General features: G+C 38.6%; 1 protein-coding gene across 2 annotated transcripts; it reads right to left on the bottom strand.

The window, feature by feature from the left end:
* Window positions 1-1,266: 1,266 nt before the first annotated feature.
* ESRP2 (epithelial splicing regulatory protein 2) lies at window positions 1,267-49,554 on the bottom strand. Of its 2 annotated transcripts, XM_061344068.1 has the most exons (17): window positions 49,272-49,552; window positions 48,892-49,044; window positions 47,848-47,976; window positions 25,792-25,905; window positions 23,789-23,903; window positions 22,939-23,037; window positions 22,749-22,803; window positions 21,840-21,950; window positions 20,836-20,968; window positions 20,596-20,638; window positions 19,785-20,086; window positions 17,819-18,040; window positions 16,415-16,613; window positions 14,980-15,172; window positions 13,819-13,996; window positions 4,844-4,955; window positions 1,267-1,988 (listed from the first exon to the last, which is right to left on the bottom strand). In XM_061344068.1, exons 2-16 carry the CDS (start codon window positions 49,024-49,026, stop codon window positions 4,866-4,868), a joined length of 2,118 nt encoding a protein of 705 aa, XP_061200052.1. In that variant the 5' UTR covers window positions 49,027-49,044; window positions 49,272-49,552; the 3' UTR covers window positions 1,267-1,988; window positions 4,844-4,865. The 2 variants fall into 2 exon arrangements, with proteins under 2 accessions (XP_061200052.1, XP_061200053.1); XM_061344069.1 differs by lacking the exon at window positions 4,844-4,955 and having other exon boundaries at window positions 49,272-49,554.
* Between the last annotated feature and the right edge of the window lie 2,397 nt (window positions 49,555-51,951).

Raw genomic sequence — 51,951 nt, 5'->3', positions numbered from 1 at the left:
GCGTAAGGACCTTTTCTTTAACAACAGCAACAGTCAAATCACAGCTCTTTCCCAAACTCCACTTCTTCTTTCATGAAACAATTTCCGTAACTGGTTTCTACCATCTCATGCTAAACAGGGATTAAAACTGCAGTTGATTCCAGCCAGCCAGCCCTCTTTCTTACTGGACAGCTAGATACAAAGTGCACATGGTGGAGTGGGTTACTCATTACAGATCGTGTTAGCATGGGACTGCACTTAAAAACTAATCTGGGACCACTGCGTGCATAAAGGTGTTCAAAGAGCATGGGGAATCCGTACATGTGAACATGGCTGGTGTGTTACTGGAGGTGCTCCATTCCAGCCCTAGCTCAGCTCACCCAACTTGCCAAGGAAGGAGCAGAGCATGTATAAACAATGCAAGAGCTGTAAAAAACACTAGGTGCTTTTAGTAGTTCAATTGTTACATCACATTGCCTAAAAAGTGTTCCACTACAAGAGAAATATGTATCATACCTTTTCTGGCTTACCAGCATGTGTAAAAAAAAAATCATAACCCACTCTCATAACGTACATATGATTACCTCAATCTAGGAGAAAAATTAGTAAAAGGTTATTTATCAGACAATGATGCTCCATTAAAATATATTAAAACAAAGCATAAGCCAATATACATCATAATAATCTTTTATTTGTTGTAATAATAAGAAGCATACATCATTCCATTAAGTGCAACTCAAATTGTACACTAACAGAAAGATCAATTCAGACATCCATGAACATGTCACAACAGGTTTCATTACATTTTGCTTTGCTGGTATTGCACTTGGAATGGTTTTGAAATAAGGCACAGTAAAACCAAAGTCATTTAGTGCTTCTACAGCAGATGTCTTTTTTCAAACACATGCTACATGACAAAAAAGTACTTCTATCTAATGTACGTACACACACAGAGAGAAAGAAGGAAGCATGCACTACAGGATTTAGATTTCAACATAACTTGTTATTTCATAATATACAAAGTAGGTAAAGATGTAAACAAATTGCATGCACATAAACTACAGCAAAATATTTAATACAGTATCTGAAAGCTATTATGCTTAAATAAAAAATATAACTTATTAGTACTCAGATTTATGTGCCATTTTCATCCTGTAGACATAAAAATTCTGGGGTGGGGAAGGGATTTATGGGTGAGCAGGAAGGACTTTCCTGATTTTAGTGGGTTTGTTTTTTTTGATTAACACATTGGCAGCAGGACCTTGGCAAGACAAATATGGCTTTCACAAAGCAATATCTAATTGAAACATAAGAAAGCACAATTGCATATGGGGTCCAGCATCCTGGTATTTTCCAGTCAAGAACAAATCAGTATGATCTAAGCTTCGAACTGGGAAAGCTATGCACTCCAAAAGAACTTTCTAGAGACATTTAAATTCTACAAAAGCCAGATACTTTGTCAAGTGTAAGCTCAAAAAACTACACGCAGAAGAATCTGAATGACTCAAGCTTCGCTTTCCACTTCAAATGCTACTGAACAGGTTTCTCTCACAGCTGCAGTAGCTGAAGTGCTGTCAGATTGTCTTCAGAATTAACTAGATGCCAAGAATGGGTTTGCGTATTTTCACACAAGCACATAAGAGATTAAGTAAACTAACTGCATGATTTTTTGTTTCACTTTATCTTTGGCACAGGATAAACCATTTTTCAAATTAAACACAGGACATGTCCCACTCTATTATGCTGAAAAGGCACATTTGGTGTTGCCTGGTTGGCTAGGGAAAACTTATTTTGCAAAAGGCACAGTGTTTAGTGTGACATTCTTTCTATATCCCCAAAAAAGTGTTTAATTAGACCAGAAACAGTTCTACATAGTGGCTTCCCAGAAGCTGTCCTTTTTTCTCAGCCACTGCATTCATAGCTAGATCCAGGCTTGGAAAACTCACGACAGCCTCTCCACTGGGCTGGCCACTGAAGTCGTGAAGCATGAGGATGGAATCTGGGTGGAGCTGCAGTGGTACAAGAAGACAAAAGAATATAACTATTAAGACCAGAGACCACACCTGGAAATGCAGTTGTTAATGCTGTGCATCTGGTTCACTCCACTGCTGTGTCTATTGCATAAAAAAAGATTGGATGTGAGAATGGGAAGAAGGGATGAAAGAATTCTACTTTCAGTTTGGCAAACAGGAGCAGCTCTTACTCTGCTTCTGTGCTGAGCACAGTGTTGTAGGCTTAATTCCATGCAAAGATTTTGCTAGAAAAGTAATTCAGATTAATGGTTGATAAGAAAATAAGGACTTCATGTTAATAAAGAGTAAATGGAGCAAGAAAGTCCAGGCATTCAATGAAAAATTCTTGTACTATGCAGTTACTGGCCAAGTGACAAAAGCATGTGAATACTCACACACAAAGTTTAAAAAAAAAAAAAAAAAAAAAAGATAGAGCTGTACAAGACCTCTGTGTTAGAAGGATGAAGTGAACTTAACACAGGTATAGAGTACAAGAGATCGTTCCGCAAAACAAAGTAAAATTTGGTTCAGTCCAACTGAATTAAAGAGGTCTTTGCTGTAATTTTAACAAAGCTAAGAAAAAAGCAGGATAGCAAATGAGATTATTTAGTATTTGGAGTTGATTTACTTTAAAGTGCATTTGCCCTCATGAATTCTTAAAAATACAGTTCCAAAATGTTGGGTTTAAAGATGACATCCGTCTACCCTATGGCACCAGCATAGGCAGCTATTTCTTATAACACGCTGGAAGTCCTTCCAAGTTAAGTTTGGAAACACTATTTGTTGGATAGAAATGGATCTCTGAAGTTTCAAAACCAAAGGCTGAAGCATCGGAAGCTCAGAATACAAGGTTGGTTTGCTGGAGAAATCAGCACCAAACAAAACACATACTGAAAAACCAAACAGCTTTATGTGTAATAGCCCAAACCAAGTTGAGTTCATGTGACATATGTCTTCATGAGTTTATAAAAGGTTAAAAAATTTAAGGGTTAAACTTTTTATAGAATATGTGCATGCCAGGTATACTGCAAAGAAATGTCAGACTTCTTAGTTATTTCCCATAGCACTTTCTGAGCAGCTTTACATTCAAAGATAAGAAAATAAAGCAAGTAACGCTACCCAAACACTTGTTAGGCATTAGAAGTATTCTTAAGATATAAGCAACAGTACACTTTAGAAACTAAAAGCAGGTACAAGACAGTTAGTACAGATTTACTTTAATTTCTTCTCACAGAACCAAAGTTAATTAGGAAATAGCATGCAGAAAGAAATTCAGATATAAAACACACCATGCCTGAAGCCTAGTTCAGGTTTGGAAATAATCTTGGTCTATTTCAGAATAACACTGTGCTCAGTAAGAAAGTTGCACACAGTTTGGGTTGAGCCACAAATCCAAGATAAAACATGGTCTGCTTTCAACCAGCTCTTTGCTGTTAATCCATATTGAGTCATTTACCATCAGTCCTGGACATAAGTTAAATATTGCAGTTTAGAGTTGGCTGAAAACAAACATGGAGCACATTTAAACCTGTAGGCACAGAGGAGAGCTTTAAAAAGTAGTTCAAATAGCAGCACTGATGTAATACCAATATCAGGATTTGGAAATTCACATCATAAGAGTTCCATAGAAAGTTAATAGAGAAGCCTACATGTTCTGCAAGCAGCATACTTAAAGTAAAATAAAGCCCTGTTTGATACTACTGAGGACTGCTTAGAATTCAGGATGAGCTACTCCATGAACTGTTTTCTAGTCAAAGACTGATTTCATCTCATGCAGTGTACAACCTGCTATGCTGCTGATTTATTTTCCAGTTACTTTGAGTAAAACAAGAGAGCCAAACAGATTGCCCAAGGTGACATAAACATACAAAATCTCAGGGTGATAATGGGTGTTCTGTATGCCACCAGATTATGCAGTCGCAGTATCTTCTCCCTAACTGATCCAATAGTATCATGAGAGAGCAACTCATTTGAAAACAACAGAAGTGATGGTGAGTATATGAAGATTACTCTATCAAGGCCCAGTATCTAATTGCCATTTTTTGTACTGAAAGTTTTGAGGGTTTTTTTGTTGTTATTTTGTTTTGTTGTTGGGTTTTTTTGGTGTTGGGGGGGGGAGTTTGGCTTTGGATCTTTTTTTTTTTAAGGAAAAAAAATACAGTAACTGGTCAGTAGCATTTTGAGTAGAATACAATAGTACTGGCACATCACAAACTCCAAATTCTCTTTTGAGAATTTTCATGTTAAAATATTTTTTAAAATTATGTGTTAGTACCAAAAATGCAGGGAAATTTACCATTAGCAAATTTAGTCAATTGCATTAGAAAGCCACTATACCAAAGAAGCTTCTCCCCCCAAAAAAGAATGTAACAGTTTACATTGTATCAGAGAGACCAAGAAACAGATGGCTATATGACACAGGAAAGAAAGTCAGAGGTCTGAGGGCTTTTTACACTCACACTTGTGTGTGCTTTGTAGCCATATCCAGAAAAAAAAAATAAAAAGAAAAAAGAAAGGTAATCATCTGCTATGCTAAAAATAAAATACTGCACTGAAAGCTTCACATACAAATCAAGGACTAATAAACCCTTCCAGAAATTTAAACACATCATCTACGCAGAGCCAGGCAATCACACGACCTCCACCACTACTATCTCATCACCTACAGATCACAGTTGGCCTATTTCCTTAGGTTAGTTGACTTTCTGACAAGGCAAAGGTAGAAAGATTAAAGCAAAAATGCCAATGCAAGCTAGGAAGGGGAATAAGCCATAAACAAGAACTTTACCACTAAGCCCTTCTTTCCCTTCCCATTCAACACCGAAGAAGCAGCTTCTGCCAGATGATCTTACCTTCTTCGGAAGTTACGAAGAGTTACAAACAGACCCACTCTTTTGGTGCTTGTAACACACTCCTTGCTTGATCACTCAGCTGAATAAGGCCATTGTAGTCATCAGGTGCATACTACAGTACAAATGTGACATATGATTATCAGCAAGAGAAGGAATAGTTCTGGTACAGCAAGACACACATGATCATTTGCAACCATAATTAAACACATCATCTATAACAACTGGCAGGAGACAGTGAATTTGACAGATATTTTTATATGCAAGATAGAAAAAACCCTCTGGTTTATGCAAGATAACAAACTTCTGGAACTACTGATTGTAGAAACAGATTTAAAGTAAACTCATACGGGGAATATTCTAAACTGTTCCTTATCAAGGAAGGAAAATAGCTCAGACCACAAAGTGCTCCTTTTTTCCCTTCAACTTTATGAGACAGAAGCATCAGTACCAAAACTCTTAAGTTTGCATAACCATGCTTCCAGTAACAAGTTTCACTGGGACAGATGAGCACCTTCCAGCGTGGGAACTGAAGTGGGGTATTATGGATCTCATTCAGATCTTTCATGCAGTCATGGAAATAAATTGCAGCTTTCCTAGTGTAGAGTGATAAACACTCTAGCTGCGTGTAATACTTACATTATGTAGACTACACCTGCATACTTAAAGAAAATCCCAGCATGAATACACTTTAAGATAAAATAGCATTTATACTAATATAGGAAAAACTATACAGTGCGGCTGCACTGTGATAGATTTGTAGCAGAATATTAAGATATAGTGACTGCAAAGTACAGTCACACCAGTAAATTAAAAACAAAGCAAAAATGTGGATCAGATCTAGGAAATATTTGAGATCCTAAATCTGAGCAGTTATATATACTGCAGGGCCTGGTACAAATATAAAATCTATTGCCAGAAAAATAGATCTTGGGGAACATGAAACATTGTTTTGCATCTATCTTGTAATCTTCCCAAATTACATGTCCTGGAAAGGGACTGAGCATTCTTGCACATGGTGCAATGACTACTGGAGTGGCTCCTGTAATTCAGAAGACAAATACAAGTTACAGGGTATCATTTCAGTAGCAAAAAGTTTCCTGTCTCTCCCATACTAGCGTTTTAGAGGACTGAAAAATGCACACAATGTAGACATACCATGCTGTCTTTCTTTTCTATTTCTGTAATACAGAGTCTCCTGCCAGTTTAGGGAGAAAAAGATATTACATTCTGGCATACAAAACACATTGTATCCCTCCAAAGTGAAGTTGAAAAGAAAAAATACCAACCATCACAGCATATACCTTCCACAGAGACAATAACCAAGAGCCCAGAGAGCATAAAAGAAAAGAACCTCCCAGAATTTTACTACTGAATTCTAGCCACCTTCACATCTAGACCCATGCCATTAAGTAAAAGACAAATACAAGAAGTACCTTCTAGATAGTCTTTGCCAGGGCAACCAGACCGTGCAAATATTAGATTTATCAGTTCCCAGACCTGCCCTTGAAACAAGTCTACAAAATGTAAGTTTACTCTTTGGAAGGAATGTCTCAAGATAGTACATACTTTAGATTATCAGTAGATGTATAATAGGCAAAGATCTACAGTTTCTTGTGGGGGACAGTATTTAAAAGGTTGTGCTTGAAATGCACAAACAACGTAGGAAGGAAGGAAGAAAAAAAAAAAATCAAAATACCCAGCAACAGAAGCAACTCCTAATCACAAGAAAGGTAAAAGACTCCAGTTAAATAAAATAGAAATTGTGGAAGAGTAAGTTATTTAAACATACAGATTTTGAAAAGTAGTACTGCAAACCAAGCTTGAAAATAAAGGGGCGGAATTCTTATTCCCTGTGTATGAAATGGAAACTACCCTAACTTGCCTGAGGAAGTATGTAATCATGAACACTTTTGATTCTGTCTGCATGTCAGAAACCAATGAGAACAAAGCAAAACATTCAACTGTGCAGGACAAAGCGTGCAGCCAAGAGTAAACCTATAAGTTCATTGTTCAAAATAGAAAAGTTCACTAAGCCAGAATCTTGTAGTTTGTTTCCCATCCAAATAGGACAATACTGATGTAATATAAAACTCCACATTGTATATTCAAATACCTACACTTGTCACACAAATAGCTTGTAAAATGTTACCAAATACTGCAACACTCCCCCTTAAATTTAAAGTGTAATAAGATTAAAGCAGACCTCAATGTTAGTGTATCCACTACCCTCTTCTTATCCTGCTATCCTCTCATTCCCCCCTTCCTTTCTTCTCTGAACAGAAACACAGCCTCTTTTCTCAGAGCTGCTGCGTTCTTCCCTCCTCCCTGTGAGCTCACAGCTCCTGGGGGGAGTTGGACTTCCATTCCAACCTAGAAGTGTCTATTATTCTTTCTCACCCAAGGGTTTCCTCTTACTCTCGGTATGTCAATAGTAGCATTAAAATATAGTAGTCTAGATGATAAAAAGGATGAACCTATTTCTTAGAATGACTGAAGAAGAATGCAGAAATAAATTCAGACAATAAAGCAATTTCTTTTAACTTTGAGTAGCCATCAAGTAGTCTTGCTTAGTCTAGTAAGGAAAATGACACAAAATACCATACAAATTGAGAGTTCCACCAGAAAAGTCAGATGCAGAGTGAAGGTTATTAAGATACAATTCTCACCATACGCTCTGATTCTCAGCATATGCTATAACAGCTTCTTCTAGTGATCAGCGATGGGAAGTAGGACCCAAGAAAGCTGGACGCTAGGTATGGGATAGGCTTGGCATTTAGAATCATAATTAGAAGATAGAAGCAAAACAGAACCTTTGCAAATGGTTACTAAGTAAAAGTCTGGGGTCAGTTATTAGCTCTACAGCAGACTGAAAGATGACAAGAAGAATATGCATATATATATACACACACACACACACATATATATATATATGGGGGAAAAAAAACCCCACAGCTGAATGGAACAGAGATTCCAACAAATAGTGAAGAATGGCACTTTATGTTCCCTTCATTCTTTTTTGGTTATCTCCCTGTGACAATGGGAAATTTCACAGCTGAAGACAAAAACAAAATATTGTTTCCCAAAGGACATGTTTGCTCTTTACAGAATCAGCACTTTACCTTACAAGCATAAGGTAAATACCTCTCTAGATATTAACATTTGAAATGGAAGAGATATTTTAACTCATGTATATTAAATTATGTTGTAATATAGTCTATAATATTCAATAGCATATGATAATAAGTGACAGTAAGGGACAGATATATGATGAACAACACTAGCCCCCCAAAGGAGATGAACATTTATGACTGTAGTACAGTAACATCTCCTAGGTAGACCACCTGCTATGCTTACTACAGTGCAAAACCATAGTTTTGTATTAAAAAAAAAAAAAAAAACAAACCACAAAACACACACACACAAAAAACCGAAACAAAACAAAACAAAAGGAATCAGAGACAGACTGCTTAAAAACAAAAACAACAAACAAACAAAAACAAAAAAAAAATTATACTGCACTTTCCTTATAACTATTGTTTTCTTCTTTGTCCATGTTATTTCTTTCAGTACTACCTGCTATGTTGAAAGGAATGCGGGACTGTGTTTGCCCTTCACAGACTGTACGCAGATTTAAACAGGACACCAAACAGAAGGACACTGATTTCCATTTCATTTCTGTATCTCCTAGAGTAAGCATTCAAGGATCAGTCTAAAAAGGCATATGCAAAGCAACTTAGGGCAAATAAAAAAAAAATCCATTGCTAAAACCAAAATTAAAATAAGAAAGTATATTTAGATGTGACACAAATGGGGGGGAGGGGGGGGAAGAGGGAAAGAGGAAGAGAATGAAAGCTAAAAAGAAAAAAAAAATTTATATCCCCCTCAGAAGGGAAAACATCACAGGCAAAATGGCATTTTCAGGATTGCAGTTGCAATTCTAATCTGAACTACCAATAAAGTCTATTCTCAATAAAAGAAATCCATCTCTCAGACTTTGGAAAAAAGTTTAGATACTGTAAGCCTGGAACACAGAATCTGATCTAATGACCAGGTAATTAACCTTTGGCACAAGAGTGAGGAGACACACCCTAGCATGGCTTTGCCATTATCACTTGTACCCCAAGTGTGCCAATACAAGCACTGGCCACCACCTGAATGCTCTGTGGAACAGACAGTGAAATATGTAATACCTGTTCCCAAAAGTACAGCGTGAGGATGGTGCCACTTAGTCTCTTCAAGTGTGGAAGTCAACAGAAGAAACAGTAACCACTAATTTACTACACTCAGTTCCACAGATGCTTTCCCCACACAAATAACATTCCCAGGTGGGAGATAAATTTAGAAATAAAGCAAATAAAATAGACACTCTATTACAAGTGCATGGCAAGAGCATATAATAATATCTATATTGCCAGATAACTTCAAATACCTATGAGTGGGCATTCATCCTCTACCACATTCTCTTTCTCTTGCTTAGTCAGAAGGTGCTATGCCTGGAGCTGGCACACAGACATGGGGTATCCCTTTCAGACTATGAAGGGTCAGATTTCAAAAGAAACCCATAGGAAACAGAATACTTCTTTGTTCGAGCATGCAATTTGGAAAAAAAAAAAAAAAGAAAACAAAACAACAAAAACAAAACCCCCTAATCCCTAAAATGCAAGTAACAATGAAGCCTGCTGTCCTGATACAAGAGAAATGTTGCTAATGCCTTTGGAATTAAGCCATCCATCCACTGCCCTTCACTTCCTCATTACTGTTACAAGCACAAGCCAACGTCTTCCCCATCAACGATAAGCCTTGAATTCTGGGTCTCTGAAGACTTGGAGGATTAATATATTGCAAAAGCTCTTTTTAGCTGCAGATAAAAAGCACCTAAGCCCAGTACAGGTTTAAGGAACAGTATTTATTTTAAACCTCACTTACAAAAAAACCCCACATGTACACAAAGAAGTCCCTTCATTTCCACCCTAGACTTTTGCAGCACATTCAGGAGGCTTTAAGTAATGCTCAGATGATGAGCATGGCCCCTAAATCTTAGTCTTCTCCTAGTTTATTTTTTTACTAGTTGAAGCACTACCATAATTACACACAACTTACCTAAATAGGAAGTCTGCTTTCTAAGAACTAACCCACACAGATTTTTTTAGGCAGACATGAGTTCACTTTACATGCCAACCTCCAAAAAAGTAGCCTACTATTACTAAATACATGCTGAATGCTAGCTAAAATGGCAGTTGTGAATCAGCTTTTGGTCAGGTAAGACCATGGCCACAGTTAAATTGCACCTACTTGTACATAAACCTACCAGTTGCCAGAATACCAACTCTGCCAGTGCTGGCAATAAACCTGCATTCTCATAATCAGTAAAAAAAAAAAAAAAAAAAAAAAAAACTAAAATCAGCTCATTCTTTGGAGACAAGAAGTATTTCTCATTGATTCATCTAAAGATTGAAAAGTAAAATCCATGGAGGATTTAACTAGTCAATAAAGAAGATTACTTTCTAGCAAAGCATTTCATTTGTACAAACAACTACATGTAAATTCATCACTCAGCTACACCTGGTCCTTATTTAATTTCTCTCATTGTTTCTACATCTGTAGAGTGATGGCTTCAAGTAACAGAGTAGTGTGTTGCATGTAATTACTATTTTTGCACCAATTCTTCCTCAAACTTTTCCCCATAGGATCTGAAATATTATTTTTCTTAATTCTAGAAGCATATCTTCACAATCCGTTTTTTTTTAATTGTAATGGAAGTTTCCTGTAAACATCCATAAATCTCTTACTTTAACATAATGCCCATAATGCTGAGTCACTTGTACTCAAGACCTGTCAGAGCAATGACTATCATCCCACTGTGCTATCCAAACTGTACAATTGGGTTTCTTGTTGTGGTGGTTTTGGTTGGTTTGGGGTTTGTTGTTAAATATCTTTTATCTATGTATCTAGTATAAGATTGGAGTCAAATCAATAGCCCTGTTGCATTACAGTACAACTAAAAAGCAGGTTAACGTGAATTACTAACTGAATCAGTGTACTAATATTAGGTCTTTTGAAGATTACAGTACAATACTACACAGGAAGATGATGGGGAAAAATAACATCTCCAAGATTTACTATTAAAATTCCTCACAGGTTTTTCAAGATTGTTTAATGCAAGATACATTAAACACATGCAAGCTGGAAGGAATTCTCAACAATAAAAATAAGAAAGCAGAGCTACAAGAAGGAATCAAACTGCTGAACCACTAAACAAGGTTTGATACAAGTATATGAAAATTAAAATGTTGATCTACAGATTTTTACATTATTTATAAGAAGCATGTACTGATGTTGAGACCAGCTTTTTGAAGCCCATGATAAGCAAAGTCTATCTCTTAAGAGGCAGGTCTGGTATGAAAGATGCTTTCACTTTAAGTAGCAACATGTGCATACATGCAATATACAAAGCCCATCAAGACTGAAGGAAGAAAACAGAAGAGAATAAAGCAAGAACTGAAACTTAAAACCTGTTCCTTTCAGACAAGGACACAGAAAGACAAAAATCACACCCTTTGATCTCAGCATCTCTGATCTGGTTCCCAGAATACCAACAACTGAAGCCCACTGAATACCAGCATCAATTAGTTATACAGAGATTAAAACCATGCCCAAACCACTGATGATTACTAGGGGCTCACTTTATAAAGGAGCAGGAGCATCATGCAATAAACCCTTGGCAACAGCAGAAAATGAAAAAAATAATGTGATAAGAGAGGAAGGGGGAAGAAAAAATAATAATAATAAAAAAATCAGTTATTGCTCCAGAGCCATAATATTGCCCCAGTATAGCAAGTCACCACCTCTTTCTCCCCTAAAGGAATGAGCAAGTATAAAACTAGTATTACCACATGCGGGATTCCAAGAACAATGCAAAATAATTCCTTGGCTCCTTTCTAAGATACTGAACCCGATCTCATTTGGACAACATCTTCTAAAGAAATCAAAGAGGTGACCAATGTAATAACAGTAAATGAGGATGAAAAAAGGTTGCAGCAGAAGTATATAGTTTCCACCTTGTAGCAAAATTTCTATTCATTTGAAACACTGAATGGTGCAATAAAAACACTGTGAACTGCTCTCCAAAAGCAGAAACAAGGAAAAGGGGAAAACTCAACACCAGACTCAAAGTCCACATTCACCAAACTGAAGATCTAGTAGAAGACAGAGCTACTAGACATTGTCACTGACCTGTTCCACGCAAGGACAGGTTCAGGTCACATTTTTCAATGGTGCACTTACAGTTCTGGCTGAATTTCAATTCAGAAAATAGGCTTCTCCACTTTAGGTTTTAATACAACCACCATTCATCCACCAAAATGCCCAGTAAGTTAAAACAAAACAAAATCAAAAGTAAAATATCAGTGGCTAAGCAACAGATGAATGATTACTACTGTTTATCTGGAAACAATGAAAGCCACACATAATTGGTTTGAACTCTGGAAGTATCTGTTGAGGAAAAAGCTCTGTAATACAACATTTTGTTTCTTTTTAATTACTATCAAAATTCAACACACTTTTCATAAGCTGACTTTCAATTTTTCCACTGAAAAACCAAGTATATGAAACTGTATTCAAACACAAATGTACCATTTGAAAAGAAGCCACAACAGGTAGAGCACTGCATCTTCCAAAACTCAAGCATGCATGTCTAAGCATCAGTTCTCAGTCTACCTTCATTTACATAGACATCTGGCTCTACTAATTAAAGCCCATTGTTCACTAAGAATCCTAAAGATAAGACATATCATGCCTGAATGTTTCACATTAACTCCTGCTATGCATTAAAAAGAACTCATCTGCATCTTATGCTTTAGCAATACCACTGTTACACAACTTACAGAATTCTGAAGGACAAACATGCAAAAATTGTCTTTTTTTTCCACACCTATCACTTGAATGGGTCATTTGAAACCCACCAAAAGGATGTTATGTCAGGGCTTTGGCAGTAGTAGCAACAGAGTATTTCTGCTATTTGTGCAACTGCTTTTATGCACAGAAATTAAATACTCACCAGAATATAACCGTATTAAATTATCTTCCCTTTCAGCAAACATGTGATGACAAAACAAAGGTATAGGTACAATATCCTCCAAGAAAAAAAAAAGGCAGAAGACATGGAAGGACCCATTCCATGAATTTAAATAAGTGCTGCTGAAAAAAAACATTTGTACATGCTGCTTTGCTTTCTTGCCTTATATTTTTTTCCTTCCTTTTTCCCCCCCCCCCTTTTTTTTTTGGGGGGGGGGGGTTTGTTTTGTTTTAAATATTCCTCAAGTTTCTGTATGTTTGCTCACTGGCAGAGCACTGAATCAGCAAATTGGGACTGAAGTCACCTACAGCACACATAATATTTGTTACCAGTAGAAAATGGTTCATGAATACAGTTTTCCTTTAGGTTACAATGTAATGCAGTCTTAATGGAAAATGTTCCTGGCTGTAACCTAAACAATTAGTCCTTGAAAGAGTGTCTGACAGAGTGTCTGTCCCTCTCCTTTTGCAAGCAAGTTACTACATATATGCCACAGGCTTTTGTACTAAAACTTTGCCCCCAGCACGCTTTAACACCCAAGTCTTGAAGGTCAAACACTGTCCCTGCATAGGGCTTTCACCAAAAAAGGGCCAGAACTGAAAGCTCTTAGCAACCCCCACTTTTCCTCTGGCAGCCCCACTCACCCTGGGGCTTTGTGCCTTCTGCCTCCCTAAGCTCAAGCCCTAACCCTTAGACACCAAACTACTGCTGTCAAATTAGTATATGATCATTACATAAGAAATAAGGCAAATTGTGTAGACTTTGGTCTGCCATTTAAATACACAACATTAAATACACTTGTTCAGTTGTTTCCAACAACACCCACTTGCTCAGTTTGATCCCGACTGATCATTACTCAGGGGTCCAAATACAATACCAAGGAGAGGGGCTGCATACTCACCTGGTACCCCTGGAAGAAACTGATTATCTCCTTTATTCCTGTATTATATGGCAAGCCCTGCATACGGACTAATGCTCCAGGCTGGGGCAGAATCGGAGTGTGGGTGGCAGTGGCAGCAGCAGCTACAGCTCCTGGAGGTGCTGTAAGATACCCCACCGTGGTGGGGGATACTGGAGGACTGAAAGAGAAGGAAGCAAAATTGTTATGAAAACTAAAAACTGGTTTTAGTGCTTGAAATAAGCAAAAATGAAAATGAAAATTTTAATAAGCCCAAAACCCACAGAAATCCAATCAGCCCTGATGTGGGCTTTTAAAATTTCTCTTCAGCACCTGATAATTTATCAGATAAGACAAGGGAGGGAAAGGAGCATAGCTAACATTTGTAGTTGAAGGCAAACAGTATCATTTGTTATTTCACAGGGGAGAAGTAGTAGCTGCAGGTGATTTGTTCTAAGGCTGTTAAAAAAACCATGAGGAAAAAGAAAGTGAGGAAATGAGAGAAAGTCATAGTATAAAAAGCAGACAAGGGCTCAAAACTGCAACTTCTGAGCCACAAAACGTTGAGTAAAGTAGCAGCTCTAGTCAGGGCCCACCTAGCAATTTACCAGATGCTCTGGCTAGTAAGTGTCAGAAGCCTAAGAGCTATCAATGAGCAAGCTATTTCCAGACTTCAGTGAGCAATGTTGATACCATCTGTGGGAAGGGAAAAAAGTGGAGATCTTCTGCTCTGCTTACATGTTCAAAGTGTTATTCGGTTGCGCTGATATAAGAAATCAAACCTAGCACACACCTATGATGAGACTTCCAGTATGGAAACAGTATTTTAAGAACAAACTTGAGGGTAGAGACATGTATTGACACAGCCTCTCATTTGTCCAAGAAACAGAACCACCTTGATGACATTGCCCCAGTCTCAAAAACACTGTTAAATATTAGACCAACATTATCATGAAACTCAAACAGAACCTACAGAAAAGCCAAACTCATTACAAGGCCACAGAGAATCAGGCAAAATGACTACCACTTCTGTTGACGGACATCAAGTTCCCAGGATTATCTACACCAGAAAAACAAGTTTAAGAGCTGTTCACAGGTGACCGCACACATTGCCTGCTCCACTGAGATGAAATGTGAGGAGAAGCAGCTAAGTGTAGGGGTTACCTGGGGTAGTAAGTAGTGTAATTCATATAAAGCTGAGCAGCCTGAGCTGGATAGTAGGTAACAGTTTGAGGAGCAGTTGCAGAGGCTTGGGGAGTCCTGGTGGCTGGCAAAAGGGCTTGTGGCTGATAAATTGCTGCCTCTGCTGGGATCACAGCTGCTGCCTGGAAAGCAGCATAGGCTGGTGGAGAGAGACCTAAACAAAAAAAGGACAGAGCAACAAAAAAGGATCAGAATAGAGGTCTCTGCAATACGGAAGGAATTATTCATCCCAATATTCATCCCAATGTGATTAATACCACCTGGGTGTGAACACTTGTGCAAAGACCTCTATAGCCTCTCCCCTGGAGACCCCTGCTACATCATCATAAATGACAACGGGGACATTCAAAATAAGCAATTCCTAAGAGTTCACAACTCCTAGACCTGAACGACCTTGTTCATATGTAAATGCGAAATAGGGAACTGCAGAGTTATTCAAAGAAAGCATAAAGCCATGTGCATACAGAAAGCAGGCGTGCACACCAACACATCCTCTGTTCTTTCTAACAGAAGTTGTACTCTGTGGGACAAAAGTACCGTAAGATTAGCTACACATGGGCATCCACAGTTGCTGACACCAGGATCCTCATGTGTAAGCCTCTTGCAACTTCAGAAAAGTATTTGGGGGGATCTAGCAAATGGAAAAACTAATACCCTACTAGATCACTAGTCTAATGCATTTTCATGAACAAATACCTGATTTGTGTCAAAACATTAAGTTTGGCTTGGTGTGCAGTCAAATTCTTTTTATATACTATATTTGGCAGTTTTTTACTATTTTGCAAATACATGTTGATAATCTGTTTTGTTATTTGGTATTGCAATTAATTAGAATGGTACAGTAAATTTCCATTATAGTGCCACAATAAGGCTCACTGTAATCTTAAATTAAAAAAATTAAAAATAATAAAAAAAAAAGAAATCAGTCCAACTTCACTACTATGGTCTGATAGTATACCATCCCAGTGGGTGCTTTCCTTCAAAAGTAAGCCCAAAGAGTACCTTCTGAATGCTCTAAGGCAAGATAGCAAGAGCACTCATCGGCAGCTAGAATCTAGAATTTCTCCCCATTTAATAATCCCTCTAATTCCAAGTAAATTACACTACAGGCAAGTCTACTGCAGAGCTCAGAACAGTACACCCCCAAAAAGCAAAGTGTGCAACAATTTCACTGGCAAGGCCTTGCTGCCCCCTACTCATCACCGAAAATACAATAAAAATGCCTCCGATCAGTCCCATTATTGACTAAAGGGAACAATTTAAATCTCAGCATGTACACAGATGGATGATTATTGATCATGGCAAAACCCAAGTCAAAAGGTGAAAGGCCACAAAGCTTCAGCACCTACCACATATCAGCCTTTAGCAGCGAAGAGCAGAAGAATTGGAGACTTACATGGTAACTTACATGGCGGTGGGGATAAGCCACTACGATTTAAAGTGCCACCCATTAAAACAAAGTTCATCTCCTCTCCTGAACACTGGAATACTTCCACATAACGATCCTTCATCATTTTTTTGTGACATCTTTGAGCTACCATATAGGCTTTATCAGCAGATTTCATTTGGATAAAAGCATCACCTGATGGTCGCCCCTGTGGGATGGGAAAGTAATCTGTTATTAAAACAGCCAGGACACTAGAAATGCAGAAAGAACAGGGATCAAATGTCTACTGAAAATCTGTATTGCTCTTTCTCATCTGGCACCAATCACTAATAACTCAACAATTATTTTTAGGAGCAGAAAGGCAAGACTCATATAATCGGCCAGTTAACACAACTCTACTTCGACCTTCTGGAGGAAGAGAGTAATTTATCATGGAGACAAAGTTTGGAGGCCTCTAATTCAAAAGATGTTCAAAGCAGGGCTAACTTTCATCAGGCCACTCACGGCCTTCTACATTTGAGGCTAAGATTCCAGAGGATCTCTGGGAACCTGTTTTAGTACCTAAATAACTTCTATTTATGATAATTTTATTTTTCTTTCCTTTTCACCTAATTGGAGTTTTCCTTGATGCAGGTTATAAACACTGTCTCTTATTCCATAAGCTGTAGGAAGAGTCTGGTTTTGTCTTCCCTTTAACTGTTTTGTAGGTGATAGTACAAAAATATAAAGCTCCGGACATGCCTTAGTAAGGTCCATAAATACATGAGAAATTGACTTCCAGGTCTGATTTTCTGCGATCTGACAGACATTGCTGTATATGTAAGATATTTAAAACTTTCTTAACAAAAAACAAAACTAATGTAGCAAATCTCTCATTTATTTTCTTTAGTACCTCAATATTTCTGTGGCTAATTGAGCTTATTTTTAATAAAATACAACAGGGAAAACTATCCCTGTGATTATGTCATTAAAATATATCCAAAGCACAATTTTACATTATCATCTTTCTTTAAAACCGGATAAGTGCCTACTCAAGTTAGAAAACTTCTTTTTTCCACAGCTACCACTGAGAAGAAACCCTGAAGCTGACAGAGCATTTACACTACCAAACATGAGACATCTCTGTCTTGTGTATTACCTGAACTTGCCTGAAACACAAGGGACCATTTAAGACAGCCTCCAGGATAAAGCTATTCTTAAAGAACCAACTTCATCCTCCTTATTCTAATGCATACATATATAGGAAGAAAAACGTGCATGTAAAAGTGGAAGAGAAATGAGGAAAAGTCACAAACAACAGTATTTTCTCAAGGTTACAGAAGACAAAGCACAACCAATAACAGGTAAGCTACCCTGACTACTAACCCTGTTCAGTAACAGGAAAGTTAGCTCTCCTATGCAAAATCCTGTTACCTGTTGATTGAAGACCATGTGAATCCCGTGGGGCTTGATATCCCCTGTGGCATCTCCCATGAATTCCAGGATGTCATCAATGCCAGCAGTGTAGGGAAGGCCTCTGAGCCGAACACAATCACGTACACTACCCGTGGCAATGGTGTATGGGGAGGGTATGACAGGAATGATGGGAGTTGGGAGAGTGGGAATAAGAGGTGTTGACATATATCGATTAAGTACCTGTTGGCAAAAAAGAACACAGATAGAGATTAACACACCATCTTGCTGAATACAAATCAATTCTCACAATACAATGTCACATACTTAATTAAATCCACTTCCAACATCAGAGGGAAAAAATCCAAAATAAAACCAAACCTTCTCAAACCAAATGATTTCTGATTGTTTCCTTTTGAGCGTCTAGTTTCAAAATCAGAAGGGGAGAGGGGAAGTCTAAAATATTTAATTTGCTAACCCCTAATAACAGACCTTTCTAGTATCTAATAATAAATTAAAAGCAGATTACAGTTTATTTTAGAATATCCCAAAAAGGAACATCTGAAAATCACATTTGTCCTAATAAACCAGTATTGTCACATCCAGTTCTTACTTAAATTAGGGTAAATTAAAACCAGTCATTCTAGAAGAACTGAAACCTTAAATAACTAACAAATAAAAACAGTGGCTCTAATTAATTAGTAAAATTTGACCAGTTAGTGAGGGTGCTTGTTTTTTAACCTGAGTGCTCATCTCCAAGCCCAGGGCAGGGAGGAAAATATTAGTATTTAAAAACAGGGATAAAGAACTATAGGAAACCTTGATCTCAACATTTTATTTTCTCTTGACTCACTCCCAAATGACAAAGAGAACATAACTTGCTGCTGGGATATAATGCTGAAAATCATATTTAATGATGATTACCATAAATAAAGAAAAAAAGATTTCACTCTTTTGTAAGAGATACTAAACAAGAGGTTTAGTTTTGTCAGTACTGATTCAGAGTAGGGAGGTTGTCTCAACAGAAGCCTTTTTTCAGGAATTTATTTGTAGCACAATACAGGCCAGAAATCTCTCTTATTTGCAAAAAGATTGTACTGACTTTGTATTGACACTAGATAGCTGGGAGCTGGCTTTACCTCTTGTTATTACTCAAACAAGGAGCCTGTAATTCCCTAAAAATCATCTCTTGCTTAAGCAGGGGAGAGAAAAAAAAAAAAAAAGAAAAAAGAGCAAAAATCCAAAACTGTCATAGAGGAAGAAATAATCGTAGAATAGAGGCTTTATTCTGGTCTCCATAACAAAAGTGAGAGCAGACTTGGTCACTGTGGCATAAAAATGCATCATGGGATGCATTTTCACAAGCTTGAGTTGCTGGTGCCTATACAAAATGGTTGTACCAGTTTAAGAAGGTGATGACAGGAATTGGTGAAGGACAAAAGTGAAACATCTTAGTAAAACAGGTATTTCACTTCCTTTCACCAAAGGTCAGATACATCCTGGTAATTCTTTATTACCAACAAAGCAGTTGGAAAAAAGCTGATTTAATGCATCCAGATTTGAATTTAATATTAGAAATTATGTACACAGAGACCAGAATTTAAAGACAACACTGCAGATTTTCAAGAAGCATCACTACAGTACTATCAATCTAGTATGTTTTTAGAATTATTTGTGTAATTTCAGTCAACCTTGAAGAAGTAGGAAAAACTATCCCATCATTTTTACTTCGGAATCCGAGGGATGTTAAAATAAAAAAAAACAAAAACAAAAAAAATGTGGCAGTAAAAGAGCAAACAGCAAAAACCAAAAACAATGCTGTGCAATTTTCCACAGCAATCAGGAAGCACATACTGCCCTTTCTAGAACTTGACATCCTTTATGTAACAGACTTTCTATTGGTTGTCTACAACACATTTATGTGCAAGCATTAGAAGAAAACAGTTTTAACTGTTAAGTTTCAAGTCTCATTGCCAATAGCTACAACCTGTTGGACTTCTGCTGCTGTGCTCCTGAAGAGTTCAATGTAACGTTTTCCAAGTATTTCTTTGTGCTTTTTAAGTGCATTCTGTGCATATTCTTCACAGGAAAATAACACAAATGCGTCTCCTGTGGGCCTGCCATCTGGGTATTTAACAAAGAGAAGTCCCTCTTTCCCTCCTGTGACTGGACACTCTGGCCCCAGGAACCCTAAGACATCCTCCTGGGTAGCAGTGAAGGGAAGGCCTCTCATCCGGATGATGACTTGATTCTCCTTAGATAAGAACTGGGCCACTTCATTGGAGGTGCCTGGTAGAAAGATAACAACATATGCCCAGTCAATTCCATAGGCTGCAGGAGCAGCAAAGCATTAAGGAGTAAAAACAGGAGATTAGTAGCTAGCAACAAACCCACAGAAGACCTGAGATAATACTAACACCCAGCAATCTATTTTGAAATGAAAATCCCTTACCCTGAAACTATCTCATATTTTTATGAAATTGTAACAAAAATGGGGTGAGTGTGAACTTACACAAGATACACAGATGCTTCTACTGTAAAGGCTCATCTTCCTCCCTAACAGCAAGATCTGGCTGTGAACATCACAGCCCAAATGCTCACAACTCAAATTCAACCATGTGAAACCAGAACTTGACAGGGTCAAGTATTCTTGGAAGGCAAAGCAGGGAAAGCTACTTTATTATCTACTTGTGTCGCCAGCCAACAGGAAAAAAAATAAAAATAAAAATGAAAATATCATAACTAGTACTATACTCCTATGAACCTAAGGAATCAAACTGAACTCCAGCATCACTTACCTCCTGCAATTTTTAAGAATTCTTCCCCAGTTGCTTTGTAAACCTTAAAGAGAAAGAAATTTTAAAAAACTCGCAGGAAAATTACAACATTCAACTCCAAAACACACTCTTCCACATGTCAGAGAATTCTGTTTTGCCCAAAATACCAAAACGCAAGTGCAGTTTTTTTCTCATTTAAAACTGTAGTTTAAAATAGCCAGTTTCCTCCCCAGAGATTTATTTCAGGTCACTGGTTCTTACCTCGATGTATCTACTACCCATGTGATGCTTATGTCTTTCCAGTGCAAGATCTCTCTGCTCAGAATTGACAAACCGAACTAATGCCTCCCCATTTCTCCTTCCTTGAGCATTCAGACAAAGAGCCACACCACCTCTGGAAGGTAAAACCAACAAAAATAAACTTAGTCTGAATCTTTAATACATTTAATAAAAATTACGTAAGAATAGTAGGGAAATCAGACTTTGACATGGAGTTTACAGATTAGAAAAGAAAATGCTACTACACATAATTTAATTTCATTTTTTATGTAACACAGTTATACTGCAGAATCCCCTTCAGTGAGATCCTGGATCTCATGCTGTTCACCACTTTCTCAGCTTCCATGCAGATATAAATTTGCAAGACCCTTCATCACCTCAGAAATGCAGATTTGAATTTCCTTATACCTCTAAACAGAAGAAAAATAGGCCCTCTCTGTATTAAGAAACTGGAATATATATTAATTGACAGGTATGCTAAATTAAACTTACTCTCTCTATATAAAATATATATATATATAAATACACACACACACACACACACATACACACACACAGAGAGAAAGGTGCACACGCATCAGTCATACAAAAATTTCTTCCAAACAGCAGTTGGATGTTTCTGAATCCAGCCTGTTTAGGAGGTGTAACAAGTATTGAAAAGTTGACACAAAATTCAACCTTCTTTTACATCTTGGAATCTACCTTGATTAATGCAGTTAGGAGTTTCTCCCTTTCAGTACTAGCAAAAAAAAGAAAGAATTTTGTTTTTTAACTAAAAAGTCTCTTTTCTTTTCCACTCATAACTCCTTCTTGCACACCGAAGTCTGGTAAACCTATTCAGTTATCATGACCACTGGGTACAAAGGGGCCTTGCTGGGGAAAGATAGCAGTGAGGGCTCTAGTGGGGGATGTGTGTTAAACAAATACTAAAAAAACTTGCTATAAAGACGAAGTGATAAAGCAAGACAAGTTCTTTATTATCTTACTTGGCAATGTTGAGTCCTTTGAAAAACCGAGCAATATCTTGGTCTGAAGACTGCCATGGTAAACCCCTGGCACGTATTACCGTCTCACTGTTCACCATTTCAGATTTACTACTGCACAGAAAGGAGAAAAAAGTCAAAGTAAGCTTTAATCTAGGTTTTCCTTAACTTAGCAGATTTCAGTTTACTACTAATTTAGCTTGCAACTCTGCGTATTTGCTATTAAGTCTCTTCTAATTCTGTTAATCATTTTAATAAAGCAAGAAAAGATAACTGGGTTAATCCTTTTATATACGCAATGCCTAAGATACACTATGTTGTCAGCATGTTGCAGTTCCTTAAAAAAAAAAATAAAAAATTGGAAGAGTGTCTCAAAGTGAAATAATAAGGAACTGGATTAATCTTGTTTGGAAAAATCAAGCAATCCAGCATAAATTGTTATAAAGGCACTCATAATTATGAATACATAGAATATGCTCAAGATGTTCCATTCTCAAAGAACTAGTCTGTTTCTTCTCTCCCTAAATCCAATATGCAATACAAAGCATATTAGATCACTCTTCAGAAGTACCATGTAGTTCAGCAGCATGCACTAGATATTACCCCTGTTGACTTAGGGAAAGTTCACAAATATTTCTTCGCTGCTGGGTAAGATAAGTCATCCTCGCTGCTGTGCTAAACAGAAACTAAAGAACAAAGAGCATTTAACTTGCAGTGACTCTAAAGAGATGGTCTAAAGTACAGCATTCAACATAAAAGCTATAATCTCTCTGTACTAGGAGGCTGAATACCCTGTTATTGTTTTCAGGGTTAACCTACTTTGACAGTGACAATGGGGAAATATCCATAAGCTTTCCTGGCTGAAGACAAGTTTCATCTTTGGTTGTAAACAACCATGACAGAAGTACTTACCAAGGACCTGTTTCATACTTCTGTTTCACATTTTCAGGCTCAGTAAATAAGTGACCTACAACAAAACAGGAAGTTTAAATATAACTAGGGTCAGAGATTACTTAAGAATGACAGTACCACTGCCAATTCTGGAAAAAAGAAAAAAAAAAAAAAAAAAAAGTCCAGTAGTCTGTATTAATAGTTCACTTACTACAACTTTCAGAAAGCATGGTGAATATTATAGCCACCATGGTTTTCACTTGCCACACACCAAAGTCTTCCTCTGCTTCATCTGTTCCCAAACCTAGATCTAAACAGGTGATTATAGAAAATAAAAGACTTGCACAATCATTTGTAAACAAGCCATAAGGCTTTTCTGATACTAACACAACTGGTAATCAAATTTACTGGTCTTAGCTGAGACACGTGACCATTAGACACGTTACTCTGCTCATAAATCAGTTAATATTCACTTTAATGGTCAACAGTCTAAAAACTACTGATGGCTTCATCATTTCAGCATTAGCAGTTAAAAAAAAAAAAAAAAAAAAGAGGCTAAGTAAGTTCCTTTCACTTCAAACACAATTGAACATTAACCACATTCAGCTGGGCCACAGCAATCCTCCTAAAATTTAGATGTAAGGTTTTTAATTTGTTTTATTGTTGCTGGTTTGGATTTTAGGGTTTTTTTTAAAGCATCATGAAAGAGAACTATTACTGTCTGCAAACAGCAGAAGCTTACAGGCAGCTGGTACTGAAAAGGCCCACTGATAGCTGGCCCCTCTTTTAAGATCAACTATCAGTGTAAGCCATGTTTTTCCTTATTAGATTTATTAAATATGGTTTAGAACTCAGCATCAGACTCAAATTGAAAACAAAAATGTATTACAAGCAGAGCTGCTCCTCCCAACCCACACTTAAGTGAGCATCCTTCTATTTTACCTGTCAGTTTTTGAAACCCACATCTTGGATTAGAAGAATAAAACCTGTGATGATCACAGAGATAAAAAAACTAAGGATGCAGAATTGATTCTGGCACAGAAGCTGAAGCAAAAGGATACATTCTGCCATGGTCTTGATAGTCTGATCTTTCACGGCGGCTGAACTAGGGTAGCAAGTGTGAAATTCTTTGCGCAGATCATAAAAGGAATAGAAGCAGTCTGACAGCACGAAGTTCTACAAGGAAGGCAAAAAGTTTGTTTTGAACACACCATTCCTTTAAATTCTGATTAATATTTTTGGACTGAACGAGGTAGTCTTAAAAATTACATAGTTGCATGTCACCAGCTTGTCTGTGATAGACCAGCTTAGTTCCTTTGAGACACAGTTCAAATGCCATAGCCTGACAGCATTAGAGCTCCAGATGAACAAACCCAAAAAACTTCTCAGAGGCAGACCTGTGCAAAACAGCTGGACAAGACATCTGGGAAGATTAAAAAAAAATAATTTAAAAACCTACACTGTGCTGTTTTATAACCACTCCCATTTAGGATACTGTATTTTCTCTTTGTGGCTACTCTGAAAAGCAATAATGAACTGAAACATGATAACAGTGTACAAAATATCTTCCAGCAAGTTAAAGATGTTTCTTCATTACTGTCCTTTACTGGATAAGAACTTTAATTATTGGTTTTATCTGTTATTATTTAAAAGTACTTAACATTGTTAATCAAACTTTAAAACAGCACTTCACACCAACATTAGCTTATTTTTCAAGGGATAAACCAGATAATTCTGGCTTAATTCACTACTTTCTCACTCTCCAACTATTTTACTACATAGAAATTTACTTCAGTCTAGTCAAACAGCACTCACCTTTGTAAATAGAGAATTAAGAAAAGTCACCAGGTAATGTTTCTTATAACAGTAGGAAGAGCAAGAGCCAAGATCTGAGGCTTATTAACATTTTTGGGGGGAGAAATACACTTTTGCAAACAAAAAAGTATCGTAGGAGGGAAAAAAGAAAAAAAAAAAAGAAAAAAGAGAAAGAAATGCTCTAATAAGAGGCTCAACACTTGATCAGTTCCATTCCTTGATCTGGTATGGACAATTATTTCTTCCACAGCATTACAGTGTTAGTTTTGTTTTAGTTTATTTGATTCAATAGAGAAGTACAAAGAATTACCCACAAAAAACGGTACTGTCATGTTTGAATGTTAAATATCATTCCTTTTTCCTTACTTACTTTATCCCTACACAAACAGGTGCTTTTCATAAAAAGTCAGTGTTATGTTTTAATATAACACAAATACCAAATGAATATTTGTAGAAACTCAGCGTGAGCCAATACCCTTATATATATATATATATATATAATAATAATAATAATAATAATAATAAAAAAATACAACTGGTCAGTCAACTCCTTCCATGTCAGCAGCTGTCATTCCTGTGGGGTTCCTACAGACCCTGCCAAGCAGGTTAACCCATGAGCCACCACCCTGCACATAGGCAAGATTCTTCTCCCTGTGCAAGACAGTCTGCTCTAAGCCCTTTCAGGAATGTAGAAACTCCTGCTTCATGTGGGAGTAGCAAATAAGTTGTAGTAATACTTCCTACTGAATAAACACAGATGGGGAATCACTGCCATTGTCCAGGGCAAGTCACTGCCTGTGTGCTTACTCTCTACAGGACACTGACACATGGCTCCTACCAGTTTCAGATCTTGGTAGAAATCCATGGATCCACATAGAACCTGTGGATTAACTCAAGCCTAAACAAGGCAGTAGCTCTCCATCACCATTGCTGAGGTTAACACTGTACCTTTGCTTCCATTTCCCAAGACCCAAAATTTAAAGTACTTGAATTGCTCCTGTTTCTAACCTCTTTCCTAATTTTCCTCTTTATTACACTCATTGGGAGTCTTCAAGTATTGTAGCTAGCTTCTAAGAGTAAATGCCAATAACTACTTCTCTACTACTCATGTCTGAGACAGGGTGGGGATCATATTAAATATCCCTGGATCACCACAGTTCTCAAGGTTGAATTGTGTTGCTCATAAGTTATCTTCTTTGATGTCCTTAAAACACAGTACTGCCCTTCTACAGCAGTTCGCATCTCATACCTTCTTAGAAGTTTCTGGGTGGAGGACTTGTCGAATGAGTAACTGGCCATCACTGCAGAGTGTGTAATTGCTCCTTCCAAGTACTTTCAAATCACTGGATACCAGCTGACTAAACTGAAAAATAAAGCAATAAACTTTACTGTAATGACCAATATAGGTAATTCCATAAAACGAGCACTTACCACTACTAAAACACTTATTTTTAAGAAAATAAAATAATTCAGCACTTCCCCCCCCCCCCCCCCGCCCCCCCCAAGCCGTTGCAAACATGCTGAAGAGCAAATCCGGGCTCCTGAGAAAGGCAGGCAAATAAATCATATGCATTCGTGGAATAGAAAATAAGAACACCAACAGTATGGTAAAAAGAACCATTAGGACAATGTGGCAGAATTACAAGCTCATATGAAAAGTCATGCTGTTATACTGGTAATGTTCAACTCTGAACTATAACAAAAACTATCAAATATTTGAAAGAAAAAAAAATTCAAATTCAATCACAATACTGATTTTGCAATAGCCAGTCATCAGCATTTATTAAATTTTTGAAAGTTATATGTTAAGAAAATCCAAACAAATGTGGTCTGATTCTTTCAAAAGTGAAATTATAATCAAGCTGGATCCAAACAAATGAAAGTTGTTGGTGAAGAACAGTGTTACAAACACTAGCTAATAGCTAATAACTATCCTATTTCCTGGTTCTGGATGCATAACCCCCAACAGTTAATTCTCAAGAGGAAAGGATTCAATTTCTCTTGCTCGGTGTTATTTTCCATCCTTTTATTACTCCATACTAGTGTCAAATTCTTTGCTCATAATAGTCAACTAATGTATTATAGTACCTACACGAACTGAATCAGTAAGTGGTAGCATGTTAGCTAACTTTCCAGGGGACAGATATAATTATTCTAAGTTTCCCTCTTGATGCAACAGCCTCCCAGGAAAGCCTCACCTCACAAAGCAAGCAGTAATTAAGCTCATGATGCAGAACCCACCCACTGCTCTAGGCAGTAGTTTGCATCTCCAAAACAACCGCCCCCAAAACCAAATTACAAGTTGACTTGAAACTCAGACAATATCTTTATGCCGTCTTTTAACCTGTACTGAGGTAAAGAGGGTTGGTTTATCATCAACGCTTTACATAGTTACATTCTCTGCTCAGAAAATAGTATGTTCCAATGATCTGATCCCTCAGCTACACTGCATTCACTGTGTGAACAAATGTTACAGATTTGTGTCCCAAAGGTAAGGCTCCTCAAGGGAGAAAATACATATAGAACATGAGGAGCAGAGACATGATCGCCCATGCTTTGTTTCAAAACAATGTCTCAAATACAGTTCAGGCCCCTTTCTAGGCTTGGGCAGCTAACCAGCTTTCCACAGCCACTAAGAGTTCAGAAATGCTGTAGTAGTGGCTACTACACACCCAGACAGATAACTGAGGCACAGAGCAGGGTAAGCAGAGACACTTACATAAGCATCTTGTGCAAGCTGCTTAATTTGCAGATAAAAAAATACCGATGTAGATAGAAATCCATAAACCAAAGTTATTTTATATGAAGTAGGAGATAATTTAAACCTTAATAAGGTTGAAATATCCTTCCAAAAAAAAAAAAAAAAAGCCTCTACAATGCAATTTCTTTGGTTCTGTGTGTTTTGGTAGTGTGCAAACACTAAAATCGAGCAACCAATCCTAAGTCTTGCAGATTCAGAAAGCCAGTTTCCTTCTGACTGCGAGGTTCAGGTTGTGTTCCTACCACAAGCTGAAGTCTTGAAGAACCTGAGGCTATATGGCAAGTCTTTGTTTAAGGGTAGCTTAAAGTCAGAAAATTGAGATCTGAGAGTGCTCAAAATACTTCTGCTGATACGTAAACACCAGAAAAGGATAAAAATTCCAGAGGACTTGAAAGGAACCACTTCAGAATTGCAGTTCTGGGGACTGACACCATCACAGACCAACAAGAAATGAGAATGTGAGCAAATATTCACACCATAAACATGAGAAATGCTTTCTTACTAAATACAGGACCATCTTACTTTCTGTTTTAACTTCTGGGCACAGTAAAGAGCAAATATTTGTAAAAAGGGGTTGGAAATGGTGATAGGAATTAACCTCCAGAAGGTGTATTCTTGCCAAAAAGGAAGCAGAGTCTTACTGATGGAACAGTAATAAAACACTCCCCAAACCTTCAACTTCGTACCCTGTGCTTCTTGTTTCTGAAAGTGCATAAGAGCCTATATAAAGAGTACAATTAGGGAGCTGTTTTGATCAGCAACAAGAAGAAATCCAACACACACAATCTGAGGGAAGTATCAAGTGTATGCAGGCGCCTGCTCTAGAAATAAAACATAAGAACTGTAGTTTTAGAGTCTTCAAGTCAGAAAACAAGAGGAGAAAAATGTTTGGACAAGGGAGAAAATGCTCAGGCAGTTTAAGTTATGTTGGTAAAAATCAGTTTTGTTGCACTGAAATGCTTACATTTTTTTTCAGATGGTATATCCCACACAATGTACAGTTGAAAAGACTGCACAGCTATTTTCAGAAGGCTCAGAGAAGATACCCAAAAGAGTGAAATACTGCATAAGGACACCAATAAGCCAAATATTCCAAGTGTACTACGGTTTAAAGAAGGCATAAGAGGCAGCATTGTTTTTATTTTCAACTGAGCCAAAGTATTTGCCCTGCGTATTTATTAAATGTCAGTGATAACATGCAACACTGCAAACTCCTTTCCAGTGGAAAAAATCACCACATCAAAACTATTCTCTACTTTTCTTAGTAGAGCCTAGCAGCTTACAGTTGCCACATGGTTGGCAGGCCCTGTTCAGTGCTTATTTAGAAACTCCTATTTTAAAACCCAGCCTTTTTCAAACTTAGGAGTGTACTGCTCCAGAAGAGGGCAAAAGGAGTGTGGGAAGAATAGTCAGAAGACATAAACAATGCTTCCTATCCAAAACAGCTTAACTACCACATGGGCTAACTGAGGAGAGGAATGGGGTAGAGGAGTGTGAATGGGAAGATTCACCCAAAAGAAAAGCATGGGGCAAAATAGTGAGTAAAGGACCACCACACAGATGGCATGCACTTGGGATTACCCTGAACTGGGTTCTTTCATCTACATGAGATATCTCCAAATTTTGGAAAAGTTAAGTATGAAAAGCATGTCTGCTCTCATTACTATAGATTACACTGGACCTCAGAGTCTCTCAAGCAATAAATACTGCCTATCACATGTATCAAAAGGAGTTAAAGCAACCAGTGCAGATATATTTCAGTGTGGGTTTATGAACGTAAGTTAAGCAATTCAGTGTTCCTGAGCAAAAGCCATCTTCAACCTTCTTTTTCCTCATTATAAATTTCAGGCAGCATCTCAAAAATCAGCCTCAAACCAGCACACACCCAAATGTTGCAAGCTAAGGACAAGTTACGACCAGTGCCAGATTTACATTACAATTTCTTTCTTACATGTTGAACAACCTGTCCACAACTCTGTCATTTCATAAATTTCATCCACATCTTCACTCCACTAATAAAAACCATCTCAGCTATTTATGTCCTGTCATTCACCTTCATGCTGCCCTCCACAGCACTCCCCCAACTTTAGCTTGCAAAGCTGCCCCATCTTAAGACTTCCTCCACCAAGCTCAAACACCCTGTGTCTCCCCTGTTAATATACTCATTTCATAGCAAGTTAGAGTGCGCTATTTACCACTGTTTTCATCTTGCAACAGCCCTCATTTCAACTTCAAGAACCACCATCTACTTTCACCCTCCACCTTTTATTGATTATCCCAGAAGATCAGTCTTTTAGGAGAGTTGATGAATTGTTCCATATTTAAAGGAATGTATTTAATAATTCAATACTGAGATTAAAAACTGTATTCAGTAATTCAATTCTGAGATTGAAAACTGAAGAGACAGAAAAAGAAGAATCAAATAACTTGCTCTGTACATTTACTTCCATGAAACTCAAAACAGTTCTTGGAGAAGAGGTGGTAAGAGGGAAGGACAGAGTTTGAGCACCAGTTTGAAAAACTGGCTGAACAGGATTTTGGTGGTGTAGCTGAGAGTACAAAGAGAATGAAGAGACATGTTTTGCCAGCAGCAAAGCTGGATGACAGCCAGCACAAGCTGATGTGCTGCCTGCAAATGAATCCCAAGTGGCTGAAATGATACAGCCCCCTTCGAATTGCCTTAACTACAACTCAGCAAAGCTGTGGATCTTAGAGAAACAAGATGATTTCTGATTAAGCCCTTTATATAGTTATGATACACAAAGCACTAAAATAAACCTCTGGCTATTTGAATATTCCCATTTCCCCACATAAAAATAGCTTGCATCCTTGAGAAAGGCCACTGCATCTGTGCTGTATCTGTGCATAGCTTGGTAATGAAATACTAAGATAATCCAGTTACAGAATGCACCCACACTGTCAACTGAACCATTTCTAGAACACCAGCATGCTCTGGGGGAGAGCCTCTTTAGTTCACCTCTGAAGAAACAGGAAATCTGGCTGCTGCTTTGTCAGAGCTACAGCAGCTCCTAATGTGTCTTCAAAACGGAATCCTTTTCTTTAGCAGCACACAAGGCTTCTCTGTGTTGGCTCTTTTAGCCTTACTGACCTACCACAGCTAATGGCACAAGACAAGACAAATTATTCACATAACTTCAGAATTAAAGGCATCCTTGCAATATAACCAGGTCTGGAATGTTACGGTAAAGCATAATGTAAAAATCCAGAAAGAAACTCAGCTTGTAGTCCACATTTCAGCTAAATACGCACCTATTCTGGAATAGAAAATGTAAGTTATTAATAAATCTTTGAAAAAAGGGTAGTCCTCACAGCATGGGGACCTGATTTCTAATCAATGGTATTGACAAGTATGTTACTAAATTGCCAAGAGATAACAATTTAATGATTACACATGAATACATGACCAAGTTTCTGCCAAATTAGCATATAAAAACCTGCCCATTTTGACTTCTATACCATCTTTACACCTAGATGGGAGGAGAAATCACACCTGTTTCAGTTAAAAATTAAGACATAAGACAGACATGATACTTGAATTGGAATAAACAAAACATGTCAGAAGTATATGATCATGCTTAGCATTCTAGATCAGTGTTTCAAAAGGAAAATAAACAAAAACACCAAATCAAAAGACAACCTTATTCAGAGGTGACATCTTTTGGTTATTATTAAAATGAAAACTTTCAGGGATAACTTAGAAGAAAAGTTATTTCAGCTCACCTAGGCTTGCATATTCTAATATATTTCCCTGATCTTAAAGTATCTCTTATTAATAATACGTAACTGCCCTAGAGAAAGTGAAAATATACATTTTTTGAGAATAAGATTTATCTGAGTCACATAAATGTGAGCTCAAACCTGGAAAATTAGCTACATGTGATCTTTCTGTTCCATAAATTTCCACTCTGACCAGCACTCAAGTCCATGCAAAGCAGGAGCAGAAGCTAGATTTTAGATCTCTTTCACAAATTATTTTACCTACATAAGAGACTTCCTCCAGTAATGAATTATTGGAAGAATGGTGGAGAGCAGCATAGAAACCACTACAGGAAGTCAGATCTAACACATGGATATGTTTTTATGTATAAAATGATTTATTGTGACAGAAATCATAATATTAAAAAATCTCATCAGATCAGCTAAAATTTCATGTTTGCATGTCTAACACAGTTTCTAAATTTAGAAGATTATTTATAAATTTCAGTTCATTATACCTCTGAATGTTTTAAGTCCTGAAATTTGTTACATTTTATTAATATAATGAAGTGAAAGAACTACATCTTTTATTCTATCAGATTATCTAACAATTTACCAAAACAACTGTAATACTGTAAGGTCTATACAGACTCACACACACAGTATGAATTTTATGTTGTAGAAACAATTTAAATAGCAACCACATAGAGCACTTCTTTTTCAATCCAGAAATATCAGGGTTCACTTTCATGCATACTTTCACACTTCACCATATGTGAATTATCAGTTGAAAAAGGGATGTTAAAATAATTGCAGCTTTTCTGAGACCCCATACATACACATTAACATCACATTACCACTTTGCAACAAATATCACGTGTTTTGGCTAAAGTATGATACAAAGTCTTGTGTTTTAAAGAAGAAAAATAATTATTTATTAGACATTACTGTTATTCACTACGTTAATTTAAGACTGTCTTCTAAGCATTTGATGTGGGTTATTCTTTGCTGGTAGCATAGATAATATAACAATGATCTGCCTTGTTTCAGCTAACAGAAATGGAAAACAATCTCCAGAGAAGGTGTCTCTGAATATACTCTACTCCAAATTTTGCTTCAACAGGCAAGGACATTTCAGTTCTTGTCTGAAAGGCTGATTTTATGGAAAGCCCTCTATAATTTATTGACAGCAAACACCACAAAACAATTATACAGTTACAGGTGCAGTTCCTGAACATAAATCTCCAGTGGTCAGACACTGAAACAGACTACCCAGAGAAGTTGCAGAGTCTCCATCCTTGAAGATATTCAACACCTAACTGGAAGTGGTCCTTGGCAGCCAGCTCTGGCTGACCCTGCTTTAAGGGGTTGGACTAGGTATCTTCCTCACCTTCCAACCTCAGCTATTCTGTGATTCTTTGATCAATTTGGGCTCTGTTTTGCCTGCTCTGCAGCTAGGGTAAAGATCATTACATCAGTGCCATCATATTGTACACACGGGAGTGTGGGTGTGTTTGGCGAAGGATGTGTTGTCTGCTGGGGGGGATTGGAAGGAAGTAGAGAGGAGGAAATCAAAATGTGAGATGCAGCCAAATTATGCCACCAAATCATAAGTAAGATTGGAGCACCACTGAAAAACAAATATCCAGCAACCCCACTGTCTCCCTTAAGACTTTAAGGCTCTAACGAAGCATGAGAAATCTCGAGTAACAAGCCGCAGGTTTGGTACACAAAGCTTGGACATACACAACATACTATGACACACCAGCTTTGGGAAATATTTTCGACTGGACTTTGCACCTCGGTTCCTACATTCAATGAGGGTTTCACATTTATTTACAATACTCTCCATGGGCAGTTTTCTGCTCCTTCACTCTTCAAACCATGGTGATAATGTCAGCTTTATCCATGCTATGGAGGAATTTAAAGCATGTCAGTACTACTGGGAGGTGCACAGACTGCATTTCAGCAGTATTTACAAATATGATAACCCTTTATTGTGCTAAGTAACTTTTTAAACAGAGAATCCCATAGCAAGCGCTTGCTTTTGTTCGCTGCTTAACTGTTACCTGCTATTCCACATGGCTGATAACAGTTACATAGAGACCTTGTACTGAAAGTGCTAAAAGGAAACAAAATTAAGTGTAAGCCCCAGCGCAGCCACAAGCTGCAGCTATTTTTTCCCCTTCTAGCAAAATAGGAAGAATTACTGTATTTAAATACTATTCAGACACAAACATGAAAAAGAAATTGCTCCTTGGTTTTATTTCTTTACAAGGGAAACTTGCAGAAGGTGACAGAGGGACATCGGGCCCACTCACAAGAATGTTCAAAACCAGTATTGCCAGTCTGATATGTCCTATTAGGAGGAAAGCAGTTTTTTTGCTCTACTGAACACTGATGCCCCAGACTTTTAGAGACTGAAGACTAGCCTGAACAAAAGCATGGTTTTTATTTCTGACACAACACAGACATTTGGGGGTCTGTTACAGGCCACCGGATCAGGGTGAGGAAGTTGACGAGGCCTTCTACAGGCAGCTGACAGCGGCCTCACGGTCACAGGCCGTGGTCGTCGTGGGGGATTTTAACTTCCCTGATGTTTGCTGGAAGGACTACTCGGCAACCCAGCCGCAGTCCAGGAGGTTCCTCCAGTGTATGGATGATAACTTCCTCATGCAAATGGTGGATGAGCCAACCAGGAGAGGTGCGCTGCTGGATCTCATCCTCACTAACAAGGAGGGTCTGGTTGAAGGAGTGAAGGTTGAGGGCTGCCTTGGTTGCAGCGACCACGAGATGGTAGAATTCAGGATCTTGTGTGGTAGGGTCAGTAGAATAGCAAGTAGAATCGCAACCCTGGACTTTAGCAGGGCAAACTTTGGCCTCTTCAAGCGATTGCTAGGGGAAATCCAGTGGGCTAGGCTGCTTGAAGGGAAAGGGGCCCAAGATAGTTGGTTGACGTTCAAGGACTGCTTTTTCCGAGCTCAAGATCGGAGCATCCCGACACGTAGGAAGTCGAGGAAGAGGGTCAGGAGACCTGCGTGGTTAAATAGGGAATTGCTCGGTATGCTCAAGTGGAAGAGGAGAGTTTACAGGTCATGGAAGGAAGGGCTGGCCACTTGGGAAGAATATAAGGCTGCTGCTAGAGGATGTAGGAAAGCTGCTAGGATGGCTAAGGCCTCCTTGGAATTAAAGCTGGCGAGAGGGGTCAAGGACAGCAGAAAGAGCTTTTTCAAATACATGGCAGGTAAAACTAACACCAGAGGCAATGTAGGCCCGCTGATGAACGGGACGGGTGCCCTGGTGACAGAAGATACAGAGATGGCAGAGTTACTGAATGACTTCTTTGTCTCTGTCTACTCTGCTGGAGGCAGTCCTGAAGAGCCCTGTACCGCTGAGACCTCGGATGAAGATAGGTCAACGGAGCGGTCTGCCTTAGTTGATGAGGAATGGGTTAAAGACCAGTTGAGCAATCTGGATATCCATAAATCCATGGGTCCAGATGGGATGCACCCGCGGGTGCTGAGGGAACTGGCTGAGGTCATTGCTAGACCGCTCTCCATCATCTTTACCAAGTCTTGGGAAACGGGAGAGGTGCCTGAGGACTGGAGGAAAGCAAATGTCACTCCCATCTTCAAAAAGGGCAAGAAGGAGGACCCGGGTAACTATAGACCGGTCAGCCTCACCTCCATTCCTGGGAAAGTGATGGAACACCTTATCCTTGGTGCCATCTTAAGGCATATCAAGGATAAGAGGGTTATGAGGGGCAGTCAACATGGCTTCACCAAGGGGAAGTCGTGCTTGACCAATCTTGTAGCCTTTTATGAGGAAATAACGCGGTGGATGGATGATGGTAGAGCGGTGGATGTGGTCTACCTCGACTTCAGCAAAGCGTTTGACACGGTCTCCCACAGCATCCTTGCGGCTAAATTGAGGAAGTGTGGTCTGGATGATCGGGTAGTGAGGTGGACTGTGAACTGGCTGAAGGAGAGAAGCCAGAGAGTTGTAGTCTATGGGGCGGAGTCTAGTTGGAGGCCTGTATCTAGTGGAGTGCCTCAAGGGTCGGTACTGGGACCAGTATTATTTAATATATTCATCAACGATTTAGATGAGGGAATTGAGTGTACTATCAGCAAGTTTGCTGATGACACTAAGCTGGGAGGGGTGGCCGACACGCCGGAAGGCTGTGCTGCCATCCAGAGGGACCTGGACAGGCTGGAGAGCTGGGCGGGGAATAACTTGATGAAATATAACAAGGGAAAGTGTAGAGTCCTGCATCTGGGCAGGAACAACCCCAGGTTCCAGTATAGGCTGGGGAACGACCTGTTAGAGAGCAGTGTAGGGGAGAGGGACCTGGGGGTCCTGGTGGACGACAGGGTGACCATGAGCCGACACTGTGCCCTTGTGGCCAAGAAGGCCAATGGCATCCTGGGTTGTATTAGAAGGGGGGTGGTTAGTAGGTCGAGAGAGGTCCTCCTTCCCCTCTACTCTGCCCTGGTGAGACCTCATCTGGAATATTGTGTCCAGTTCTGGGCCCCTCAGTTTAAAAAGGACAGGGACCTGCTGGAGAGAGTCCAGCGCAGGGCAACTAAGATGATTAAGGGAGTGGAGCATCTCCCTTATGAGGAAAGACTGAGGGAGCTGGGTCTCTATAGTTTGGAGAAGAGGAGATTGAGGGGTGACCTTATTAGTGTATATAAATATATAAAGGGGGAGTGTCACGAGGATGGAGCCAGGCTCTTCTCAGTGGCAAACAATGAAAGGACAAGGGGTAATGGGTACAAATTGGAGCACAAGAGGTTCCACTTAAACCTGAGAAGAAACTTCTTCTCAGTGAGGGTGACGGAACACTGGAACAGGCTGCCCAGGGAGGTTGTGGAATCTCCTTCTTTGGAGACATTCAAAACCCGCCTGGACACGTTCCTGTGTAACCTTATCTAGGTGTTCCTGCTCTGGCAGGGGGATTGGACTAGATGATCTTTTGAGGTCCCTTCCAATCTCTAACCTACTGTGATACTGTGATACTGTGACATTACAACTGTGCTCAATATTACCAGTCAAGTTACATATCACCTTATGCCTCTTAAGGTGCTATAAACCATATTAAATAACTGAGCAATCAGCCACAATGGCCCTCAAAAATGTATGCGAGATAAACATACATATTACCCAAAACCAGTTATTTCTATCCAACTTCGGAATTTGCAAGTGTAAGAGCAGGTTTGTTCTCCTCAGTTTCAGATGCAGAATGTGGCCCTGAGCTTCAAACACTGTAGACTGTCTTCTCTCCAGGTATATTACTTTGCTTATTACTACCTACTAATCTTGGCATTTTGTATTCTTTCCTGAACAGAGGTCCAACAACAGCAAAGCAGGTACCACACATCCTGCTGGTGTTCCAAAACAGCTTCAACCTGAACTGGGTGTCTGTATAGACATAAACTCATGCTCTTACCTCTCATAAAAAGAAACTAATTCTTCTCCACCCATGACATGAACTAACAAAGGTAATAGGGTTAAGGTTTCAACTACCCTTCTCTTCATTCTGTCATAAAATTCCAGTCATCATGACTCTTCAAAGAAGTAGTAGTTAAAAAAAAATAAATACAGTAGTTTAAAAAATTACGTATTTTTTAAAGCTATTTTAGATACCCACTTTTATCTTCTACTTTGTTGGGAAGCTGAACTGTCAGGAAGGAATATCACCCTGTCCTCTTCCTCATTGTTGTCACACAGAGCATTCAAGTCAGAAAGACACACAGCCTGCATATACCTTTTATATTGACTGCAAGAGGTCAAGGGAGGAAAAAAATGGAAGTTTATCACATCCTTCCATTCCACAAAACATACTCCTTCAGAATTACATAGATGCCCTGAAAACTTTCAGCTTACATGAGGGTAGACTACAACTCACTTTCTGCATTAAAATAGGTTTGTTTAGCACAGTTCAGGAGCATGCAGAATATGAAATACAGAAATGGAACAACAGTCGTTGTGCTTTGCCCACTAACAGTGTGTAGGGCATAAGAAAGCAGACCATTGTGATTCAAGACTCTGATAAACTATCTCAAGGGTTAAGCTTCCTTATAATTTCTTTCTTTGGCTCTTTTTATATGGCCTGGGTCTCTGTGTGACAAAGTAAACAATAACTAACTGAAAGTAGTAATTCTTCCTAGGAAAGAACGCAAAAATCTAACCTTCTGCCAAGACAAGGATCTGTTCAAGCCATGCCATTTAAGCATTATATGCCCATTTTTGATTAATTATTTCTTAGATGGAAATTGCAACACTAGAGTATTTGCAAGCTTGCCAGCTGTGGTATCTACAGCATCAAATTTAGGTAATGCATTAGGCATAAAAGGTAAGACCATGGGTCAGGCCATCTAAATGTCACTGCAATCAGATCACAGCTTTTATCTTTAAAAGCACAATCTTTTTTAATAAAAGAGTGTTGAAATATGCACAGTATTCCACAAATAAGCTACTTGAAGTTCGCCTTGTGAAAGATAAAGCACCCCATTCCAGCAACATAAAAATTTCACAGTTCTTGGGACTTATTTTACTACGTGTCAGGAAACTGCTAAATAAGGAAACACTGTGATAAAATAAGTTTTCATCTTTAAATTAACCTGTATGAAAAGGTCACTAGTACCAAATACAACAAAATAATGCAGAACAGATATATATCTTGCAGAATGCCTTGGCATTTGTTAACATAGATTATTTATGAGTCTGTTTTTAAGCAAAAGGAAACTCTGAATATTAGTAGTACAAAAAATCATACTGTCAACCTTTTACCTACATTTCAAGCAGAATTACATGGTGCCTCATACTCCTCACAGGCTGCTTGCTACCAGCTGAACTCACAGAGCAAGTCATTACAGCCTGAAAGACAAAGTCGAACATACTTTCCAAACCTTATGTTTTAATTAATGACATGGCTGCAATGCTTCCTAAAACTCTGATTTAAGCACAGGCTCCCTCTCACAGTGTTCTTTCTATAGCTCCACCATTTCCACTTACCTCTGTTTCAAGGACAAACTCTCACTAGCAATGTGATCTTTAGCACTGGCTCTATTGACTGCAATGCATGGTACTGCTATATTTACTCAACACTACCTCATTGTTTGTAGTGCAAGCATAACCACTTGTAGGAGAATAGTTAATAACTGCAAAATTACAGCATTTTTTTTCTATTGGGTTCTTTTTCAAGTTGCTTTTGTATTAATATCCAGGGAAAGTAAAAAGTAGAGACACATAAAGAAAGAAGACATATATGTTATCCATAATTCAGTGTTTCCTTCAAGATTCTCTCATACTCCTGCCTCTCCTTTAAACTTATACTACAAATAAGAATATCACAGGCATGGATATCCCTGCATAACAGCTGAGATCCATGAAGAATCTGAGCAATTTTTGTTAAAACCCATACAAACACCAAAGAAAAAGTAGAACTTCTATTAACTCACTTTTCTCTGCTTCAGAAATGGGAGTTCCCCCTTTATTGTTCAGCATGCTTTCACGAAAACATAATGCACAAGTGGAAGTAGATGCCTAAACCAGCTTGCCTTTAATTTATGAAATTTTAAAGTCAGAGATGAGGACAGTGACCTCATGCATCAGAAATCAATTATGTTGATTGTTATAAAGTAAAAAAGAGAGTAAGAGATTATTGCCTCCTAACTTTTAGCAGTTCATAACTGAGTAATATCAGAATTTACATTTGGCCTTCCAAGTGATTCAGACCTGCCCAATACAGACCAAGGACATTAATGATGGCATTATAATGGTCACCTTGTTTAGATATTGCTTCCTCTTATAGCCTCTTGTTCAGGCAGCTTCTTGTTTCCAAAGTGAAAGACTTAGTATGAGTTATCTGGAATATGAAACAAGTCACACAGATTCCTGTGATCAGTTCTCAATGTCTGACACTTACTGGGAGAGGGGAATTGATTTATGCTTTCTTTTTTTCTTTAAGCATACCATGAGATGAGCAGTTTTCTTCTGCTGCACTTCATATTTACACGGTGCCATTTTACATACTTTACAATATGCACAAGTTCATCCTGTAACAATTTAATTCTGCTATAGGAAATATCACTGGCTAATACACCCAAGTAATCAATCAAGCATACCCCAAAACTCTGTCATAGTCATATTTTTGTGACTGCTACATATTTTCCAGTTCTCAGTCATTTGCATCCCCCCCAATCCAATAATTATTTAATTCAAGAGGTTTGATGTGTTATACACTGTTTTGTGTCTCTCTTCAGCTGCAAAGGATACCTAAATCAACTTTTAGGCACACAGCTACAATAAGATCTACTCACAAAGCATAGTGGTTTTTGCACTTTTATTTTCCAAGTTGCATACTATAGCTCTACTTCAGTCTTAGTGCAATTCACTGCAACAAATTCACTTATCAGGAAAGGCATTCTACCACAATTTCTGTAAAGGCATTTAATTTTACACACTGCCAATGTCTACACAATCTATTATAATGTTAAAGCACGTACTTAAATTTCAGGTATCCAAAATCATTACTGGAGCCAAGTTTTTGCAAAAGAGAATAGAACTGTTCAATGTCTACACAATCTATTATAATGTTAAAGCACGTACTTAAATTTCAGGTATCCAAAATCATTACTGGAGCCAAGTTTTTGCAAAAGAGAATAGAACTGTTTCTTATTCTTCTAAGTAAGTTTCTTTCCCATGTTTTAGTTCTAACCCAGTATCTATTTCTCAACACTTTTCGTCCCTCTCTGCCCACTGTAGCTCTACAAAGAAAGGTAGTTAGGGGAAAGAGAACTTAAAATATTTTAAAATGGAAGTGGTGAGCATTTAAATTTCATTTTAATTTCATTTAAATTTCAATTGGCAATGCCTTTTGCATAATATATATCTTAAAACTCACATTTATTTTCAGAGCATGTGGATTTAATGAATGAGGGACAGATTAGTAAAGCAGCTGTTTATAAACAAAACAATAACAGAGGTTATTGTATAAAAATCTACTGGAGTAAGTTGTGAACATCAACACAAGTTTATCAGAGCAACACGCTAAAGTTTTACAGGGCAAACATGACTTCTGATTCAGTAGTTCCTTATGACACACAGATGAAGATGTCTTTCAGAGTATCATTATTGCCCTTATTTCCTGAAATAAGGCTGTAGCTAACAGAAATTGATCATGAAGGAAAACAATGTGATATTTCTGCACTTTTGAGGCAAAGCAGCAGCCATTATTAAAAAAAAAAAAAAAACCTTTTACAGAGCAGACAAAAGGTGGCAAAGACAAGAAAGTGAGGAAAAATTGCTGCTTATGTTTCTAATTGAGACATAAAAATTTCAATTTTAACCACACAAATTACAAAACAGGGCTGACACACTGCCAAAAAGAAAAAAAAAAAAAAAAAAGGAAAAAAAAATAAACCTCCAATCAGCTTTCTTACTTTTTGGCCACCACACTGCTTTGCTGACAGGAGCTACTCCAATACGTGTACATCAGTCTTTAGCCTAACAGTTCAACAACAAGTGCTGCAAGATGTTGACAGAGATGTTGCTCTTGTTTGGCAACACTTGGCTACCCAAGATCTTTTGCAGAAAAAATTGCAGAACTTCAGTGTGGTGATTTTCAGGTGGTTTTTCGTTTTTGGTTTTGTTTTTTTTTTTTTTTTTGCTTGGTTGCTTTTTTATTTTCTTGGGTTTGGGTTTTTTGGTTGTTGATTTTGGGGGTTGTTGTTTCTTTGTTTTTGTTTTTCCCTGGGGGGGTTGTTGTTTGGTTTTTGTGGGTTTTTTGTTTGTTTGTGTTTTGTGGGGTTTTTTTGGGGGGGAGTGTTTGTTGTTTTGTGGGTTTTTTTTTTAATCCAAGTAAATCAACACACAGATGCAAAAACTATGAACCCTTTCAAAAGCTGTAATGAGAACAAGGTAAAGTGCTACCAGAAGAAGAGAGAAACAGTGGAGGTTTGCAGACAAACCAGAGTATCCACACACAGTTTTCTAAGCTACTTCCACATTAACAGCTGAGAACTGATAGAAGCACTGAATTTATTGTCAAAGTGGTAGAAAATAAATCCTTCATTCTTCATTTATTATTCCTCAGCCGCTTTTGAGGACACCAACAATTGTTCATTAACACACTCCAAGTGACTTTTTCAGTAGCTACTTACAGCAAGTTAGAGGAAAGAACAGTCTTTGAGGATCATGTAATCCAGTAATCTCTGTACTAAAAGGCTTCTACACTGTTTTACTGTCTTCCAATGACTTGTTTAAAAGCCACAAGTACAGTTTCAAGAGAAACTCAAGTATTCAGATATATTATAGCTGAGCGAGAACAGGTATTTCAAGTTATTCCAGAGAAGTCATTGTAAAGTCATAGCCCTCTATCTACTCCTGTGAGACCCCATTTGGAGCACTGTGTGCAGTTCTGGTGTCTCCAACATAAGAAGCACATGGAACTGCTGCAGCAAGTGCAGAGGACACCTCTAAGATGATCAGGGGCTGGAGCAGCTCCTTTATGAAGACGGGCTGAGAAAACTGGGGCTGTTCAGCCTGGAGAAGCTGTGTAGAGACTTCATAGCAGCCTTCCAGTATCTGAAGGAGGCCTACAAGAATGCTGGAGAGAGACTCATCATCAGGGACTGTATTGATAGGACAAGGGTCAATGGATTTAAACTGAAACATGGGAAGTTCAGGTTAGATAGAAGGAAGAAGTTCTTCCCTGTCAGGGCGGTGAGGCACTGAGCAAGTTGCCTAAAAAAATGGTAAATGCTCCATCCCTGGAAGTGTTAAAGTCCAGGCTGGACAGAACCTTGTGCAACGTAGTCTAGTGTGAGGTGTTCCTGCCCATGGCAGGGGGCTGGAACTGGATGAGCTTTAAGGTCCTTTCCAACCCAAACCATTCTGTGATTCTATAGTTGATTTTTCTATATATCCTAATCCACCCAGGCATGGTAAGAGATTGAATGTTACTGTTTAACTTCACCAGAACAAGTCACAGCATTTGCTGTCATAGAAAGTCTGCTCAGGCTCATTCTCAAAACATCGGATCAAATTATTCACTTCTACCGAATATTGGCACTTACAGCTTAAAGAGAAGAGAGCCCAGCCAGCCAGGACTACCGTATTTCTATGCTTACAAAGATAAGTATATGCAGCTTTGGACAAATTCCTGTATCTAATTCTCTGCTCATGTTGAACTGAGGTGCACTTAAAATGTAGAAACAAAGCAAGTTGAACTATTGAGGAATTCAGATGAAAGTATTGCAGCCTTCATAGAAGCTATGGTTATTGCTTTTCCACAGAAGCTAGCAGAACATAAATGCTGCCAACAATAAATGGATTCACATGATCCACATATGTATATTCATGTATACATATATATTATATACATAAAACAGATTAACTCTTTCTAGGATTAACTATTCTCTGGTTTTGAGGGAACAGATTTGAGTGTTTCAGTAACAATGTAGTGGGAGCTGGGAGCACAGTGGATTTGTAAAGGAAAAATTTTTCACATATACTGTCAGCAAGAGAATGACAACTAGGGTTCTGAAACAAAAGTTACTCATTCATTTTCACTAAGGGGAAAAAAAAAAATCCACCCTTAACAGCCTGCAGCTACAGGAAACATTAGCATACCCTTACTTCCCCACAGCAAAGACAGGATATTTCAGTATTAGGTATCAAATACAGATTAACCAATGGACATCAAAGTTCACCAATGGAAATAAAGAGCTAGTAGATGACAACGTATATTAAGAACCCTGCATAAGGCTACATGCAAACAGTACATTCTGTCCTCCTGCAAAAGCAGGATTTTATTACAGACCTGCCCTGACAACCTGAAGGTCACTTTGTACCTATCAGGGAATCCTTCCCACTCACTGCAGATCCCAAACCAAGGCCACAGTTTCACAATACCAGCTGCTTGCTGGTCAACCAGCCTTAAAACTTTTCTCTGCTTTCACCCACACTGCTTGTCCATACCCCAGTGCCATGGGTGTCCTCAGAAAAGCTACATAATCTTCCACACTGTACCTCAGACAGAACTACTCCAGACCAGAACTCTATTTCACTCAGAACAGTGCTCCACTCCAGTTTAATATGCAGCCCCTTAAACCTTTGTATTGGCAGAATAAAATTGTTGAGGGAGGTCCATGTAGCAATACCTACCTAAGTAAATGGTGCCACTAAAAAGTTTTCATTCAACTGCAGCTTGAGAATGTGATGCGGGGGCAGAAATACCTTCAGCAGGTATCACCAAACATGTTAGATCATGAAAATACAGCCAAAGGGTGGAGTTTCATGGGACATAAGCTTGGACAGCAAAGCATCTCAGAAGTTCCCACCCTACCTGCTTATTTCAGTGATCCTGTTTACAGCACAGCTTCACAAAGAGTTTTACTGTCACAACAAAAAAAGGTGGCAAAGTAGGGTGCAGGGGCAAGAAAGAAGCTGGCTTCACCGGTGAAGCCAAATCTTGTGAAACTACACCCTAAGTACCTGTTGTGGAGAGAACAGCTTGCTCAGTAACACTTGCCAAATGTTTGCCAAACACCTGCTCCAAAACTTCTGAACTCAGATCCAGTAAATATTCCAAAACACAGATTTTGTTAGGAGGTTTACTGAGGTGATGCAGTCACCAAATAATGTGAAGTTGTAAGACCAACCACAAGACTCAAAACCAAACAAAAAAAAAAAGATCATCCTGCATTTTCAGGCTTTTTTTTCTGCAGACTGAAGGTTCAGAGGTGCATTAAAAATAATTTTTAAGAAATCTTTTATCCAAAATACATTTGTGACAGCTGGCAAGTGAGCCAAGAAAACTTCTAGCTGGTGCTTTGTGAAGAAGAGGCTGCAGAACAAGTTTCTCTAAAAAAAATAATAAATAAATAAAAAATGTTGTAACCAGTTTGTCAGGTTAGAGGAATTCACTGGCTCTTCTGCCTCTCCCCACATCCCATTTGTTTCCAACTGCTAATCTAACAAGCTTGTTTCTTGCTGAATTTGTTGATATGTGAGAAAATAAATTGTGCCTGCAGCTCAGCTGGATGATCAATAGGCATCCAAACATGCTCCAGAGAACTGGTAACTTGCAACCACCTGATGAAGTGGCAGCCCCTCAATCTGTGCATAGTTTTTTTAGAAGACTGGGAGAAAAAAGACCCAGCTTTGTCTTTCTGTGTTTAAGAATATGAATTGAATCTGTCACTGATGTACTTGACTCAATGCAACAAACTTTCAGCAAGGCTCAGATAGCCTTTCAAACCATTTTTTAATACTTAAATGTCTATCCATAGATGAAATGAAGATGCTTTCAACAGGTCCAAAAGCAGACCCAGTTCTCATGAGAACCTCTCCCTTTTTATGTATATTGTTCAAAGTATGATGGTAATTACAGCTAAATACTGCAAACACCTCTTTAAAATTATTAGCTCTTCTTAAGACATATCCTTTGTCAGGGAGACATGCAAATATTGCCTTGCAAAAGTAAAGTAACATGTCTTAAGGCAAATCATGCTGATTCAGCCAGGTTTTTTGTATGGGAAGGATTAAGAAATCCACAACACTTTCAAATTAGTATTCAATCTTAAACTTAAAACCCCCATGGCTAGAATCAGAGAATCATATTAAGATGTCAGCTTTTTGATGATCAAGTAATGGGGCTGAGAGAAAGGTAAATTTCATTTTGGTTTGGCTCTTGAAAAACAACCTTCCACTCCTGCAAGGTTTCAAAGAGCAACCTGAAAATAATTCTCTCCCTTAAAAGCTTGAAAGTGGAAAACCATAAAATTCCAGCAGTTATTTAGAAAAATATAGTATGCTAAATAAGCCAGTCCTGTGATTTGAGGATGTGAACAACAAAGCCTAGCAAGAATGTCCCAACAATGCAGGAAAAAAATGTTCCCTTTAGCAAGCAGTGTAAGTAATGGATATTTGGAACCTTGCATCACAGGCTCAAGACAGTTCCAGATACACACTTCAATAAGAGAACACCTACTTCCCTTGTCAAAAAAAAAAAAAAAAAAATCCTCATATTTTTCTACTCAAGTAGCATTCTGGAACTACAACAACATACCTCATTCAGCAGCTGCAAGTTACTGGTCCAACAACAGGTAAGTTATTAATGTCATTATGAATTAAACACATCAAGCAGACTGTTCCAAAGGGCACACATTTTATGACTTCAGGTAACTGTTCATACATTACCAGGATCTTTCTCCCTTCCCCATCTCAAGCACAGCTATTGGAACATTGCACATCACCTATCAGAAAACACAGCTCCATCCCATCAATGCAACTAGCATCTGTGGAATCAAATGCTTGTTATCCTGCACAAGCATAGTATTTAACAACTTGCAGCAAAATGTGTGGAACATACGCTGTGGCAAAAAACTTGCTTATTCAGGAGCACTGTGCTTCAGAACCTCACTTTGTAAAATTACTCAGCAAAAATACACTAGTAGGGAACCCTATTTTAGACTATTTCTTAAGACAAACTCAGGTAGTATGTTGTGCAATACATAGCACTGTAAGGATATGAAGTCAAATTGAAATGATGCATCGTTTGTTTAAGTGCCTTGTGACAAGCAGAGTAAATACTTCACCACAAACTTTGGTAGACCCTATCATTGCTGGAAAGGGAACTAAACAGTAAGAGAAGGAGGCTTTCTGTGGTGAGTGGAAAAACTACGGATCCACAGTAGATGATCTACTGTTTACCAATTACAAATCTCAGAACCAGAATCACAGAACAACTGAGATTGAGAGAAACCTCTGAAGCACAGATAAAAATTACAATGGATTTGTCCTTAGAGATTCTTCCTTCTGCATGTACAGACTGAATACCCAAGGCAAAAGCCAGAAGCAGGCACTGAAACTTTCCTTTAGATGTGTGCTAAAGTGAGTGATTTTCAGCTGCATCATCAAATTTTCTACCACCATCCAACCAGGGTGTGGAAGGCTAATTTCTCATACTCTATGACACTATCTCCAATCAAGGTACAAGTTTACTTCCTTTTCTCCTTCTTCACAAAAAAACACTTCTTCATCCAGGTCTGTTTTTGCTAATCAAAACATTTAACTGAGGAAAAAAAATGTGTTGACAAATACCTGAATCACCCTTAAAATACATGACACAATTAAAATATTTGATGGACTTATCTTTGAAGGTGCAGAAAATGATCTACTATTAGAGAATACAGATTTTTGCTTTTTTGCCACCATTGTGAGAGGATGCATTAATTCTCTCCTAACTCCCATGGTGTCAGGACACATAGAGGGGAAGAGAGGTGAGCTTAGCTAAAGTGTGCTCCAGAAAACCTATGACAGAACTGGCTACATCACAACTGCCACCCAACAATCAACTGCAAAATCATTATTTAGTTGCATAGATATGTCAAACAAAAAATGAGAAAAAAAAAAAAAAGTTGTTTTTCAAGAGTCTCTACCCACCTACACACAAAGGTAGTATTTCCTTTTACTTGCTAAAGCAGACCCACCTACAGTGCAATTTACGGCAATAAGATACAATCTCTCATAAAGTATTGAGTATAATTAAAGTATGTCTGTTATAAAGGTAAACTGAGTGTACTAGGCTAAGCTGATGTCTTTAGTTCAAGATCTGGGACAAGATCAAACCTGCAGCTGCACATTTTCTCAGGGGTTATTTTGAAGCTTTTGTTAAAAAAGAAATCACCTCTTGGTCTTGGAGTCTAACAAAACTAGCATAGGTACAGTAAATGCCATCTGCAGCTTGTGTTGATGAATTTTAAGATACATAAGAGTTACACGTTTCTATTTTCCAGGATAATAACTCCAGTAAAGTGTTAACTAGTCTGTATCAAAGAGGGTTAGGACCTAGTCTGCCAAGTTATCTGTGTCACCAGAAGTTACAGCAACATGAACCTGTTCTACTGCCTAAGCAAGTTTCTTGCCGAAACACACCTACGAATGATTCAGACAAGGTGTGGAAAACCAGTTTTATATGTTACACAAAAATGCACCATTGTATTTTTCCATTCAAGTACATTTCATATAAAGAAGACAGCGAAGGCAAACAAACTGTCAGGAACTGCATAGGTGTACACTACTTGCATTAAAATCTCTTAGGTAACTTAGGGCTCTTGACTGGAAAGGATCAGATAAATTTACAGAATTACACTCTTAGTGTAATATTAAATGAGCCAAAGAGAAAAATACAGAAGTTGTAGGAAAAAAAAAAAAAACACCAAACCACAAAAAAAAAAACAAAAACCCAAAACCCAAACAAACCAAACCGATCAGTTTATAATCCACTAAACTAATTAAGTTCATCTGTAAATAAGTGAGATACAAAAAAACACAGCTGATGTTTTGTGAAAGTATAGTTTTAGAGTTTTCAGCTCACTTTTAGAATAACAAACAGGGACAAGGTCTTTAACAGACATTAGATCAGTGAACCTGTAGATTAAAATAAACTAAATTTCGAAAGTGTTATTAGCATTGCTAAATTAAGTAATGCTGTTATCACCTACTCTTTTTAAGGTCTGAGTAAGAGAAATCTGGAATAAAAGTAGACCTATTGAAATAATCAGAAGCCAGATCTTCCAAGGACTAGTGCACCAGCTCAAATACTCTGGTATTGTATCTAACTGTTTCAGAATTACGGGGTTCCCATTTCAAATGATTAATGTCTCCTTTGGGTTGGCTTTAAGATCAGCACAAATCCTGCCAGTGGTTTCAAAGTGAAAGGCAAAATAAAGTCCATTAATTTCACCAAATCAATTGAATTTCATCCCCAGGCTTAACCCTGAGCAGCCCCTGCTCCCAAGAGCAGGGCCTCACCTGCTGAAGAACCCGGTCCAGTGGTTCAGCTTTGTCCAATCCCTCTGGTGTTAAGCCACTCACTTCACGACACTGGTCACTTAAATCCAAATTGTCTGCTTTCACCAGGGATTTGTGTAGAGTCCCTACCTAAAATCATTTAAGAAATTGTGGGCAACAGTGAGGAACAATCGAGTTGGCTATTTTTAACAATACATTCAGGCTGCAGAAAAATCAGCAACTTGCACTATCACCATCCCGATAACAACCGCAATGAGAAGAAGCGTTTGTAGATCAAAACCTTGCACCTGGGTTTCCTCCCCTCCCACCAGGAGGGCCACACTCTCAGCTTCCCTGAATCAGAGCCGGTTTTCATGCAACACATTTTGGAGTAGCATCGATTTTTGCAAGAGTTGTTAACTGCAAAGGGAAAATCACATAACATTAAGGCAGCTTCCTGAATCTAGTAATGAAATTGATAGCCGTGTTTGTTTTACCAATGCCCTTCATCTCTAGGGGCATTGTGTATTATTGTTTAGGGTAGGGCTTCCAGAACGAAAAATGTGAGCATATTTTCAGGTTAGTTTAAAAATTAAATGGGGTCAGTATTCTCTTAAAGCTTATCCAAATAGTGGCTGGGAAAAATCCCAGTCTCCCAAAGTAGGCCGCAGAAGGTCCAACGGTTACCCTGAGCCAGCTCCGGGAAAGCATGCTCACATGGAGCTCACGGAGGCAGCTTTATGTTTCAAACCTTCAAAAGCCCGTAGCCCATCTTCAGATTTGAAGCTACAGACGTTTTACAGAGGACGGGACAGGGGGGTGGAAGCGGCTAAACTTTTTTAAAAAGTTACTTTTTTAAAAAGTTACTTTTTTTTCCCTCTGAAAGGGAAGGAAAAAAGGCGCTTCTCGAGGGAGTGACCACGCGGTCGGGTCCCTTTCCCCCCGTTCCCTCCCCTCAATGCTTTCGGAGATGAAGAACCGGCTCCGGGGAGGCGGCGAGCGGCCGGGCGCCTGCCCGCCCCGCGCCCGGGGAACGCGCCCTCGGCCCGGGGGTCGAAGCCGTACCTTCTTGCTGTGTAGGTCCACAACTTGCCACACCAACAGAATTAGCTCCCTCTCATCCGAACCCAGTTTAGCCCCATATGCACCAGCGGTTGCCCCAAACAACACCACCAAAGAGTCACTGTGCGAAGCCGTCATGACCACAGGGGGAAACAACTACAATCAAAAGCAGAGGTCAAAAAAAAAAAAAAAAAAAGGAAGAAAAAAGAAAAAGGAAACAAAAAAAGACACGCGAACAAACAAGAACAAAAAAATCCCACGAGGCTCACCCCCTACCGCTAAGTAATCAGAGAAAGTTGCAAACGAGGAGTCATAATATCGAAAGGAGAGAGCTGGTTAGGATGTTGGAAGGCAACAACAATGGAGAAAACTCCCATTTCTACCTGCTCCCGGTGATCTCCTTCCCGGGGCTGATTAGGAGGTGAAATTACCAAGCTATGGGTTGCTTCCCTCCTGACATCATGGCAGAAATCCAGCCTGGGCTGGAGCAGTTCTCTTTTTTTTTTTTTTCCCCTATTCCCTTCCCCTAGTCTAAGTTACCTGCCCGCGGTGCAGCTCACGTGACTCTAGTCAATCTCCCCGGGGGCCGAGGCCATTGGGCCTTTGAGAAAGGTGTAGGAGGGACAGACGGAGAATCAGCGCCCAGCTGAGCTGGCCTGATTGGGTTTTGAGGGAGATCAAAGGAAAACTCCCTTCCCCTCCCTTTCATCTTGACTACAGGAAGTGCCTCTACCTGTGTTCAGTTCTGCGGGGTCCCGCCCTGCGCGGCCGCGGACCGTGCGCGCTCCGGTGCTCGCCCTTGAGGGGACAGGGGATATCTGTGCACACCGGGACCCTTCTTTTGGCAATGTGAAGAATATACTCGAATAGTTGTTAAAACATCCTCTACAACTTCTCTTTCCACAGCGTCCACCTGCTGGTGACCGATCGTCCTTTGTGCCGGTGGTAACCGTGCAGTAACAGCGCCGGAATACAGGGGGATGTTTAAGGGCTACGCAGGCAGAAAGTACTTTGTACTTCAGGCTCTGTACGGCACCTGGTTTGCAAAGGTGGATCTTAGGAACACAATTTTCGTTTTGGAGAAAGGGTATATCTAGGATGTCTTGCAAAACAGAAATGCAAGCCCTGTATTTTCTACTAACTGCTCCGTAAAGGAGCTGTTTCCTGGACATTAACTGCAGTCCAAGGTCCACACAGGTAAAACTCTACAATGGGAAAACACCATGTAGTTTAGCTACTACAAAAACACTCCTCTAAGCATTTCGGCTAGATGGGAGCAGCGCTAATATTTGGAACATGAAAGGGGCTGAGACCATTTTTGTAGACACTGTCAAACTCACATTTACTTTAAATCAAAAATGAAAATCAAAAAGCATCTAATCTGTTTGTCTATGATACTATTTTACCTGTTTCCACCACTGCTGTTACTAACGATTCTCAAATGCTGCAAATTAGATTAGTCATGATATTTTTTTTTTTTTTTTTTTTTCTTAATTACATCTTCAGTTTGTACTCCAGCATTAGTCTGGTATTGAAATACAGTTTTCACTGAATGAAAAATGGTGCTGCTGTTTCACTGCTGATGTCTATCACAGAAGAATGCAGAGCTGGACATTTAACTGAATATCTTGTGGGTTTAAATATTAACAGAACATTTTCTCCTTTTCTTTAAACATTCTAATTCTGTAACTGGTTAATTTTAGCAGTTATTGTGGACCTTATTCAGCAAACACCAGTTCACATTCTAACACCATCACCAAGACTATTTCCATTTATTTCAATGAAAATAAACTGTAGTTAAAGGATGCTGTCTTAGAATTCATGTATTGCATGTATATATCTGCATAGGCCATGCAAAAAACTATGCAGGGCAAATGAGTATCTCACTGAACGTTACAAGGTAATTGTGAATTGCCTCTCAGCTGTTGTCTCTGCTGCTCACACCTGCAACTGCCTGAAAAGCAGTCCTGAAGATAGATCATTGTTACAGAAAGGGCACATTCCTAGGCACTCAGAGATGAAAACTTTAATCGGTAACATACACATAATTGCATGCTCAAAATGTTTTCAGCAGTATGTTTTCTGGCATTGCTGAATTTACCCAGCAACTATATTTTCCTCTGTCGATACAAGTCTAGAAGTCCTTGGCAGAACATTCATGTTCTTTTTGTTTGGCTGTGTCCTTTGGATATGGTGGTTAGAGCCTGTTCATTGTGTATGGGATAATTTTGAGCCCTTAAATCTGTAATAAGAACCATAAAAATGTACTGACTTCAAGTGTGAGAACTGCTTCTCTTGTCCCAGTGCATTCCCTCTGCTTCTGAATACACATATATCATGGGGATGTTTGGGGAGAGGCTGTATCTATACACGTAAATGTACATATTTTACCTCTAGCTATGTTCACAGAAAAAAAAGTCTGCTACAATTTATCTGCCATTTCATAGCCTTAATATGTAACCACTTCATACAAAATGGGGTTATAATTAGAACATTTCTAGAGAAGATCACACACATGATATATTCTTGCCCAGCTTCACATACAGGCTCACAGGCTTCAGTGAATTGGCAAGGAGAATGTCAATGCATATGTACTTGGCTTTTAGAATCTAATGTGAAAGAAAAAAAACTAGCGTAAATCACTTATAGCATGTCAAATTAAAGCAGACCTATTCATATCAATGCCAAAGACCCTTGAAAACTTCCTTGAATCACAGAGGCTAGTGAGCCCAAATGCTCTTCTGCTTTTCACAATTATATTAGCTCAGCTAATAAAACCTAGTATCACTCCCTAGAAAAGCAATCTGGTTTCTACTCTTAGACTATCTTGACTCCTATAGTTCTACTGTTACTAAGTTGTCTAAACTGTTCTAGCTAAATGGACTTCAAACATATTCTATTTTTTTTTTTTTAATTAAATAAACGCTGGCCTTCCTAATATTTCAGGCATTTTCAGTATCAGATTATGCAACTGGTTTCTCATTCAGCTTCTATCCACAACCCTCTTTCTCTCTGCATACAACCCTTAATTATACCAGGCTCTGCAATGTTATTGATCTAAAA

The sequence above is a fragment of the Neopsephotus bourkii genome, unplaced genomic scaffold, assembly GCF_033783945.1.
Source record: "Neopsephotus bourkii isolate Nb327-2 ecotype Australia unplaced genomic scaffold, CSIRO-AGI_Nbou_v1 NB_1863, whole genome shotgun sequence".
Taxonomy (NCBI): domain Eukaryota; kingdom Metazoa; phylum Chordata; class Aves; order Psittaciformes; family Psittacidae; genus Neopsephotus; species Neopsephotus bourkii.
This window is presented reverse-complemented; position numbering and strand designations above follow the sequence as displayed.

Coding starts and splice junctions, on each gene's coding strand:
- ESRP2 (XM_061344069.1), bottom strand. CDS start 49,026: ATGACGGCTTCGCACAGTGACTCTTTGGTGGTGTTGTTTGGGGCAACC. Junction 22,804..22,938: donor CATGCTTTCTGAAAGTTGTA/GTAAGTGAACTA, acceptor GTTTTGTTGTAG/GTCACTTATTTACTGAGCCT. Junction 13,997..14,979: donor TACACTACTTACTACCCCAG/GTAACCCCTACA, acceptor CTTCTCTTTCAG/TCCTCCAGTATCCCCCACCA.